We start from the raw sequence: 72,089 nt of genomic DNA, 5'->3' as shown, positions 1-72,089 counted from the left end.
CTCAACCGTTCAATTAATGCACTGATCAAATCGAGGACCAACTTATACTCTCTTACAAATGTTACATCGTAAAAGTCCACAATTTGCAAATTATGGACAATAAGATGATGTGGCTTATCACAAATATTCACTCGACTACGATTGACTCGTTGTTCGTCATCCTGCAATTTATTAATCCATGGAATTAGAATTAATTCATCGTTCTCAAATAAAATATATTATTCAATAATAATGCCAATGATCCCAAATGACTAGAAATATGTCGATCATCTAGTCTCAAAAGAACATTTTGTTATGTCATTCTTTAACAAAACTATAAAAAAAAGTAAATATTTTAATTTATAATATTAATCATAATTAAAGAAAATTTAAACAAAAAAATTAGTTAAATCAAAATAAATAGTCTAATTAATTTATATTTGAAATTAAAACAATAAATAAAACAATAAAATTTAAACTAAACTTACCAAATCACTCAAATATGGTTTAATCTGTAAAATCAAAATAAATAGTCTAATAATTTATATTACTCAATAAAAAATAAAAAATAATTTAAACTAAACTTACAAACCACTCAAATATAGTTTAATCTAAAAAATCAAAATAAATAATCTAATTAATTTATATTTAAAATAAAAAAAGAAACAATAAAATTTACACTAAATTTACAAGATCACTCAAATACAACTTAATATGTAAAATCAAAATAAATAGTCTAATAATTATTATTTAAAATAAAAACAAAAAATACACTAAAAATTATACGAAAATTTAAACTAACTTACCAATATAGTTTAATATGTAAAATCAAAATAAATAATCTAATTAATTTATATTTAAAACAAAAACAAAAAATGAAACAATAAAATTTACATTAAACTTACCAGACCACTCAAATTCGAATCATTTCTTCCTTTGTTCGAATTTTCTTCTCTCCTTTTTATTTTTCCTATTCTCTCTCGGCAATGGAAATTTTCTTCACTTTGCCTCTCACCTCACCCTTGCTCCCCAAAACACAACTCCCCTAATTTATAATTCATACCCTTTAGTTGCCTTATTGGTGCACAATAATGGCACCATTATTTGCTTATTTCCTGTACAACAACAGTAGTCAGCCTTCCCGCTTCCCCATGCTACAACAGTTGGACTGAAGATGTCGTGTAGTCCCAGGGCTTTCTGCATGTTGTAACAGTTAGCCTAAAGACACCGCATAGTTCTGGGCCTTCTGCATGACCTGAAGATGTCGTGCACTCCTGGAGTCTTATCCATTAACATGAAGACGTCTGCACTCTTAGAGTCTTATCCATTGGTCTAAAGATGTCATGCACTCCTGGAGTATTATCCATTGTCCTGAATACGCCATAATCGTGGAGTCTTTGTGTTGTTACTGTACAATTTACCCTCAATGGGGAAATAATCTCTGATGTGGATTATATTGGGAATTAAAAATTCCCAGATCAATATCTCAACCATTTTGCAGACTTGGTCCATGGCCATGTTGCGGTTGATTTTTTTGGGTTTATATAACAATAAATATTTAAAATACATTATTTTTTCTTTAAGTATTTAAAGTTTATTCAAATAAATATTCAAATAAATATTTAGAGTATATTATTTTTTCATTTAGTACCTAAAATAGTTTTTTATAAAAAAAATAAATCTAAAGTTATTTTTTTATAAAAATAGATACCTAAACTATTTTTTATCAAAATAAGTAACTAAAGTTTTTAAATTTCTTATCTAAGTACTTAAAGTATTATTTAATTAATAGCACATGTAAAATTAGAACTTAGATGAATAAGTTTGAATAGTTTAGGTATCTATTTTGACATAAAATATTTTATGTACCTATTTTGATTAAAAAATAACTTTAGATACTTATTTTAACTAAAAAATACTTTAGATACTTAAATTACAAAAAATATACTTTAAATACTTATATAAGCTAATTTTTTGTTTTCATTATTTACATGACCTAGCTTAAGTTATTATTGGTTCAAATTTATTATTCCTTTGATATTAAAATTGAAAAAAAGGAAATTATAATTTATTAAAATTAAATGATATTGAAAGAAATATCTAGGGTTTGTTTGTTTCACTGAAAACGTTTTTCTTATTTTTCAGTGTTTGGTTCACGAAAAACAGATTGATCAATGTAAAATATTTTCCTGATTAACAGAATAAATTATTATAATATTTTAAAAATAATAATATTAAAGTTTTTATAATAAATAATATCTTTTGTTATATGTAATATTTATAATAAATTTAAAAAAATTATCAACTATCTCCCAGACACTATAAAATGTTTTCCAGAAAACATAATTTATTTTACAAAAAATATTTTCCAAAAACTATTTGCAGTAAAACAAACGGATATTAAATTTAATTTCGTCCGAAAGTATCATTACGATGCATGTGCGCTTTGAATAAGTAGAGCCCAAGTCCAAGGTGTAGCATGGGGAGGTTCTACTGTTAGACGGTTAAAATACGGTTAAAAAAGGGTGTGATTGGTTAAATAGGTGGCCAGTTAAAAGTGTTACCGTAAATGTTATATGTTTTCATCGGAAATATTATTTGTGTTTGTAATAATTATGGTAATAACCGGCAATATCATTGTTGTATGTAAAATGTGCCAATTTTTTTTTACTTTAACATTACCTGTTAATTACTGGAAACATTATCAACCATAATAACATAACAGATAGCGTTAATTTAACGTAATAGGTAGCATCTTTTTAAAACTGATGGGGCCTTAGAAATCCGACGATAACAAAATAGATTAATTACTTAATTTGTTATCAATATTATCAACATATTAGGTAGAGCCTAAAATGTTACCAAAGTTTAAGGTGATGGAGCATTAGAAATCCGACGATAACAAAATAGGTTAATTATTGGAAACATTATCAACCATAATAACATAACAAATAACGTTTATTTAATGTAATATGTAGCGTCTGTTTAAAGCTGATGGGGCATTAGAAATCCGACGATAACAAAATATGTTAATAACTTAATTTGTTTTCAATATTATCAGCATATTACCATGTACGTTATTAATTTACCTATTACTTTAAAGTAATAGGTTTCGAAATTATAAGTATCTATACATATATGGAAGTATCGATATTTGTACATTTACGCCTATTTTTATTATACTGGTAGAAACGTTTCATGTGTGCATTGTTAATTTACCTATTACTTTAAAGTAATATGTTTCGAAATTATAAATCAATATTTTATATATGAGTATCGATAATTGGACATTTACGCCTATTTTCATTATAACAGTAGAAACGTTTACTGTGTGTATTGTTAATTTACTTATTACTTTAAAGTAATATGTTTTGAAATTATAAGTATTGATACTTTGTATATGAGTATCGATATTTGGATATTTACACCTATTTTCATTATACTGGTAAAAACGTTTACCATGTACATTGTTAATTTACCTATTACTTTAAAGTAATAGGTTTCGAAATTATAAGTATCGATACTTTATATATGTGTATCAATACATTTTGCGTGCAAACTGTTTGAGAAGCATACTGGAATAAAAGTATGGATACTTGGTATTTACACCTATTATCAATATATTGGTAGACTTTTATCATTTACATTTTTTATTTACCTATTACTTTAAAGTAATAGGTTTCGAAATTCCAAGTATCGATACTTTATATATGTGCATCGATACATTTTGCGTGCAAATAGTTTGAGAAGCATATTGGAATAAAAGTATCTATATCTATATAAAAGTATTGATACTTGGTATTTACGCCCATTATCATTATATCGGTAGATTTTTACCATTTACATTGTTAATTTACCTATTACTTTAAAGTAATAGGTTTCGAAATTTCAAGTATCGATACTTTATATATGCGTATCAATACATTTTGCATGCAAATTGTTTGAGAAACATACTGGAATAAAAGTATCGATACCTATATAAAAGTATTGATACTTGGTATTTACGCCTATTATCATTATATCGGTAGACTTTTACCGTTTACATTGTTAATTTACCTATTACTTTAAAGTAATAGGTTTCGAAATTCAAAGTATCAATACTTTATACATGTATGAATACATTTTGCGTGCAAATTGTTTGAGAAGCATACTGGAATAAAAGTATACATACATATATAATGAGTATCGATACTTGGTATTTACGCCTTTTATCATTATACTGGTAGATTTTTACCATTTACATTGTTAATTTACCAATTACTTTAAAGTAATATGTTCTGAAATTCCAAGTATCAATACTTTATATATGTGTATCGATACATTTTGCATGCAAATTGTTTGAGAATCATATTGGATTAAAAGTATACATACCAACATAAGAAGTATCGATACTTGGACATTTTCATACTTTGCATACATTGTTTCAAAATTATAAACATTGATACTTTAATAATGTGTACCGATACATTTGGCATGCAAATATCAATACTTTAATAATATCAGCTTTCTTCATCCTTTGGCATTCAGTCATACTGTCAAGATTTGAAATTTGTAATCAATTTTAAGTACTTAAATACTTTAATCCAATTATCATTTCAACAACAATTACACAAATACATTGATACTTACTAGAAGCATATATTCATCTAGTGGTTGCTTTCGGTTTTCTTCATTGTTGATACCATGTGGCTCCATTTCAATGTCATCTTCACGAAAAACAATTGCGAGATCCATTAACTTCATTTTCCTTCATGTATCAGTTTATGAACATTAAAGCATTAAATTAAATCAAATCAAATATAAGTTACATACAATTTATTCAGCATACAAGTATCGATAATTAATCCTATAGTAACCGCTTGCGTTCAAAGGAATGTGAATAGTATCTAATACAAGTATCGGTACCTTTATACAACCTACAATATCAATTTCTACCTATAACGTTATATAAAAGTATCAATATTTATTTTCTACCTATAATATCAGGTTCTACCTATAATCGATCACAAATCTTTCTTTACTTCGAAAACACCAAACCCTAAAACCTAACCCTATTTTCGAATACTATAATACTAAAAAATTAGGGTTTTGACAATATACCTTTCGATTCGATTGCAACAACAAACAACTACGCTTTTAAAAACGTCTTGCTTCTATTTCGAAGCAACTAATACGCTTCGATTTCAAAAACTACAACCATCTTCCATCTATTTCGCAGAATGTAATGCCCCTTCAAATTCTCTGTTAACAATGCCTTTGATATTTTAACCGATTATGTTATTTAATTTAATCGATAACATTCCTCATGCATCGATATTTTTATGTAAGGTATCAATACTTTCGAGACTTTTTTCATTTCTTTTAAATTCCTAGAACATCGATACTATGGTACATACACTTATAAACGTATCGATACTTTCAACAATTCCAGTAGCGCTTTACCGGTTTTGTCAAATTTCAACATGTTATATTGTCATGTATCGATACATGTTTATAAGGTATCGACACTTTATAGACGCTACTATTTCAATTCTTTTAAATTCCTAAAGTACCAATACTTTGGTACATATACTTATAAAAGTATCGATACAAATTTCAACCATTCCGGTAGCTATTTACTGGTTTTGTCAAATTGAAACAGGTTTTGTCAGATTTAAACTTGTTATATTGTCATGTATTGATACATGTGTCTAAGGTATCGATACTTTATAGCCGCTATTATTACAATTCTTTTAAATTCCTAAAGTATCGATACTTTGGTACATATACTTATAAACATAACGATACAATTTTCAACAATTCTGGTAGCTCTTTACGGTTTTGTCAAACTGAAATCGATTTTGTCAAATTTCAACCTGTTATATTGTCATGTATCGATATATGTGTGTAAGGTATCGATACTTTATAGCTGTTATTATTTCAATTCTTTTAAATTCCTAAAGTATCGATACTTTGGTACATATACTTATAAATGTATCGATACAAATTTCAACAATTCCAGTAACTCTTTACCGATTTTGTCAAATTGAAACCGATTTTGTTAATTTCCAAACGGTTTTGTCAAATTGAAATCGAATTTGTCAAATTTCAACATGTTATATTGTTATGTATCGATACATGTGTGTAAGGTATTAATACTTTATAGGCTTTTTTATTGCAATTCTTTTAAATTACTAAAGTACCGATACTTTTATACATATACATATAAAGGTATCGATAAATGTCTACTTTTAATCGATTTTCTTCACTTTCTTATATGTTACTATATATATATCGATACTTCTATGCATGGTATCGATACCTATCGATAAGGAAAGTTTGTCGGTTTCTAAATTTTTTAATATTTTTTTATGTTTTTCACCTACAACATTATTATCAGTCAATATTTTCGATAGCGATTAAACGACTTTATTATGTATGTTATTAAATTTATAATCACGTCATTTATTAACAGTGTATTAATTCATATTTTCTTAGACATTCTCGATCAACCTGATCTAAAAAAGTAAATAAAATAATAATCGTTGTCAAGGAGTGGCTACTAGTTTTGTGATGACAGCTTAGATAAGTCACCTCAATGACTTTTGTTTGGCCCGTCTTCTTTTCTTCAATTAATGTGATGGATTACGAAGGATGCTTTATATTTTGGGTAAGCTACTTTCAAAAGGATAAAAAGTCTCATTTGGCAATTTTTTTTAAATGAATTATTTATATTACTTTTGATAAAAAATACTATATTTAGATCACGAGTCTAAATGAGATAGTATACATAAATCTAATCATTGTCAGGTTTTGTAAACGATAAGGTTGAATTAGGTTGGGTACAATTTTATGGTGAAAATCTCAAATTCAAAATAATAGTTTACTTTTTTTATATATAATTGTTATAATATATTTTATAAATTTTTTAATTATATTTCTATTTTATCGAATAAAAGTAGAATTTTTTATATTTATGTTGAATCATATACAAATTTTTATCTTAAAATTTAGATCGAGTTTTGGGTTAAATAAGATCGATTTAAACTCGAATCATGTCAAATATGATTTTTATCATAAATTTTGAGTCGAATTTTAGATAAGATGAGATCTCTTTAAACTTGAATCAAAACATATTCGAATGAAGAGGATATACTTTTTAGTCGAATCAAATTGATGAAAACATTTATCCAAATCAACTCATTGTTATCTCTAATCTTTCGTACTTTAATCAAAATAGCCGATAATTCAGTCTTGACTCTAAGTATGAAACAATTTTAAAAATGGTGGTCAATGTTTACTTTTATTGGACTAACAAGATGCAGAGAAGTAGTCATTGTAATTGAGAAATAAAAAAATATTGTACTAGACTTATAATTGAATAAAAAGTAATTTATTGTCGACCATTAATTAATTTAATAAAATAACATGTTGTTGGTCTAACTTCATTTTTCAAAAAAAAATATATTTGTATAATATTTTTTTTAAATAATCTTAAAATATTGCTTAACAAAATATTTTTATAAAATAATTGACCATCTTTTTGGCCAAATAAATTAGTATATATTGGTAGCTTATTGTTTAACACGTGCTGTATTGTAAATCTGCACGAAAGGCAGCTAATATTTACACATTTTCAAATAAAAAATTGAGGTTCGTGGGCCCACGTGTCCCTCGCTAACCGTCGGTACTTGGCACATATTTAACTCTACCTAACTAACACCTTCAAAAGTTGCGCCTAACTCCGTCTATTTTCTAACGGATCTCCGTTTGCATTCAATTACTAAACTACCCTTTATTATATTGTATTCTTATACAATAAATTTTAGACAAAAAGACATCAAAAGTCTTTATACTTTTAAAAAAACTCAATGTAACCATTGTATTATTTTTTTTCTCTTAATGTGATCATCTAACTCAGGAAACAAATCTAATGGAGCCCTTTGACTTACGTTTATCGTCATTTGATAATTACCTTGTTGACACGATAGTTCACGATGCTGATGTGGTAATCCATGGTATTGACGTGACAATTCGTCTATCACGTTTGAGTTACCAATTTATCTCATCTGCTATGTTATCCGCCATATTATCAACCGTCATAGACTGTACGTCAACATCGTGGACCGCCACGTCAGTACCGTGAACTTTAGCACCATAATGATTAATGACGAAAAATGTTGGTAAAATAATCACATCGATCTTATTTTTGAGTTTGAGGGTCATATTGAAAAAAATAATATAAGTCACATTGATTTTTTTTAAAAAAAAGTACATGGATATCTGATGTATTTTTACCTAAATTTTATTTCCGACTTTTTATAGAAATTTGAATTTTGAACTTAACATTTTTGTTTGTGTGGATTATTTTTTCAGATATTAAAATAATTCAAAATGTCCTTCTATTTATATGGACACATATCATACTTATCAATTATGATAAAAATTAATTAACTTTAAACTTTTTATGTATATATTATATGCTATAAATGAGACGAGATGAGATAAATTATGAGTAATTCAAGTTTGATTTAATTAAAGCTCGATCAACACTTGTATCAAATAGATTCTATTTGAGTTCTTAATGAACCAAACCAAATTACTTCATACTCAATCAAAAAATAATATATTAATTTTATTTTTTAAAAATTAAATTAATAATATTAACATTTATATGTTATTCCTTTTTTAAAAAGAAATATAAGACTCTCATATATTTAAAATTTAGGTTTGAACTCGAGTTTGAGCTTTAATCGAACAAAGTCTGAGAATATTTCGAATTTAAAGCATTTCGAGCTTGAGTCGATCTTGAAAATTTTAAGCTAATGAATTTTTAAGTCGAGTCAAATTTCAACTTTTTGTTTTGAGTTCGAGTCGAGCTTGATAATTTTAAACTCGAGAGCTTTTGAAATGATTCATATTCAATTTTAAACTTTCAAATCGAATCGAGTTCAATAAGATTCAAGCTCCACTCAATTCATTTACGTCCCCATATATCACAAGGTTATAATTAAATTCACAATGTTTTTTTCGTTCTTAGATCCAATTCGTTGCTTTTTTAAATCAAATTTTAGAGAAAAAGAAGATTATTGGTATTAAAAGATAGTAAGGCGTAAAACACGGCATTTATCCCGAAAAATCACATTTTTCATTTAATATTCTCGATCAGGCATCGTTCATATTATATTTCTCGATCTAACACTTTTGCAGAAAGACGCAACCCCTACAACACGTTTAACGCTGATTTAGCGTCGCGTGGAGTAAGACGCGCCTTATGCTGACATTGGATACACGTGTGTATAGTGCGGCCCCTGGGGAGCGTCTTAGGTCACGTAGGGTATAGTGCGTGGCAGGAGTTGCGCCTTACATGTGAATCTGACACAATTATATTTGGCGCAGAGCTTTATTTGATATAATTATGCAAAGCGCGGTGCAGGTACCGCGTCTTGTATAATTATAATAACTTTTATCGGCTATAAATAACCTTTCCCCCGGAACTCCTCACGTCTCCTCTTAACAGAAAAAAATTAATACAACAACCCGACAATCTTCTCATATTTGGTTTAGAAGTTCGTTTGATTTTTCGTTAAAATGTAATTTTGTTATAATTTTTTTATTATACTTATTGTTTATTATGATTATATGAAAAATATTATACTAATTGTTGTCAATTAATTTCTATGTTTGTAAAATTGGAAAGCGGGAGCATACGTCGAAATAGTTTTGCGGTGCATGTAATAATATAAAATTATATTATTTAAATTATTTACGTTTATGTGTAAAAAATTTATTGTGTTATATTTTCGTTCATATATTATTTATTTAATTAGGTTTGTTTCAGTTGTTTTTTTTGCATATATAATATTGCTTCAGTTTTAAATTTAAAGAATGACGCGACTTTCAGTTATTGTTTATTATGATGGAAAAATTCGAGAAGATGAAACCGGCGTTGTTTTCGTATCAAATGAGCGTGTTAAAATATCATTCAAGAGAAACATAACTATTGAGGAGCTGATAACAAATATTTGGAGGAAGATTCATGTTGGAAGTAGTAGAAGAATGTCGTCGTTACAGTACAGATTTCCAACATCAATGTTGCCATTAACTTATACAACGTTCGAACTTTCGAACAATGATGATGTTGAAATGATGGTTGAAGCTCAAAGTAATTATTCAAACGTCGATATTGATATGTATGCAAATTTTGTTTAAGTACGTGCTGTTTGGGGTTAATCATTAAGCTCCCATTATGGGCTGGCTGAACAAGTTGATCAAGTTGACAGCCCGACGATAGTAATGTATAATGATTTTAATGCCATAATGGGGAGACATTCATCTCCAACTCCTTACGATATGTACCGAGGTGGGTCGACGAACAATTCGTATGGCAACATCGCGTCCAGTTTAAGGGGAAGACATTCATCTGCAAATCCCTTTGACCTTAATATGGAGATATCATCGACGCAACAATCTGTTCAGTTTCAATTTGACACGATGACTTCAAGCTCCAGGGGGAGGCATTCGATTGCGAGCTTTTTCGATCTCAATGTCGATATGCCTTCTAGTTCAGGGGGAAGGCGTGCAAGTAGTAGGTTCTTCAACCTAAATGTGGAGAGCATAAAGGAACCATCATCTCCACCAGAAGAACCGCTTCGTGAGGCTGGTGCGGATGGTGCTGAAACTAGACTATTTATTCACCCAGAATTACCGCAATTCAACTCCGATGATGATGATGATGTAGATGAAGTTCCAGGAAATGTGGCACAAACTGACCCTCCAGCACACATGTATGAAGCTGATTATGGTGCAATGTACGGGCCAGAATTTGCGGATATGACTCATCTCGGTGACTATGGATATTACTCATTAATAAATAATGGTGAGTTAGCTTTAGGCATGGAGTTTTCAAGAAAATAAGAAGCGATGATGGCTATAAAAAATTACAATATTCGTAATTCTGTTCAATCCAAAGTCGACCGCTCCACGACAGAAAAATATGTATGTCACTGTGCCCGACGCGAAAACGGATGCAATTAGATGGTTCGCGTATCGAATAGGAAGAGGAAAAACAATATATGGGAACTAACAATATACAACGGTCCTCACACATGTTGTGCTGGAGGGGTCAACCAAGATCATCCCAACTTGGACTCTGAAATGATATGCCAAGCCATCATGCCCATGGTAAAAGCAAGCTCTCATATAGCTATTGTTGTGTTGATTTCAGCTATACAATCGCAGTATGGGTATACTGTCTCCTACGAAAAAGCTTGGTTGGCAAAACAAAATACCATTGTCAAACTTCATGGCGAATGGGATGCATCTTACAACGAATTTCCAAGTTGGTTTAGGCTGGTGCGGAGGTTGAATCCTGGACAATTGTGGACTTCGAAACCTCCTATGCATACCATAATGATTGAGTTCTTCGCGATCAATGCCAATTCTACCGGGTTTTTTGGACTTACCCACAGTGCGTTAATGCTGTCAAATACTGCAAGCCTGTTGTAACACCCCCAACCCGTATCCGACCCGGATACAAGTCCGAAGTGTCACATTGACTTTTCAAACATTTATTCGTATAAAATATTGAGTAATTTAAAAACTTTTATAACATTCAACTTATTCAAAACGTTTACAAAACTATTCAGAGTTTATATAATATATTCTTTTGAATACATGCCAACTAGAACTTTATATATTAAAGTACATATTAATCACCTCTTTTTCTGATCTGACATTGAGTAAGGAGAACTGACCTGTCTTACTCCACATCGCTCTTTACTCCTCTCCATACCTACGTGTAAAACACTTACACGCTAAGTCGTTGACTTAGTGAGGCATATAAAACATATAATAAAACCACAAACCATTTCATATAACATAATGCATACTTATACATATATCATTAATATACTTATCAGTACTCATATCATTATTACTAATTTCTTTCTATCATGTAAGCATATATTGAACCTTTCTATACTCACCATCGAGTATCCATGTCATTTCACAACAAAGCATATATATAGTATCATAACAAGTTATTTATTATCTTTAAAGCCCTTGCATTAGCCCATGTATACATTTGAGAACTTAAGGTATGTGAGTACATTGAGGTTGTGCACTAATGCTGTCACCACAGCTTATATCAATTCCATCATGGGGCACCGAACCTTAGTTCAGTATTCGTCCCAAAAGACCAGTCCATAGATCCCGAAGAACCTAGGTAAACAGTCCATATGTTTCCGAAGAACATAGGTAAACAGTTCATATGTCCCGAAGAACATAGGTAAACCCTCGACCCTTGGCATGCCAACTATACCACTAGCTCTCTTATCACATAACATGGGCATTAATATTCATAACAGTTCAATTTACTTATTCACATCATTTCTCTTATGAACATATATCTTTTCTTTTCAGTCACGTACCAAATGTACGTGTAATCATTGATCTTATAATCACATGTTCATTCTCTTCGGTCACATACCATATGTATGTGTAAACATATATCTAATATCATATAACACGCATCACAAATGCATGTATTCACATAAATCATTTCTTATAGCTTTATTCATATCACATATTCATATAAGCTCATAATCACACAAATCATAACATTGATCACCAATCAAATAACATTTTAGGAGTTACTTCTTACCATAGTAACTCCATCACTGGCTCATCGCAAGCCAAATGTTTATTCAATAATATAAGTACAAATTAAATTGCACTCACCTTAGCTTTGCTCTGACTCGATTATAATCCTTCAATTGATCCAGAACGGTATCACGTTCTATATCTACATCATCATACATAGATCTATATTAGTATTATAACTAATATACTCTAATGGTTCACTCTTTAGACTAAGAAAAAAGGCAATTTCATCTTTTAATGAATGTATGCATCGATGCACTACTGATGCATCGGTGCATAAAATGCATTCGATGTTGTATTATTACTAGGATGCATCGATGCACTACTTATGCATCGATGCATGAATTGCATTCGATGTATTTATTTTAAAAGAGTGCATTGATGCACTTCCTGTGCATCGATACACCTTCAAACGATTTCTGGGTTTTAACCTTGATACATCGATGCACTATGAATGTGCATCGACGTACTCTGCCCAGAACCTCTTTTTGAACCCGAAAATTCATTCATTTTGGATTAAATCATTCATGTTTCATCCCCTTTTTCCTTCTTAACTCTAGTACACATACTTAAACCAATATATACTCATTTATTTCATCTTAAACCTTAATATTCTCTCATCTTTATTAACTTCAATAATCATACCAGATTTTTAACATGTTTTAAATCTAATTCTAACACTCCATATTCCTTAATTAGATTGATGACAAGTCAAATTCCTTCTCAAAATTCACTTACTAACTCTTTTTAAGAATTTCCTTTAAAAACTCATTTTCTTTAATCTTTCATAACTTCTTTATCTTTTGATTTTAGAACAACTTAAGCTTTCCATAAGCTTAAGTATTACCTAATGATCAAAATCCACTCTTAAAATTAACAAATAATCAGCTAACAAGGAATCTTACCTTTGTAAGCTTGGCTCTTCTCTCTCTCGTACATGAAGAAGAAGAAGAAGAAGATGATGAAGAGAATATCTCTTCATCCTTATCCCCTCTAACATATATATCCTTATCATATCTATTTTTAATTCATTTATTAGTCAAATGACCATTTTGCCCTCTACTTCATTTGATAATTACTAACAACTTTTAGGATTTATTTCTAGATAAATCATTGAACTAATCCATTCTTCTACTTTAATCACCAAATTTTTGAAACTTTACCATTTAGTCACTAACCCGTAGTTTGGGATGTTACAACTCTCCCCTCCTTATAAGAAAATTTGTCCTCGAATTTTCACTGCACATCTTAATAAGAACATATCTTCTAATGTTCTTATGTTGCTTCCCTGACTTATTCTTTCTTGTCATCATCAGAAACTTACTTTTCAATCATTTAGTTTTCCAACTATCTTTTTCGTTTATACATTCATCTTCTATTGCTTATCATATAAATAATAACCAGTAATACCAATCCATTGTTGTCTTTTCTCTCATTCGATTATGCATTTTTCCTTTGACCTTTCTAAAATTCCATATAATGTCACTCATCACGTTGACAGTAACATCCATCTCATCACTCTATATCATAAATCCATCTATTTCTTCATAACTCTCTAATTACCTTATAACCATACCAAACTTGTATTTCGTCATCATTTGACCAAAACACAACTTTAAATCTTCTTCAATTGTGATTAAACATATACGTTAAGGAGTCAAACAATATTTTTACATCACTTTGCACACTTTTCGTGTTTCTATATCGAACTTATCATTTACACTTCCATACGAATCCTCACTTCATTCACTATATCACATTTACGTAATCAAAATATACAACTATATCAAATACAATTTCATCACAAAATCTTGTTAGTCAACGCTAACTCTTTCATTCTAAAGTACAAATCCTTATCATCTCCACACTCTTTCTTATACACAATACTATCCATTTGTTTCAAATTCATAACTCTGGTTTCATTCATATAATGCTACTTATCCTGTAGATAGTAACATAATTCTTATCACTCAAAATAAAAAATCAATCAATTGATTTCTTTCCTCATTTTCTAATTAATTCACCACAATCCAAACTTTTACTCATTCTTTCATCCTTGTCTGTATTACGATACACATAATCTCTTCATAACCTTGCATACTTTTCTCACTTCTAATCAAACTTATAATCTGCACTTCCTTATAACCCTTTATCATATTTAATCTTTTAAACACATATTTTCATTTCTTTACCCATTTATCCTTTCATTATCAAAATCTTCTTATATACAAATCATATCTTTATCACCTCTTTATAACGTTAATAACCAACTTCACTTATACATAACCTCATTCTTTACTATCTCTTATAATTGTATTTTCCTTCATCAGCTTCTAATCCTTTAACTTAATATACTCCAACTTCATAACTCTGTTAATCAACATCGATTCTTCTAATATAAAGCGAAAACCTTCATTTAACCATTCATATACATTCTTTGCAATTGGAATTATTTCAACAATTACCAAATCTCAATACTCATCTCACCCCTTTATAATACTTTTCCCGCTTCAATTTTCATAACTCTAACAGAACTTTTAATCTAATTCACAAAGGTTGTCTTTAACCTTGGTTTATTATCAATTAAATCATTATTTAATCTTTCAGTACCAAACCATACTAATTGAGTCTGTCTGACTCTCATCAGATTTGATTCTCTGGCAGTGAATACAACTAATTCATACCTTATCTGAAGTTAAAAACCAGAATCTCTATATCTCTTTGATGGTACTGAACTCTATGAAACACTAATTCTCTTAATCATATGAGATTTTTATTCTCCAAACTTTTCATTCTGAGCTCTTTCTCTTTAAAGCTTTAACACAATTAACCATTTCTTGAAACGATAACAAATTCAAAACCAGTAACACTCTTTTAATTTAAGGCGCAAGTCCTAAACAACAAATCACATGTATCATTTTCAGTCGGAATTAACTCAGCAGCAATTCTGCTTAGCTTATTAAACTTATAATCATACTCATACAAGGTGTAATTCCCTTGTTTCAAGCTCGTGTATTCCAGTTTCATCTGTCTTATAAACTGGTCATCAATGCACTTATTCTTGAACTCTTATACAATTCTAATCACATCATTTAATCTTTTAACGTTCTTATGGTGACAATTGTCCACCATACTCTAACTTACCAAAGTAGTAACAAAACTACTCAATTCAACATCTCCACTTTGAAGAAATGAAAACCTTCTATCATATCATTCAACCAAAGGTCTATAACAATAGAACCTTCCTCAAATCCACCCTTGAACTTGGGTGCTCGCAACTTTATCAACTAATTTGATACATTCATTCTATGAGTTAAAGAAGTATAAATTGAAAACACATCAGAACATTCTTCAACATGAAGAATAATTTTCCAAATTTTATACAGGCACTTCCTGAGGTGTTCGCTCTTCTCCCTGCCTGGCCAGGGCAGGTGAATGTTATTACCTTCAGGTTTATTACCTTTCACTTCTTTTGAAGCTCTTCTTATCATACTTCTATTATCACATAATAATCTATTTTTATTAGCAAGACAACATACTCCTTACACTATCAGATCAGAATTTTTCACTTTGAGTTGGCATGTAAACTTTTTAAAACACTTCTGACATCGATTTAAGCCTAGAATCGGCTAAACCGTAGCTCTGATACCATTAAATGTAACACCCCAACCCGTATCCGACCCGGATATGAGTCCGAAGTGTCACATTGACTTTTCAAACATTTATTCGTATAAAATATTGAGTAATTTAAAAACTTTTATAACATTCAACTTATTCAAAACGTTTACAAAACTATTCAGAGTTTATACAATATATTCTTTTGAATACATGCCAACTAGAACTTTATATATTAAAGTACATATTAATCACCTCTTTTCTGATCTGACATTGAGTAAGGAGAACTGACCTGTCTTACTCTACATCTCTCTTTACTCCTCTCCATACCTACGTGTAAATCACTTACACGCTAAGTCGTTGACTTAGTGAGGCATATAAAACATATAATAAAACCACAAACCATTTCATATAACATAATTCATACTTATACATATATCATTAATATACTTATCAGTACTCATATCATTATTACTAATTTCTTTCTATCATGTAAGCATATATTGAACCTTTCTATACTCACCATCGAGTATCCATGTCATTTCACAACAAAGCATATATATAGTATCATAACAAGTTATTTATTATCTTTAAAGCCCTTGCATTAGCCCATGTCCCGAAGAACATAGGTAAACAGTCCATATGTCCCGAAAAACATAGGTAAACGGTCCATATGTCTCGAAGAACATAGGTAAACCCTCGACCCTTGGCATGCCAACTATACCACTAGCTCTCTTATCACATAACATGGGCATTAACATTCATAACAGTTCAATTTACTTATTCATATCCTTTCTCTTATGAACATATATCTTTTCTTTTCAGTCACGCACCAAATGTACGTGTAATCATTGATCTTATAATCACATGTTCATTCTCTTCGGTCACATACCATATGTATGTGTAAACATATATCTAATATCATATAACACGCATCACAAATGCATGTATTCACATAAATCATTTCTTATAACTTTATTCATATCACATATTCATATAAGCTCATAATCACACAAATCATAACATTGATCACCAATCAAATAACATTTTAGGAGTTACTTCTTACCATAGTAACTCCATCACTGGCTCATCGCAAGCCAAATGTTTATTCAATAATATAAGTACAAATTAAATTGCACTCACCTTAGCTTTGCTTTGATTCGATTATAATCCTTCAATTGATCCGGAACGGGATCACGTTCTATATCTACATCATCATACATAGATCTATATTAGTATTATAACTAATATACTCTAACGGTTCACTCTTTAGACTAAGAGAAAAGGCAATTTCATCTTTTAATGAAGGTATGCATCGATGCACTACTGATGCATCGGTGCATAAAATGCATTCGATGTTGTATTATTATTGGGATGCATCGATGCACTACTTATGCATCGATACACGAATTGCTTTCGATGTATTTATTTTAAAAGAGTGCATCGATGCACTTCCTGTGCATCGATACACCTTCAAACGATTTATGGGTTTTAACCTTGATGCATCGATGCACTATGAATGTGCATCGATGTACTCTGCCCAGAATCTCTTTTTGAACCCGAAAATTCATTCATTTTGGATTAAATCATTCATGTTTCATCCCCTTTTTCATTCTTAACTCTAGTACGCATACTTAAACCAATATATACTCATTTATTTAATCTTAAACCTTAATATTCTCTCATCTTTATTAACTTCAAGAATCATACCAGATTTTTAACATGTTTTAAATCTAATTCTAACACTCTATATTCCTTAATTAGATTGATGACAAGTCAAATTCCTTCTCAAAATTCACTTACTAACTCTTTTCCAGAATTTCCTTTAAAAACTCATTTTCTTTAATCTTTCATAACTTCTTTATCTTTTGATTTTAGAACAACTTAAGCTTTCCATAAGCTTAAGTATTACCTAATGATCAAAACCCACTCTTAAAATTAACAAATAATCAGCTAATAAGGAATCTTACCTTTGCAAGCTTGGCTCTTCTCTCTCTCGTACATGAAGAAGAAGAAGAAGATGATGATGAAGAGAATATCTCTTCATCCTTATCCCCTCTAACATATATATCCTTATCATATCTATTTTTAATTCATTTATTAGTCAAATGACCATTTTGCCCTCTATTTCATTTGATAATTACTAACAAGTTTTAGGATTTATTTCTAGATAAATCATTGAACTAATCCGTTCTTCTACTTTAATCACCAAATTTATGAAACTTTACCATTTAGTCACTAACCCATAGTTTGGGATGTTACACCTGTAGTCCAGATCGATGGGACTTTCTTGTATGGAAAATACAAACAAGTTTTATTATTGACAGTTGTCCAAGATAGCAATCACAACATTCTTCCAGTTGCTTTTGCTCTTATCAAAGGAGAAGATACAGATTCTTAGGTTTTTTCCTCCAAAATTTACGTGCACATGTTATCACGAGGGAAAACAACTGTGTCATTTCATATCGCGAAGCTGGGATCAAAGCAACAATGGAGTCTTTGGGTCCAATGTAGAACCACCCTTTTTCCAACATAGGTATTGTCTCCGACACATTGCTACGAACTGCCATATAAGGTACAAGAAGAATGATGAGCGTCAATTAATTGTGCGAATGAGTAAGTGAAACTGATGTAGTTTGTTTTCTTTCGATCCTTTTAATTTTGCAAAGAAAGCAAGTTAATAAGTTATACATTTGTTTATCATGTTTCGAACTATTTCCTCGAATGTTTGAATCAATGCTTCAAGATTTACGGGCGAAGAACGAGGAATGATACAATTACATCAGCCTCATCGATAAAGAAATGTGAACGAATGCATATGATGGTGGATATCGATATGGACACATGACGACCAACTTGGCAGAGGCAATAAATTCAACCTTAAAGCGTGAACGTCACTTACCAGTAGCGGCTTTGGAAAAGACTATATATTTTCGTTTGGGGGAGCTTTTTGCAAAGCTCGGGGGACAAGCTCAAACCTGAATGCAAGTCGATCATGTCTATCACCCTAGATTAGTTATAGATCTACAGAAAAAAATTTATGCATCAAATGGAATGTCTGTAACAAGCTTCTCTAGAAGGCATTAAATGTTTTGTGTCACAGAGTTATCGCTACCTCTTCAAGGGATTGAAGCTGTGTCGTTAAGAGTAAATCTAAGGGACAGAACGTGCGACTGCGGGTTTTTTCAAGCTCTGAAGTATCCATGATCTCATGTGATAGCAGCTTGCTCGCATACATGTCAAGACTATAACCATTTTGTGGATCTCGTATACCTACTATCTGAAGTTTTCAAGGTATACGAATTTGAGTTTCCCCCATAGGTAATGGCAAAGACCCTGATGAGATTCAAGATTGGCTTCCGATTGTACCAAATCCGAGTTTATTGAGGGAGCGTGGTCGTCCAAAATTCAATCAAATTCATTGCGATATGGATAGTCGAGAAAACTCTAGATAAGCCATAAGATGTGGGCATTGTAGAAACCAATGACACACTAGAAAAACATGTCCACTTCTGTTGTCATCAAGTAACAATTGATGAAGAAATGATGTAGTTGTTTATCAAATAATAATTCATGTACTTTAATTTGCATTTACTTCAAGTTAATGTTATTCGATAACCGCTGACGAAGATTAAAAAAATGATATAATTATACGAGATTGAACGTTGACGTTATATTAACGAATAATTGATATTAACGATACAATAAGTATTAAATGATAAATGATAACCAAATTACAATAACTTATATTAAATGGTACTAAACAAAATTAAGCAAAATAAATTAACAAAAAGTCCAACAAATTTAACAAAATAAATTAAAATCAATTCAACCATATTGACGAATTAAAATAAGTATTAAATGATAAATAATAAAAAAAATTACAATAAAAAAGTCCAATAAACAACTACAATAAAAAAGTACTAAATACAAATATAATAAAAAAACAAAACCTATCGATGCCTGCGACGCGAATGTGTTCTGTAGGGCGGTGGCTTTCGGTCTCGATGAGGATTTCTTCGTATCACTGGTTGTGACTCCTCGCTGTCATCATCATCGCCATCGTCGTCGTCGTCTTGAGCAACTACATTTTTTTATGAGGAGCCGATGACGATGAAGCACCTCCATAGAATAATGACCCTCGAGGTGTATGACTGACTATTCCACCGGCTTGCGAAAACTGAGAAAACTCATAAAACCCAGACATTGCTGAGTGTGAAAATTGTACAGGAGGTGTCTGTGCTGCAGCCATAGTGATGAGGCTGAACCCGCCAAATATCCTGCGGCGTGCGTTACTGACGTGTGGTAGATTCACAGGTAAGACGCGATCCCTGTCCCACGCTATACTCTACGTGGCCTAAGGTACGCCCCAGGGGCCGCGCTATACACACGTGTATCCCATGTCATCATCAGGTGCACCTCACGGGGCGCACATTATCTCACGTGACGTCAAATCAGCGTTAAACGCGCTGTAGGGGGCGTACCTTTCTGCAAAGGATGTTAGATCGAGAAATATAATCTGAACGGTATCTGATCGAAAATATTAAACGAAAAAAGTGATTTTTCGAAAAAAAAAGCCGTAAAACACAAATTTTATAATAGAAATTGTATTCCAAATTGATTTCTAAAAAATCTAAAAAAAATATTAGAATTTAGATATAAAATTATTTTTTAAAAACTAATAGGTTTTGAAGGAATTTGCCGAGATGGTTTGCACATATTTTGAGAAAAATATGAGAACCAAAAATCTTAGTCCACTCAAAAAAATATTTTTTTATAGAAAAAATACTGTTGAAGGGCAGCCATGGAAATAAGTGAGGTTGGCAATTGCAAGGAAACCCCTATCTCCATCCAACTTGTTTTGTTCTCCTAATTATTCTATTACTTTATCTTTCTTCAACCTTGTTTTGTTCATCGAAAAAAACGTGCTTTAAATAAAATAAATAAATTTATTTCAAGAAATGAGATGATAAAGAAACCAAGACAACTCACAGCTAATCAGGTTCAAAGAACATGGTGTGAGAGACATTTCTGGTAACTCGCTTTCCCCCACTTTGTATTTCTTCACGTCTTCCCCTTTTTAGGATCCTCCAATTCTTCCCTCAAAGTGGCAAAAAACATATGCAAAACACCCTGAATCTTTGATGTTTCAGTAGGGTTTTCTTTTAATATTGGAGGGTGATTTTCAGAAAATAGAAGAAGAAGAAGAAGAAGAAGAAGAAGAAGAAGAAACCAGAGAGAAAGATGTCGAATTTAGGGCAGAAATCTCATGAAAGAGCAAGCTTTGTCAATCTTCTGAGCCAGTACTTGAAAGAAAAAAGGAATCTTGGGGATTTCAGCGTTGGAATCTCTTCAAAACCTGATGCTAAAGGTACCCTTTTTAGCTTTTGTGTTCATGGTTTGTCTGATTTGTCAAAGTTTCCCCCCCCTTTTTTCATGTGGGTGTTTTTGGAAAGAAAGTTTTCTCAGATTTGGAAAGAGGGATGATTTTTGTTTGCAGGGCAACAAGCAAAAACGATCAACTTTTTGTCCCACGTGGCTAATTCTTCTGAGAGTTCAAGACCAAATCTTGTGGCATCTACATCAAATGTGAAATCTTCAGATTTCATCCCCTTTGGCTCCTCCTCTTCCAAAGAAGACGCCATTGACAAGACAGATCTCAGGTGTGTTTAAGTTTTGTCTGATATATTCAAGGAGGCCAACTTATAAAGTTTTAATAGATGAAAACAGATCATTAATAAAAAATACAGAGAAAATAAAAAAAGTATAGAATAATTTAAAATTTTTAGAGCACCATGGCTCCCTCGGTCGGTCCATCTATGCAATGATTGTAATTGATGCGGTGAAACATGTATGAACCAAGAATGTTTTGTTCTTGTTGGTGTAGGAAACTAGTAGCAGTGGAACCAAAGAATGCTCAGCTGACCATGTTTTTCAATGGCCAAGTATTTGTATATAATGATTTCCCAGCAGACAAGGTGAAGGAAATCATGACCTTAGCTAACCAAGGAAGCTCAACAGCATGTAGCGGTGTCAATGTTGCCGTCTCTGCCATGGAAAAACCGAGCCATAAGATCAATAAAACCGATAACAATTCCGATATCCCTGACTTGAACATTGCCTCCGGAACTGCAAATACTCTGGCTCAAGACCCTTCGGTTGAGCGACATCAGTATGGCGGTTCGGACTTGCGAATCGCAAGAAGGAATTCGCTTCACAAGTTCTTTGAGAAGAGGAAAGACAGGTACAGAGTTGCTCAAGACCCTTTTGTTGTGGTACTTCAATGTTGAATGATAATATCTCACTAACAGTGTCATCAATGGCTTCGTTTTTCCAGGGCAGCTGCCAGAGCACCGTACCAATTGAACAACAACCGAGTCTCGCCTCCTCCGCCTAAACGTGGCGGAAACAAGGCGGCGGATTACGAGGAAGGTGAATCATCGAAAGAAACATCAAGAAACATTGATCTCAATTTATAGTTTATATGACTTCATTGTGTTGCAAGTATAGTTATACCTTTTAGTGAATTTACAGGCACAAGGATGTCAAACTATTAACTATTGTTGTTGGGCATTTTTACACAGTATGTTTCTGTTTTGTAACTAATCTGTTGCAATTGAACTCAAACCTGATTTCTTTTATCTTCTAAATGAAACATTTTTAGTTAATTTTGGCAATAAAACAACTTTAAATAGAGGTGTTCGTGAACCTATCGATTAACATCAACGATAAAGGGATGTTTTCTTTCTAAAAGTCTCGATTCGAAAGGTTTTTATGATCGTTATCGCTATCAATTAACTAAAGAAACTTTGAGCAGACAATACTTTGTAAAAATAAAGATATTCGTGAGTTAAGTTGGAATGAATTCGTACAAGAATAAAGGTATTCGTGGGTTAAGTTGGAATGAATTTGAGATTAAAATATTAATTTTCAAACCCAAGAAAATGAATTTTTTGGATAAAATATTTTATCATGTTAATTTCCACCGTATGTGCTTTTGATATGATATAATTTATATAAAAATAAGGAAATTAATATCTCTACAAGATTGAAAAACATGCCGAACTAAGCTTAGGTCCTAAAATTTGAGTCAATGGCTGACATTATTTTTAAGTAGACTCCCCCCTATTTTTAAACTTAATTTGGGCAAGCTACGCCAACTCGCCAAGGACATTGAACCATTGGGTCTATTCTGTTTTGACTATTAAACTAAAAATTGTACGAATTAAGTTATTAAATTTTCAACTTGATTTCGATCAAGTCACTGGTAGTTAATTACTAGTGAAATTGCTAATGTCATACTTAAGTAAATTTATATATTAATATAGTCAATATTTATTAATTATACAAACTATCAATTTATGCACTTGTATGTAGGTTCACCTATATCTTATTGGTTAAAAATCAAGAAAATAAAGATAAGAGGGGGACTTAAACCTAGGACTTAAGGGATTGTGAGTGCATTTAACCACTCAACTAAATTGAATATTTAATAGAGAAAATAACCTCAGTGACCAAAAATTCCTTATAATATACGATTTTAACCAATTTTTTTTGGATTTGCCAAAATGACCAACTAAATCGCAATGCGATCGATAATTCGCAACGCGATCTCCGGTATCGCAAATCAGTTTCCATATTTGCAACGCGAACTTCGACTATCGCTTTGCGATTTACATATTCGCATTGCGATAGTCCAAGTTCGCGTTGCGATAGTCGAAGTTCGCGTTGCGATTTTCCAAATTCGTTGCGATAGTCCAAGTTCGCGTTGCGATTTATTCCAAGTTCGTTGCGGTAGTTGAAGTTCGCGTTGCGATTTATTCCAAATTCGTTGCGATAGTCGAAGTGTCCAAAATCGCAACGACTGGTGGTATTGCATTTGTTTCTTAAGAATTTTCCCTAAAAAGATAATATTCGTGCGGACGTGTCGAAGACACGTATTACCACGACCACGACCACGAGACGAGACGGCGCGCGAGAGTCCCCCTTGTTCTCTATCACTCAACAAGGAAGTGGGAAAGCCAAGCCTTAAATATCATTCCCAATAGTGTTTCCAACACTATGTGGGATTGAGCATTACCAACACTTGTTTCCAATACTATGTGATTATTCAGGAAACAATTAAAAATCATGCACCTTAAAACAACTGAATCATCAACCAATTGCATTAGTATTATACGATTAAATATGTCATAATTAAAAGTCAATCTACAATCAATCGCGATTATTGCAATTTTAAGTAAAACATTCAAAAAAATTGCATCACTCGCGAGAATAAAAAAATTGTTATCGTGCAATTACAATCAATTGAAAATAAATTAGAATTGCATGAAAACTAAACGAACCACAAATACTTTTCATACAAATACTAAAGTCATTAACTATAATTCACAAATAATTGTTAGGTATGACTCATAAATATACCAGTAAAGAGGACAGGAGATGGAGCGGAGTGAGCGAAGCGAACATTAACTGTCCTTACAAAGAAAGTCTCATTGTGGGGTTACGAATTATGTGGGTTGGGGGTGCGGGGGTTGCGCCCCCGCGGTACGGTACAGAGTTGATTTTGTAATTATGTACCAGGGTTTTCTATTATAAATAGAGATGTAACCTAGACCTAAAATATCATTGAATAAAACTTCTAGCGCCGCCTAGGCACCGAAGACGTAAGCACATTTCCAAACCTCATAAAATTCTCGTGTTCTTTTGTTTTCTTTACCCGTTTTCGTCAACAATAATATCACTATTTAAGGCTCAATCCCACATAGTATTGGGAACAAGTGTTGGTAATGCTCAATCCCACATAGTATGGAAACACGTGTCGTGGTCGTGGTCGTGGTAATACGTGTCTTCGACACGTCCGCACGAATACTATCTTTTTAGAGAAAATTCTTAAGAAACAAATGCAATACCACCAGTCGTTGCGATTTTGGACTATCGCAATGAATTTGGAATAAATCGCAACGCGAACTTCGACTATCGCAACGAACTTGGAATAAATCGCATCGCAACGAACTTGGAATAAATCGCAACGCGAACTTCGACTATCGTAACGTGAACTTGGACTATCGCAACGAATTTGGAAAATCGCGTTGCGATAGTCGATGTTCGCGTTGCGAATCTGGAAACTGATTTGCGATACCGGAGATCGCGTTGCGAATTATCGATCGTATTGCGATTTAGTTGGTCATTTTAATAAATCCAAAAAAAGTTGGTTAAAATCGTATATTATAAGGCATTTTTGGTCACTGAGGTTATTTTCTCTATTTAATATATGGTTGACAATATTTTATAGAGAAAATAACCTCAGTGACCAAAAATCCCATATAATATACGATTTTAACCAACTTTTTCCGGATTTGCCAAAATGACCAACAAAATCGCAATGCGATCGCTAATTCGCAACGCGATCTCCATTATCGCAAATTCGCGTTGCATTTCGCGTTGCGATAGTTGGAAATCGCGTTGCGATGGTATACAATGTCGTTGCGATTTTCCCAATTCGCAATGCGAATAAGTAAATCGCAATGCGATACTGACTATCGCAATGCGATACTTACTATCGCAATGCGATAATACAAAATCGCAACGCGATTCTGACTTTCGCAACGCGATTTACATAGCGCCATTCGTATTAACGCGTATTTTTTTTTCAAATTCCAAACACGAATTTTTTCTTAATAAATCGGAAACTGAACCGTCCACAGTAATCGCAACTCATAACCTCAAACCCAAAAACACAACACTCAGTCCCATCTCCATCTCTCACTCTCTACGGCGAAATCCGTCCCCATCTCCGAAGATTTCCGTCCCCATCGCCGGCGAAATCCCTCACAACCATTCACAGTCAAAAATCCCTCACAATCATTCAGAAATGGAAAATCAACCTCCGAGGGTTAGTTTTTTTATTTTTATTTTGAAATTTTTGCATTATTTTAGGTTTTTCATATTGAGATTGATGATAAGTTTACTGGTAATTTCAATAATAGATTAACCATTTCACTTAGATTTCTTATTAAATTCATTCGATTGCTGCCAATACTGCTAAACTGTTTAGCCTGTGAAGTTAGTATTTGTCTTTGCTTTGTCTTTTGGTTGAAGTAATGCAGAAGAAGAATAGTTTCGAGAATGAAAATCGCAACGCGGAAATAACTATCGCAACGAGATAATCGCAACGCGAAATAAAAAACGCAACGCGAAACAAAAATCGCATTGCGATTTTTATTTCGCGTTGCGATTTTTATTTCGCGGTTGCGATTTTCATTTCGCGTTGCGATTCTCTCGTTGCGATAGTCATTTCCGCGTTGCGATTCTCATTATCTCTTTGCGATTTTCATTTCAACCAAAAGACAAAAACAGTGTTGCAAATTTTAGTTTCAAGAATAAACTACTATTTATGTTTATTGTTTTGTTTTGATATATCTTGACAGTGTAATTTTGGTATATCTAACTTGGTATGTTTATTGTTTTTTTGTAGAAATTTTTTTCGGCTTCATTGACATTAAGGAATAAAGTTAGCCTAGCCACTACAATTGCTTCGAAGCTTTCACCTGCACAAAGAAAATTGTTTGAAGAAACATGCTTCGGGCCATGGCTGAGAGTACAGCATCCGGGTGGAGATGCTAGTTTGACCCATTTGTGGCTTCAGACCATGACTAGCGATCTACCCGACAGTATACAACGTGGTGAGGAAGAGATATGGTTTCATTTTCCACCGGCGTATACTTGTTTTGGGCGGAAGGAGTTCTGCTTAATCACTGGTCTACGATTCGGACACGATGATGTAGGCCGGTACACTCGTCATATCACCCGCCCATCATGGTTATCCAGGGTTTTTCCTGATGAGTCATAGAGAAGCCGAACTTACACGTCGACGACATGAAGAAATTGTTTAATAAGAAAGATGATTTTACTCGGATGAATGACGTCGATGTTGTCCGAGTATGCCTTCTACTTTTGTATGCCGGCTTTTTAGGCAGAGAGGCCAGACAACCTATTCCTCAGGAGCTAATATTATTGGTAGAGGACCTAAATGCATGGAATCTGTTTCCGTGGGGTTCGTATATATGGAAGCTACCTGGACTAAGTTGTCGTCTGCCTTTGATGACCGCAAAAGTTTGCGGGGCGATGGGTCGAAATACACTTTGTCAGGCTTTGTTTGGGCCTTTAAGGTAAGAATTTCTATATAATGTTTTCAAAATTATAATTAATTATTTAACAATTACTAATGTTTGTTATTATATTGTTTGTAGATTTGGATATTCGAGGCCTTTCCCGCCATGAAGACATATGCAATAAAAACTTCAAATGATATTCCCAGGGCTATTTCCTGAAAGAGGAAACGTCTGTTGGATTGGGAAGACTTAATACCATATGCGACAATAAATAATGTAAGTTAACACAAATACTATCATATATAAACAAGTTATTAATATTAGACGTTTAACTTTGTTTGAGTTTTTATATTTTTAGGAGGCCAACATTCCATTAATGAGACTGACACCCATGGAGGCTGAGCTTGCCACTGATTGGTGGCAAGCTAGTCAGCGTTTTCTTGATGGCACGAATGATGAGCAGCCTCCACTTCCTCCACTTCGAGAGCCATCACCTCACCTAGAGCCATCACCTGATCGACCCGACTATACACCTCTACAACGAGAGCCATCACCTATCCCGTCACATCATCGAGCCTCTTCTCCACCATCACCTCATGATAGGCGACCGGCAAAGATGCCACGACTTCTATCTCCCTATTCTCCACCTCCACGGGATGAGTCAAGGGAGTTACGTGATGAGGTCAATGCCTTGCGTGAGGAGATCGGTACTCTACTTGATAACGATGGTGCATGGCGTGTGGAGGTGTCTACTTTACGTGGTGAGGTTACCGCTCTACGTGAGATGGTAGTATCGTTGCAGAATGAGGTTCATACTCTACGCAACGAGGTAAGTTTAAGATTTTCCATATTTAACTTGATGATAAATTTACTCGTAATTTCACTTAAATTAACCATTTCACTTAGATTGCTTAGTAAATTTATTCGGTTGCTGCCAAAACTGCTAAACTTTTTACTTTAACACTGTGAAGTTAGTATTTGTCTTTGTTTTGTCTTTTGGTTGAAAGTTTGAAATATATTTATCTTTGTTTTCACTGTTTAATATCATGTCTGTTTATTTACTGATATTTGTATTTTTATTTAGCGGACCGATAAGGTGGATGCTTTACGTCGGGTTTTTTTGCACGACAGAGTTCACGCATCAGATGGCGTGCACGTGCTATTAAGTCTCCGTATACCCCAATAGTGCGAAGACACCGCAAGAAGAAGCCCGACTCGCCTATCATCCCTCAAGAGTCCACTCCTATCGTTGAAAAGGCCCCTATCATTCCTCGAGAGTCCCCTCCCACCGTTCAAGAGGCCACTGTCATCGTTGAAGAGGTCCCTCCCACCATTCAAGAGCCCGATTCACATGGCGTCATATGTAGGATTCTTGAGAAACCCTATGACGTGCCGTACATGATGGATTCAAGTTGGCTCTCGTATGAGTTACCGGCCAGTACCATACCGGTATCTGAAGAGGAGAGGAAACAACTACCGGACACAATTCTGGATAACACCCTTTGGGCTAAGACCGCAGTTGATTTTTATCTACATGAGCGAAGCCAGGGGTGTTTCACTGACATATGCAAGCTCAATGATGATATCTATTTGTTGCTTGATCGGTCTTGGTGGGGCGTATTATTAGGGGTCGAAGACAATGGCTATTTCGATGGAGGGGTAAGTCTTATATTTTTCTTATATTTTCATTTGATTAATTTTTTTGTAAATTTATGTAAGTTACTAATATATGTCTTTTTTTGTAAAACAGCATATCGATGCATGGGTGTCACGTCTTCTAATAATTAGGAAACTTAAGGAAAATAAAAGCACGGTATACAATTATGCCGACGTCTTTTAACGCCGTTCACTTGAAGAATCAACGAGATGAATCATTTGCGTTGGGCAATGGACAAGCTAAACTTTATCCTGCATGGTGGGAGGTCGATCAGGTTAGTGTTTATTTTAGATTAAGTTTAAAGGTATTCATAAATAAGTGCGCAAATGAATGAATTATTACTTATGATTGCAGGTGTTTATCCCTGTTTTGGAACGTAACCATTGGCTTCTCGTCGAGCTTCAGATCCCATCCCTTAAGGCAATAGTATATGACAGCATGATAAATTACATATCATTGGCTGATTTTAAGAGATATTATTAAGGGATGGAGCTCTTATTTGGCTAAATACTTGGATGCGATAAATTATTGGACTCGTTCTGGAAACAAGAAGCCAAAGAAGCTCAATATTACAGTTAGCAGAGACGAGACCGCACCACAACAAACGAAAGGACCCAGAGGGGATTGTGGTCCTCTCGTATGCTTGGCGTTGGACCGTTTGATCACATGAAGTATAAAGTATCTACCTCCCACCGATATAGATAGAGCTGCAGTAGGCTTGTGGTTTCAACATTATATGGCTAGATCAATATATACGAGACGCTGCCTACCTGCATCCGCGTTATAAAAATGTCCATAAACAATTGGTATGTTTATAGGCTTGTGGTTTGAAAATGTTTGGTTAAGTACCTAGAATTCAATAATTTGTTGTTTGTAGGTTTTAGATGTGTAGAAAGTGTTGTTTGAGCAAATGTTTGGTTTATGGAGGTTAATCTCAGAAGTGAGCTGCGTGAAAATGATGTATGGCTGCAAAAGTTGATTCAATAGTAGAAGTGTTATTTTCTCTAATAATTATTGCTTATTTTTTGATTGTTTAATTGATTTGTAAAAGGTGATTTGTAAAAGTTGATTTGTTTAATTGGTGTTAACATAATTCTTATTTGTGCTTGTTTAATTGATTGAAATGTAATGGTTGATTTTGTTGATTTCAATCTGCATTATGTTGAAGGCAAAAAGTACTATCGCAATGCGAAATGAAAATCGCAACGAGAGAATCGCAACGCGAAAATGAAAATCGCAACGCGAAATTAAATTCGCGTTGCGATTTTCATTTCGCATTGCGATTCCCTCGTTGCGATTTTCATTTCGCATTGCAATTCTCTCGTTGCGATTTTCATTTCGCATTGCGATAGTAATTTCCGCGTTGCGATAGACATTAAGATGATTGCCTATTAAGTGATAACAACTGGAACAGATCATAGCAATTTTCAAACTCAAGTTACTAATACATGCCTAACTGAAAATGTTAAAAGTTCACACATAAAATCTACATAATACAACGTTTGCATTTAAAAATCACCTAAGTTAACAGTCCCAAAAGGTGAAGCCAGTTGTGATTGGGATTTTAAAGATGATTGCGATTTTGATTGCCTTTTTCTTGACACCATATGAGCTTTGGATTTGATGATGATCCATATTTTGGTAGAGGAAAAGATGATTGTGATGGCACTGGTGATCCACATGTCAACCTTGTATGACCACTTTCCTTGCACCGACTACATGTCGATCTCTTCTTCTCTTCACCCTTAGACGGTATACGATCGTGACTTTTTGGTCGGCCAGGTAGCCTTCTGTCCATGGCTAGTGGCAAAACTGTTTGTAAGTCATCTGGTATGTCCCACTCAGAAGGATGTGAAATAGGGTAGACAATCTCGGCATAAGTCTGTCGATATACTTCTGTAGTGTAGCAATCCATAGCGTATGTGCTTGAATCATCTTGGTTTAGATGAAGAGCAACTTTTATAACATGGCCACATGGATAACCAGATGTTTTCCATTTCATACAACTACACGTCCTTGCATTTAGATCGACAAGCCCATTTAAGTTATTATCTAGTACTTCAAACAAAGTGTTTGAACATGGTTCAACTCTCCATGACGTTGACTTCACAACACGTTTCGTTATCTTTTTTTCAGTCCATGGTGTAACACGATGTTCCAATGTTCCTGTAAATTTAAATAAATAATACTTAGTAAAATATATGATAAGTTACTAATTCAAAGAAATAATACCTGCATGGTTTCTTTTCTTGTAGTACCACTGTTGAATAGAGGCTCGAAAAAACTCCATTAACATAGTAATGGGTAATTTCCGGGAATGACGACTTAGAGCGTTAATTGATTCTGCACTATTAGACGTCATGAAACCATATCTTGCTCCAAGTTGATGTACTCTTGACCATCTTTCAAACCCGACATCTTCTAGTGTTTGAGCACACTGAGGCAAAACACGTCTTAAACAGTTTATATGCTTATTGAAATCCACTTCCCGATAAGCCTTTACAACCTTCCAGTATGTCCATTTGTGCTTTTTTATACCAGCAGACCTTGATTTTAGATTTCTATACAAATGAACACCACAAAGTCCATGAAAAGCATCTGGGAAACACCTTCTAACAGCGTTGTCAATTGAGTTTGCCCTATCGGATATGATTGTCAGATTGCTAATAGGACCTATGCAATCCCTAAGATGCCCCATAAACCATGTCCATGAATCAGAGGTTTCAGATTTGCCAACCCCGTAAGCTATTGGCAATATCCCATTGTTAGCATCCATGGCTACTGCTAATAAGTTTACTCCAAGGTATCGACCTTTCAAATGTGCTCCGTCAACTATAATAACTGGGCGCATGCAAGTAATAAACGAACGAATCTACAAAATAATATACACAAGAAATATAGTCATTTAAATGTGAAATGCATGTAACTAACAGAAATGAGTCAACAAAATTATATTGATTTACTAACCGCAGCACCAATGGCGATAAACAACAACTCAAAGCGTCCATCTCTATCTGTTTTGATATGAGTTACCGACCCAGGATTTTTAAGCTTTAAATTGTGACAATAAGCCGGCAGTTGGGCAAACGATGCTTCTGGCGACCCCCTCAACAATTCCAAGGCATAACATTTGGCTCTCCAAGCTTGAGAATATGATATACTAATCTTGAACCGAGCATTCATGTCAGTCATAATTTCATGTCCCCGATATACCCTGCCATTCAAAAACATTAACTCAGCCAGAAAACCACCCAACACCTTTTTGTTTGCCTGTCTATGGTGAGGAAAAACTTGGGTTCTTGAACATGTATGTTTATCAATAAAAGTCCTAACTTGAAACATTGCGCAATCTTTTATCCTCTTTGCAATCATACGCCACGTACAGTTTTTGTCAATCGTACACCTTATTTCGAAACGATCTTTGCTTGATTTGTTAACTTTTAGTTGATAGCCATCTTCCACACATTTCGTATACAAAGCTATCTTCAAGTCTTCCTTTGTATCAAAACAATCATCTTCTTGATACGAATAACTTTTGTGTAACAATCAACTGATTCTTTGCCAACTCTTCTTCCGGTAACTGAAGTAATTCTGGCATATTCCAGTTATACTCCCGTGGCATTTTCTTTTCTTCGGGACTTTTTCTTCTTCTTTTCTTCTTCCGGATTATATGAATTACAGAATGGATGTTCAACATGTTCATTCACAGTCGTAACTTCCTCCTCATTATCATCAACAACATCTTCCTCGGCAACGGGTATTTCATCATCAAAATTCGGGTATTGACCAATATCAAAATCATTACACGCAGGGTCTGTTTCTTCTTCTGAAACATCATCAAAATCCGTGTATTGACCAATATCAAAGTCCGGTATTGACCAAGATCAATTTCGAATACTGACTAGTACTCACAATTTTTTCTCTTGGCTCATCATCGTCTAATTGGTCAATACGAAAACCGGAATTTGGTGCTGAAAGTTGATTTGGATTTGGATTAGAGAAAGGCTGTGGGTTTTGAGACCCACTTAGTTGATTACTACCCGCTACTGACCCAACAATACTACTTCTAGGTTCAACAACATACAATGTAACATCATCACTTGAAACATTAATATAAGCAATGAATCGTTCAACATCTTCATTGTCGGTTAACAAATAAACTTTACCATTTCTCTGATAAGATAGCCTAAATCCACTTAGGGGCTTTAAATTTAATTTCTTTGAAACACGTAACATTAGGGTTTCATAAGTTAACTTCTTTAATGACAGTTTTAGTTGAAGATTCATGGGTAAAGGCATATATTGTAAAACACCATGAACATTCTCCCATGACCCTCCAAAACACAAATCTATCCAAACATGATCAACATTAGATGATTTCATGGTTGTAACTAAACAAACGAGATGCGAAACTAAGACCTGTTGCCGGATGGGGAAGGATGTCGTTGGATATTGGAACGGATGTCGCCGGAGAGAGTGATAGATGGAGATGGAATGAGTTGCGATTTAGGGATTTAGGTTATGAGTTGTTGCGCTGCGTATATATATACACAAAAATTTGGCTTGCGAAACTAAAACCTGTTGCGAACTTTGAAACTCGCATTGCGATTCTGTATTATCTCGTTGCGAAAGTCAGAATCGCGTTGCGAAAGGCAATCATTTGACCATCGCAATACGAAATGCAAATCGCAACGATAGAATCGTAATGCGAAATGAAAAAGGCAACGAGGATTAACATGATAAACTTTTAACAATTATTGAATTCTAGGTACTTAACCAAACATTTTCAAACCAAAAGGAGTATATATGTTAACAAAACTTGCATTATGTGTATTTTATGTGTGCACTTTTAACATTTTCAGTTAGGCATATATTAGTAACTTGAGTTTGAACATTGCTATGATCTGTTCAGTTGTTATCACTTATTAGACATTCATTTGACTATCGCAACGCGAAAATGGCTATCGTAACGAGAAAATCGCAATGCGAAATGAAAATTGCATTGCGATTTTCTCGTTGCGATTTTCATTTCGCATTCCGATTTTCTCGTTGCGATAGCCATTTCGCGTTGCGATAGTCTGTTTTGCCTTCAACATAAAGCAGATTGAAAACCAACAAATCAACTATTACATTTCAACACAAATTATGTACACATCAATTAAACAAATCAACATTTACAAATCATCTTTTACAAATCAATTAAACAATCAAAAAATAATAATAATTCTTATTTCTTCATCAATTATTGAATCAATGAATCAACAACTTTGTGACCCCGTACATCCATTTCACGCAGCTCACTTAAGGATTAACCTGCAGAAACCAAACATTTGCTCAAACAAGACTTCCTACACATCTAAAACCTACAAACAGCAAATTATTGAATTCTAGGTACTTAACCAAACATTTTCAAACCAAAAGGAGTATATATGTTAACCAAACTTGCATTTGACTTACCAATTAACAATGGACACTTTCATAACGTGGATGCAGGTAGGAAGCATCTCGAATATATTGCTCTAGCCATATAATGCCGAAACCACAAGCCTACTGCAGCTCTATCTCTATCGGTGGGAGGTAAAAACTCTGTGCTTCTCGTCGTTAAACGCGCCAAGCAAAGGCATACGAGAGGACCACAATCCCCTCTGGCTCCCGGCGATTGCTGTGGCACGGTCTCGTCTCTGACAACTGTGACATTGAACTTCTTTGGCTTCTTGTGTCCAGAATGACTCCAATACTTAATCACATCCAAGAATTTAGCCAAATGAGAGCTCCATCCCTTGAAAATATCTCTCAAATCAGACAGTGATATGTAATTGATCATGCTGTCATACACTATTATCTTCAGGGATGGGAGCTGAAGTTGGACGAGAAGCTAGTGACGACGTTCCAAAACAGGGATAAACACCTACGATCATAAGTAATAATTCATTTATTTGCGCACTTATTTATGAACACCTTTAAAAAATTTAAAAAATAAACACTAACATTATCGACCTCCCACCATGCAGGATAAAGTTTAGCTTGTCCATTGCCCAACAAAAATGATTCATCTCGTTGATTCTTCAAGTGAACTGCGTGAAAAGCCGTCGGCATTATTGTATATAGCGATTTTTTTTTATTTTTCCTAAGCTTCCTTATTATTAGTAGACGTGACACCCACGCATCGATATGCTGTTTTACAAAAAAATACATATATTAGTGAATTACATTAATTTTTAAACAAATTAATCAAAATCATATATAAGACAAATATAAGACTTACCTCCCCATCCAAATAGCCACTGTCTTCAACCCCTAATAGCACACCCACCAAGACCGATCAAGCAACAAAAACATTTCATCGTTGAGTTTGCTGATGTCAGTGTAACACCCTTGGCTCCGCTCATGTAGATAAAAATCAACTGCGGTCTTAGCCCAAAGGGTATTATCCACAATTGTTTCCGGTAGTTGTCTCCTCTCCACTTCAGATACCGGAAGGGTACTAGCCGGTAACTCATACGAGCCAACTCTCATCCATCATGTCCGGAACCGGTGGGGGTTTCTCAATAATTCGATATATTACCCCATGTGAATCGGGCTCTGGAATGGTGGGAGGGACCTCTTCAACGATGACAGTGGCCTCTGAACGGTGGGGGGGAATCTTGAGGGAGAATAGGGGCCTCTTGAACGATTGGAGGGGACTCTTGAGGGATGACCGGTGAGTCGGGCTTCTTCTTGCGGAGTCTTCGCACCATTGGGGTGAACGGAGACGTAATAGCACGTCCACGCCGTCTGATGCGTGAACTCTGTCGTGCAAGGAAACCGACGTAAAGCCTCCACTTATCGGGCCGCTAAAAAAATTAATACATAAATCAATAAATAAACACATGATATTAAACAAAGACAAATATGTTTCAAACTAGCATTGTATTCACCAAATCATTATTCTATCATAGTTCACAAAATGCTCAGATAACATTCCAGAAGTAAGCACTTATATAAACATTAAAAGGACAACATATAAACATTCCAGAAGAAGAATAGTTTACTTTCGCAACACGAAACTTAAAATCGCAACGCGAAATGACTATCGCAACGCGGAAATGGCTATCGCAATGCGAAATGAAAATCGCAACGACAAAATCGCAACGCGAAATGAAATCGCAACGCGAAACACAAATCGCATTGCGATTTTCATTTCGCGTTGCGATTTTTTCGTTGCGATTTCATTTCGCGTTGCGATTTTGTCTTTGCGATTTTCATTTCGCATTGCGATAGCCATTTCCGCGTTGCGATAGTCATTTTCGTGTTGTGAAAGTAAACTATTCTTCTTCTGCAAATTGAAACTTGAATGGATTGCATTACTTCAACCAAAAGACAAAAACAAAACCAAAACAAATACTAACAAAACAGTTTAGCAGTATTGGCAGCAACCGAATGAATTACGAGTATGAAAAATCTTAAACTTACCTCGTTGCGTAGAGTATGAACCTCATTCTGCAACGATGCTACCATCTCACGTAGAGCAGCTACCTCACCGTGTAATGTAGACACCTCAACACGCCATGCACCATCTTCTTTGCTTAAAGTACCGACCTCCTCACGCAAGGCATTGACCTCATCACGTAACTCCCCTAACTCATCCCGTTGAGGTGGAGGTGGAGAACAAGGAGATAAACGTCGTGGCATCTTTGCCGGTCGCCTATCTTGCGGTGATGGTGGAGAAGAGGCTCGATGATGTGACAGAATAGGTGATGGCTGTCGTTGTGGAGGTGTATAGCCGGTCGATCAGATGATGGCTCTGGGTGAGGTGATAGCTCTGGGCGAAGTGATGGCTCCCGAAGTGGAGGCTGCTCATCAACCGTTCCATCAAAAAAACGCTTACTAGCTTGCCACCAATCAGTGGCAAGCTCAGCTTCCGTGGGTGTCAGCCTCTGTAGAGGAGTGTTGGCCTCCTAACAATATAAAAGCTCAAACAAAGTTAAACGTGTACTAGTAATAACTTGTTTATAAACATATGGTAGTATTTATGTTAACTTACATTATTTATTGTCGTATACCATAGTAAATCTTCCCATTGCAAGGTCTGTTTCCTCTTCCAGGAAATAGCCCTAGGAATATCATTTGAAGTTTTTATTGCATATGTCTTCATGGCGGGAAAGGCCTCAAATATCCAAATCTACAAACAATATAATAACAAACATTAGTAATTGTTAATAATTACTTATAATTTTGGAAACATCATATAAAAATTCTTACCTTAAAGGCCCAAATAAAGCCTGTCAAAGTGTATTTGGAACCATCGCCATGCAAACGTTTTCGATCATCCAAGGCAGACGATAACTTATTCCATGTAGCTTTCCATAAATACGAGCCCCACGGAAACAGGTTCCACGCATTTAGGTCTTCTACCAATTTGATTAGATCATTTGGAATAGGTTGTCTGGCCTCTCTGCCTAAAAAGCCAGCATGCAAAAGAATTAGAAGGCATACTCGGACAACGTCGACGTCATCCATCCGAGTAAAACCATCTTTATTATTCAAAAATCTTGTCAGGTCTTCTACGTGTAGACTCGGTCTCTCCAGCTCAGGAAAAACCCGGGATAGCCATAATGGGCGGGTAATGTGTCTAGTGTACCGACCTACATCATCGTGTCCGAAGCGTAGACCGGTGATTAAGCAAAACTCCTCCCGCCCAAAACACGTATACGCCGGTGGAAAATCAAACCATATCTCTTCATCACGACGTTGTATAGTCTCTGGTAGATCGCTAGTCATGGTTTGAAGAAACAGGTGTGTCAACATCGCATCTCCACCGGGATGTTGTACTTTCAGCCATGGCCCGAAGCATGTATCCTCAAACATTTTTCTTTGTGCAGGTGAAAGCTTCGACGCAATTGTTTTGGCCAGGCTGACTTTATTTCTCAAGGTCAATTGAGCCGAATAAAAGTTCTACAAAAACAATAAACACTAAATTAGATATACCAAAAACTACACTATGAAGATATACCAAAAACAATAATAAACATAAATAGTAGTAGTTTATTCTTCAAACTTAAATATGCAACACTGTGAATTTCGTATTTGTCTTTGTTTTTTGGTTGAAGTAATGCAATTCATTCAAGTTTCAATTTGCAGAAGAAGAATAGTTTCTGAAAATGAAAATCGCAACACGAAAATGAAAATCGCAACGCGAATTCGACTATCGCAACGAGAGAATCGCAACGCGAAACTAAATCGCGTTGCGATTTGCATTTCGCGTTGCGATTCTCGGTTGATTTAATAAGCAATCTAAGTGAAATGGTTAATCTATTATTGAAATTACCATAAACTTATCATAAATTTCAATATGAAAAACCTAATAATAATGCAAAAATTTCAAAAAGAAAATAATTAAAAAAACTAACCCTCGTTGGTTGATTTGGTTGATTTTCCATTTCTGATTGTGAGGGTGGCTCTGAGAGATGGAGATAGACGGATTTCGCCGGAGATGGGGACGGATTTCGTCGGAGATGGGTGAGAGAGTGAGAGATGGAGATAGGACTGAGTTGTAATTTTAGGTTTTAGGTTATGAGTTGCGATTACGGGATATACTGTGGACAGTTCAGTGTTCCAATATATTAATATTCGTGTTTGGAATTTAAAAATAAAATACTTGGCCAGGATACTAATGGTGCTTTGAAAATCGCATTGCGATTATGTATTATCGCGTTGCGAAAGTCAGTATCGCGTTGCGAAAGTAAGTATCTCGTTGCGATTTTTTATTATCGCATTGCGATAGTCAGTATCGCATTGCGATTTTCCCAATTCGCGTTGCGATTTACTTATTCGCATTGCGATTTTCCCAATTCGCGTTGCGATTTACTTATTCGCATTGCGAATTGGGAAAATCGCAACGATACTGTAGACCATCGCAACGCGATTTTCAACTATCGCATTGCGAAAATGCAACGCGAATTTGCGATAATGGAGATCGCGTTGCGAATTAGCGATCGCATTGCGATTTTGTTGGTCATTTTGGCAAATCCGGAAAAAGTTGGTTAAAATCGTATATTATATGGGATTTTTGGTCACTGAGGTTATTTTCTCTATTTTATATATATGCTCAACTGTAATTAATGTAAGATATTTTTAAAAATAATAAAAAATGAATTTATGAGAGTATCTAAATAAAAAAATAGGTGTATTATCATCTTAATTATGATCAAATTGATAGAATGAATGAATAATAAGAATCAAATGTATCATTTTACAAACTTATTTAATTATAACATCAATAATTTTATAACAGTTGACAATTGATAGTTTGATTGGAATCAAAATAAAAATTTAACGAGACATAATTGATGAAATATAACAATTTAATAATGATATTAAATATTTAATGATTGCACGAATAAAATTAATTATAAATAAAATTAAGTGATTAAAAATCTAATCTAAATAAAAAGTTATAGCTATTAACTTAATCTTAATTCAATTAGTAGCTGTTAGAGGTGGTTGATTGAGATACATAACTGCAATGGCTTTTATCTAGTATTTTAGAGTAGCAGATTATATATACTTTTTGATCAACTAGAGGAATATGTTATAGGTAAACTATGTATTTAGTATTTAAAATATTAATTTTAGTATCTAAACTTTTTATTTTTTCATAATCATATTTAAAGTTTATTTTTTGTTTCATTTTAATACCAGTTGAAAATTTAATGTTTAGTTTTGGAAAAAAAATTTAAAAACTGAGGTATTAAAATGAACAAAAAATGATAGTTTATGTACTAAACATATTAAGTTTTTAACGGTAAAATACTAAAATGAAACAAAAATAAACAATAAATATATTTTAAAAAATTAAAGTCTAAATACTATAATAGATCGAAACTGATTATTTAGGTATTATACATACTTTAAACAATATATTGTATTAGGACGTGGCAATGCTTCATTTGTTGTTGACAAAAGAAGAAATATAAAACAGTAACTTTATCTTTTTCCTTTCCCTCAATTATAATCTTGCTATAAATATTTTTTTTGAGCCACTTGTTTCCTCTTTTTAGAGTTTAAATAAATTTAGTAAACTATTCGTGAACTATTTATATAATATTTATTTATATTCGTTTGTTAAGTTAAATAAACGACATAAATAAAAAAATTTATGTTCGTTTAATAAACGAATGAACACAAATAGAGGTGTGTTCGGTTCGTTTATATTCACGAATAAACTTATTTATTAGCTCATTTATAAGTTCGTTTATTAATTCGTTCATTTATGTTCATGAACAAATTCGTTTGCCCGATTCTTCTTTTTCCTTTATTTTTTTACATTTAAAATATTATGAAGATACAGATTAAATAGAACACTAAAAGTTACATTTTAAACTATGAATTTTAAGAAGTTTAAACACTCGTGACATAATTTTATCATTTTACTTTAGTTTGCAAATGAAATTAAAAATCGAAACGAACTATAAACAAACACTAAAATAACTCTAAACAAACACTAAATGAAAGTTAAATGAATATGTTCATGAATACATTCACGAACATTAAACGAACATATTTATGACTACGCTCGTGAACATGTAAACGAACATATTTACGAACATTAAATGAATAAAAATAAATAAATAAATATAAACACGACATTAAAAATTTAAAATAACACAAACTTAACTTACATCATCTTTAAAAAAATAAATAAATAAATAAATAAATGAACAATAATATATCTTTATTTGTTCAATATTATTCATTTAACTCTCTCTCTCTCTCTCTCTCTCTGGGCCTCTTCTCTTTTCCAGTTTTTTTCTGTTCTCTCCTATGCTCTAAATCGTAGCTGGAGAAAAATTACAGGAAAACGAAACAAATTCAAAAGCGTAATTTTCTTGCCAACCAAACACTTCGATTAATTATCCCCCAGTCAATCGCCGAGAAAAAATACAAAAAATGCAGCACCAGAGGATGAAGCAACAGCAACAAGCCTTGATGCAACAAGCACTTCTTCAACAACAGTCTCTTTATCATCCTGGCATCTTAGCTCCTCCTCAGGTTTTTCCACTATTTTTGTTTCTCTCATGCCTTCAATTTTTGTTCTCAGTTTCTATTTTTATCGGTTATTGACGTATATTTTTTTCATCCGTTTTTTTACGTTTTTTTGTAGATATTTTTTGAAATCGTATTTCGATCTTCGAGCTAGTGTTTACTTTCGTTTTTTTGGTTGATTCGTAGAGCTTGATTAGTTAGGTAATTTCATGTGGTGATGGTTTTTCTTGTGTTTTACTCTTTGGTGGTTTTTGTTTTTATTTTGTTGTTTCGAAGGCTTTGAATGTGATTTTTTTTTCGTTTCTGTTTTCTTCTGCTTTATTGGTCTGCAATTCTGTGTCTTTAACGTGCTTTTGGTGCAAACTGAAGCTCTTTGTTTTGGTTAAATTTGATGAGAATTTGTGTTGTTTCTTATTATTTTATTTTTTCATCGCGTGAAATTCCAGTGTTGTTGTTTCTCTTATATGAAGTTGCAGCCTTCAATCTGACCTTTGGTGTTTTCTTTCTCATTTTCTTGTGTATCTCACCACTTTGGTTTTATTTGGTTCCCTGCTAATTGAAGCATACATGTTGTTTTGCAAATGTTGACAAATGATTAATGCGTTTAAGTGATCATTTTGTTAAAATTGGGAAAGAACGTACAATTTCTCATTTATGGAGTAAATAGCATGGTTCGTAAATTTCATTGTGGCCCTCTTTAGGTTTTTTATTTATGGTGCTCCAATATAACACCATGAGCAAATTTAAAAAGTATATGGCACTTCAATGTGTTTTCTTTTTGTTGAAGTTACATTTCTGGCAGGCCTCTTTCTTTGAATTTTATAGAACGACATGGTCTTGTTTTTCAAATTGGAGGTGGGAGTTAAAAAGAATTTTGAGTTGTATTTATACTTGAGTTTACTCTGACCTGCAGGCTACAGTTGTGCTGGAAGTATGTAGTATTTAGATTAGGTGGAAAATCTTTGGCCTTGTCATTGAAAAAATGGTGGAAAAAAGAGATTATGTTTAAAGCAAGAAAATTTATTGTCTATCTTGTCTTTAAGTTGAAAGTATCAGTGAAGTTGGAGAAGTGATGTTCTCATTTCTGCTGGTTGTATTTGAGGTTGACTGTTGGATTTTCAAGAAATTCTTATTCAATTCTGGTTTGGAATGATTTAGAATTATGTTTAGTGGGAAGGGATTTTTTCTGTTAATCATTTCTTCTTTTCCTCTTTTCTATTCTCTCTCTTCTTCTTTTCGTAATTTTTTTCCTTTTTAATTTTGCAGATAGAGCCAATTCCAAGTGGAAATCTGCCTCCTGGTTTTGATCCAAGTACTTGCTGCAGCGTGTGAGTGTTTGCCTAAATTTCTTTCTTAGTTGTTTTTATATAGTTCTTTTCACTTGTTTTATATTTTTTGTGTATGTTATTTCCCTTATTTCTTAAGCAACTGTACAAGTTGCCTTTATGCTTATAATTATATTCATTGAGACACTTTTCCTTCTTGAATCTGGTGATAAAAATGTTTCCCCTATCCTTAGCGCAAAAATTTAAGCTAATGGCTCCTTTGATTAATAGTTAAATGGTTTCTGGAATTTGATAGATACTTGTATGTTCTTGCATCTTTCAAACAACTCAGAAAGTTACTTGTAGCCTTTTGTTTACTTATTTAATTTTTGAGCAACTGCAGTTATGTGGGAAACATACATACACAGGTGACTGAACCGCTACTTCAGGAGGTTTTTGCAAGTACTGGTCCTGTTGAAGGTTGCAAGCTTGTCCGAAAGGACAAGGTATTATTTTCAATAGTGCATCTTTTTTATATATCTGAAACTGTGAGGATGATCTATATGATTATCTTTTGTTGCTTAGTTTTTTCTCAGTTTCCTTTAACCTTTTGATTGTTGTATTATTGATCTTCTGGTCTATACTCTACTTGAGCAGTCGTCATATGGATTCGTCCACTACTTCGATCGTAGATCAGCTGCTCTTGCTATATTGTCTCTGAATGGAAGGCATTTGTAAGTATTAACTTTTGGTGTCTCCCACTTACTTTGTTTTGAGTGTGCATTTCCATCATATCATGTAATCTGCAGGTTTGGACAGCCTATCAAAGTCAATTGGGCATATGCTAGTGGTCAGAGAGAAGATACATCAGGTTTGCTTATGTACTGGTTTGCAAAAGTTTGTTATAAAATATTGATGATGTGCTGGCAGTTTTTTTTTTACAATTATACATTTTGATAGTATCATAATCTGTTCAGGTCACTTTAACATTTTTGTCGGGGATCTCAGTCCCGAAGTTACTGATGCAATGCTGTTTGCCTGCTTTTCTGTCTACCCCAGTTGTTCGTAAGTGTCTTCTCTTTTTTATCTTGACTTCAGTAAATGTTTGTGTTGACGGCTTTGTAACTTTTTAAAGCTAAATACTAAACTATTAGATTTGCAAATTTATTGGTTAGTAAACCTTGGTTAGTGTTTTGTGTTAAAATGATACAACATTGATTTGATGGTGTCAAAGTGAATAACAAATATGTATGTCTTTACTGATTTAAGGGATGCAAGGGTTATGTGGGATCAGAAAACTGGACGTTCAAGAGGATATGGGTTCGTGTCATTCCGCAACCAGCAGGTACTGTTCCTTGGTTAAGTTTGTAGTGACTCTTTATATTTCTTCTATTTTTAATGTTGTTTCATCTACTTATGTTTATCTCCCCCTTTGTTCAGGAAGCACAAAGTGCAATTAATGACTTAAGTGGTAAGAAATGTTTTTTTAATCTCTCGTATACTTTTCTTATCTTCATTAGTCCGTAGTTTTTAGCTCATCAAGCAGTGATTTATAGCTGTAATAAATTTCAGGTCATCAAATAATGTGGCGATTTATAGCTGTGATACATTTTAGCTCATCAAATAAAGCTGTGATACATTTTAGCTTATCAAATAAAGCTGTGATTTATAGCTGTATACATTTTTCTCACATTCTTCATTTGTTGGAGTAATTTTAATAGGTTGCTAAAATAGTAAACTAAAAACAAAAATACCATTTCTATTTATTATGCTATTCTGTAAAATCACCTTGTGTAGAGCATTAATTCATTAAATTGCTGTGGTTGAGCTGGAATAATTGTATTTAGCACTGATATTTTAGACGAACCATCACTTGCATGAATTGTTATTATTGGCATTGCAGTCAATTCCAATTGTGCTTTTAATTTATACTTCTAGGAAAGTGGCTTGGCAGTCGGCAGATCCGTTGTAACTGGGCAACAAAGGGTGCTACCAGCAGTGATGACAAGCAGAGCTCTAATGCCAAAAGTGTGGTGGAACTAACCAATGACTCACCCGGTGTGTGTTTTGCTGCAATTTATTATCTTTTGTTCAAAATATCAAACATTTTACTATAATTATTACATTGTTTAATGTGAACCGCATTACTATTAGTACTTCATAATTTTATTTAACCTTTATATATCTTTATCTTTGTGCCAAATGGGAAATGTGCAGAGGATGGTAAAGAGACAACAAATACCGAGGCTCCTGAGAATAATCCTCAATATACTACTGTTTACGTGGGCAATCTTGCACCAGAGGCAAGTGACCATCTCCGACTCCGACAACTCTTCTCTATACTACACATTCAATTTATAGTGGAATTGGGTTCTACAAAGCATTATGAGTTTACTTTCATAGGACAAATGAAATGGGTTTTGAACGATCTAGAGTATAAAGAATAATTGATCTTTTATCAATTCTAACGTTCCAACCATTTTTGCTGTGAATATGAACCACGTAGAGTTAAAAGTTTAGTACTTTGACCTTGAGAACTCTCACCTTATAACAAAGCTTTTAGTTCATGTGAGAATTGGTCTTGTGTTCTGAAAGCTCCACCGACTTTGTACCGTAAAGGAGCATCATATGTTCAATAAAACCAAATATTTTTTTTATTCCTGCAGGTCACCCAACTTGAACTCCATCGTCACTTCCATGCTCTCGGTGCTGGGGTGATTGAGGAGGTTCGGGTTCAGCACGATAAAGGGTTTGGCTTTGTGAGATACAGTACACATGCTGAGGCAGCTTTGGCTATTCAGATGGGGAACACTCAGTCATTCCTATTTGGCAAGCAAATGAAGGTTTGTGTTCTGCTTTTAGTCAAAAGTCATTTGTATTTGAGAAATATACATACGTAGTTTTTTATATATTTGGAGGATGATGCTCTGGAAATTCTTCCGCGAGTATTCTGAAATTATCCATAGTATGAGTTTGATGATTATTAGGGATGGTTGAATGTTCTTTGGTTCAGTCTTGCACTTGTGGTTTCAAGCATCGTTCTTGAAAGTGACATCTTAATTTGTTTGTACAGTGCTCTTGGGGCAGCAAGCCTACACCACCAGGGACAAGCTCAAATCCACTTCCCTCACCCGCAGCGCCTTTACACGGCCTTTCAGCCGCCGACCTTTTAGCTTATGAGCGGCAGCTTGCCATGAGCAAAATGGGTATTCATGACCTCATGCACCCTCAGGGGCAGCATTCTCTCAAGCTGGGAGCAATGGGAGTGGGTGCCGCCGGAGGAAGCCAGGCTATATACGATGGTGGATTCCAGAATGTTGCTGCCGCCCAGCAGCTGATGTACTATCAGTAAACATATAGAGAAAAGAGTGGTTGTGTGGTAATATCCTTATTTCCTGCATTTTGTTTGCAGGTTTTATTCGAGTTCGAAATAGGAAGCTTTTGAATGTATTCCCTCTCTCGTAGCGCAGAGGATGCACCCTGCTTTTTATCTTTATATAGCGTATGCTTGTGTATTGTACCGATCTTTGCGTATTTCCAGATTTTATTCGAGTTAGAAACGTGCCTACTAGGAAGCTTCTTAATGTATTATCTCCTTTACATATGGATGCATGAGCATATTTGCTTCTTACCCCTATACTTTTCCATATCCAGATGTGTTAGAAATATAATATAATAAAATGTAATTAGTTGGTATTGAGTTAGTCAAAACTAACTGAGTTTGTTAAAAGTTGGTTAGTCTGTTGGATTAAAGTTGTTAAGCTTGTTTGAGTGGTGCTATATAAGTACCATTTGTAATGGGTTGAAGGACCCCTTTCATTAATACACTCAGTATATTTCCTTTCCTTATCTCCTCATCCTTATACTCTAGCCACCGGCAATTCTTCGTATCTTACCGCAGATGGCTCCTTTCTCACATGGTATCATTCGCCTAAGATCCTGAAATCATTTTTCTTCTGCTCTGTTCTGATTTATTACTTTTACCCGTCCGTCTTTTAGTTTTTAGTTTTTCGGCCTAAAGATCCTGACGTTGCTAGCATTCTGTTCGTCAAATGTCGCTCTGTATAGTATCATCACCAACACTCTCGATCGTTAAATTGAATTAGATCAGAGTCTCGTTCGTCATTGTTACTTTCGTTTGTTATTGCTGTCAAGCTTTTTCGATCTGATTGACATTGACGCTGCTGCTCATTTCTAGCGGTCTTGTAGTTGCTTCACTCATCGACGATTGGTTTTCACAATCGCAAGTCTCACATGCGCCACTGTTTGTTTCCTTTACTGCAAATGCACATTTTTGTAGGTTGCTAGCAGAACGGAAGGAAGCATCGCACTTTCGATTCAAGTAGAACGAAAGAAGGCATAACACTTTCGATTCTCGTCTAAAGTAGAACGGAAGGAAGCATCGCACTTTCGATTCAAGTAGAACAAAAGGAGACAGCACTTTCGATTCTCGTCTAAAGTATAATGGAAGAAAGCATCACTTTCGATTCAAGTAGAACGAAAATAGGCATAGCACTTTCGATTCTCGATAACAGAATGATAAATGAAGAAAAAAAGAAGACACCATTTTCTTTTGAATGCCATGCTAGTTGTTTTGGTTTTTTTTTCTTCCAAGAAGATCAAGAAGAAGAAGCAGGAAGAATGTTAGAAATATAATATAATAAAATGTAATTAGTTGGTATTGAGTTAGTCAAAACTAACTGTAACTGAGTTTGTTAAAAGTGTGTTAGTATGTTGGATCAAAGTTGTTAAACTTATTTGAGTGGTGCTATATAAGTACCGTTTGTAATGAGTTCAAGGACCCCTTTCATTAATACACTCAGTATATTTCTTTTCCTTAACTCCTCCTCCTTATACTCTAGCCACCGGCCGTTCTTCGTATCTTGCCGATGGCTTCATTCTCACAAGGTGGTAACTTCTTAATGTATTTTCTCCTTGTTTTGGTTGGGTTAAATTCGTGACACTTGCAGCCTGCATCCGTAATATTATCTATTGCATTAACTTGGTTGAATTATTAAAATATTAACTTTTATAAAAATATGTAAAATTCACTTAATTTTATATTAGCCCAAGTATATTTTCCTTACGTTTGTTTGAAAAAAAGTACTTATTTACTAAAATCTATAGCATACAATGAAAATCATCTCCAGGGGATTGATTGTTTCATACGTGGCTTAGTACGTGTTTTATGTTTTAAGCTTTTAGGTTGTCTTAAATTTTAAATTCTTAATTCTAATGTTATTTCAGATAATATAATTATATTATTTCATATTTATTATCATATTATTATTTTTATTTAATTTATTGAAAAAAACTTGAAAAGTTTAAATTTTATATAATTTACTTATACATATATATTTAAGCTTATTTTTTATTTGTAAATGATATCGTTACATGTTTACTCTTCGATGGACTTTTTAACTGTAGTGATGTTAATAATATTATTATTTTTCTTGGATTGGTAAATCTATTGATATTAGAGGTGAGCATTTTATCGAGTCGAGTAAAATTTTTTTGAGTCGAGATGCGTTATTCGAGTTTCTATACTAATTTTATTATAATTATTTATAGTATTATGGCAAGAATTTATTCCAATTTTGTTATTGTATCTAACCATATAAGATATAGATATTTTATATTCTTTCCACATTAAAATTTTATTTAATATACAAATACAATCTAAAATTATAAATTATATTCATAATATTATATTTTAAAGAGAGTATTTTGAGGGTAAAATATTGATGAGAGTATAAAGGAGTCGAAGAATTGACGGGAAGAAGGAATTTGTAAACAATTGTAGTCAAAAGACCAAATTGAGTAAAATGCAAAGTTAAGAGACTACATAAAAAGAGAGAGATTACATTTTTAGTAAAAAAGTAAGAATTGAAGTTACATGAAATTGAAAAATAGAAAGTTTGTTATAAGAAAGAGGAATTGAAAGTAAATATGTATTCTAAGATGATTTAGGAGCATGTCGTTCAAATTTGGTAAAAAAATGAACTTAAAATAAAGGATGAATTGAAGAAATAAGGAAATTATAAGAAATTGAGGGACTAAATTGAAAAATAAAAAATTTATTATCAAAAAGAGGAATTGAAAATACATATGTAATCTACGATGGTTTAGAAGCATGTGGTTCAAATTTTGTAAAAAAGTACTTAAAATAAAGGATGAATTAATGAATAATGAAATCAAGGACTAAATCATAAAATGTTTAAAATACTTAGTTAAATATTCGATTTTTCGAGTAACTCGAAATTTCAAAATTTCAAAGTGAATTGAACTCAAAAACTGAATTGATAATTCGAGTCAATTCGAATAGCTCAAAATTAAAAAAAATCAATTTTTGAGTCGAGTTAAGTTTTGATCAACCCTAATTGATATTGATATTAATATATAATTTGTGTGACGTACATAACTAAAAAAATAAATATAATTTAATAATTTAAACATAATATGTTTAAAATTTATGTGATTGGTTTTTAAAATAACTAAAATAATCATTTAAACAACCACACACACAAATGTTATATATTTATCAATCATTATAAAACATTCATTACACTGTTATAAATTTACAAAATTTTGATAAATTTAATAATTATTTTATAATAATTGAATAAAATATAATAATTATTTTATATTTTAAAAAATCACTAATAAAACTGTATGGTGTATTTTAACCCTTAGTTAAAAAAACCAAAACGAGGGTTTAGTCTTAGTTTGCTTGAAAAACACGTTTCCGAATCCTACTCTATCAGTTTGGCCAAGTTCCCTTTATAAATAAGCTAATTCTTGATGCCTAAACTTGAACAAGATTGCTATTTGAAACCCTGATCCCATTGGTGTATCTGAATCGCTAGAAGATGCCGGTCACCGCAGGGAGAGTTCGAATGCCGGCGAACAACCGGATGCATAGTAGCGCCGCCTTGCAAACCCACGCGATTTGGCAAACTGCAATCGGGTATGACCCCTACGCGCCTAATAAAGATGATTCTAAGGGTGACGACTGCCACTGCCGAACCCGATGGTGGAATCGCATACGCTAACTTTCAAGCCCTTTTAGCACTCGCCCGAATCTCAGGTCCGAACACCGATGACGTTTGCGGAGCCTGTAAAAAGTCTGGACGTATCGGCCACCTTACTTTTCAGTGTAGGAATTATATAATTCCGAAGGAGAGTATGGAGAAAATCCCTGAATCGATCGAAGCTGCGGTTTTGCATGGAACGGATAAGTTGAAAGCGAAGAAGAAAGCGAAGAGCCAGGACGAGGAGATTTCGGATTCTGATGTGGATTCAGAGGTTGAGAGGATTATTGCCCAACGGTTATATGGGAAGAAGTCATCGAAGAAGAAGATTGATGATGCTGTTCCAGGCTGTGGGAGAAAGAAGATAAAGAGGTTGAAGAAAAGAAGTAGTCGGAAGAGAAGAGTTCGTGTTTCCGGTGACGATGATGAAAGGAGAACGAAGAGGAGGAAAGTAAAGGAAGGGATTGATTGATTCATTCATTGCTTCTATTAGCATTAGATAATTAAGTACCCTCACTTTTACGTGGTTGTTGTGATGTAAGAAACTGTATTCCTCATATTTCCTTCTCCAGTTTCTGCAATTTTATGTTTTGAACCAAGATTGATTTAACATATTAGATTCGACTCGGTTTAAGAATTTATGATGTGATTTATTTAATAAATAAGTAGATTAAAAGAAGATGTATGATACAATTTCATTCTATTAGAGTGTCTGTTCTTGAACTAATCACAATAGTTTAACATGTTATAAAGATGTTTCATTCCGATTAAACATTAAAGCATGGAGACTATCCGCTGCTCACGTTCGGTCCTGACTTGGCTCCTATTAATTTCCTTCAGAGTAGAACAACCCGATAGCGCCATAGCGAGTTCAAGCTCATCTTTAAGCATTTCGAGCACTCGTTTCAACCGGCCTTCCCACCTGAAACACACCATTTGCATACAAAATTCTCTTATAGCTTTGTAGTGGTGATTGCAGAGCTTACTAGGACAGCCCGAGCACCGAGGGCCATTGCCTTGAAAACATTGGTTCCTCGCCTATTCCTCCGTCGATGAAAACTGGAATTTTTCCTCCAACAGCATGAACTACCTGTGAACTCATTGGGGGACTAAATTTCAGTAATCTGTTGAATATATGCCTGCACAACTTAATGTGCTTTGGAGTTAAGAATGTAAAACGGATAGGATGATTGATTTTCTTAACTAACTTAGAACATATAGCATTCTATAAGCTGCAACTGTGTCATTGCTACCAACAACAATAGTAAGTGAAGGGGAGCACCTCCTCCACAACATCAATGGTGGCAGGTGAATAATCTAGCTGCCGACCTCCGTGGTTGGAGACAATAATCCCGGCAACACCTACTTCCATGGATTTTATTGCTGTGAATACTAAGATATATCAGATATTGAACAAACTATTCAATTAGCATACTGTAACCAAAAGGAAGTATGCAAACACAAATAAACGAGAACAGGACGATATCGACCGAAATTGGTGCCTCGACCTTACCGTCTTCACGAGTGAGCACCCCTTAGATCAGAATTGGCAAGTTTGTAGTAGATTTCAACCATGCAATGTCCCGCACAACTACCAGAATGTATAGTTAAAGAAACAATACCATGAGAACCATCGTACTCGTGAACATCAACATTAAGAGAGAACAAACTGTCATTATACAGTGTGAGCACCATTTTCTACCAAACAGACCTCAGGGCCCAAAATCAGACCCGACCCAGGGCCTGAACCGAGTCACCCAAACTCCCCAATCAATTATTGCCGGCCTCTGTACCAACTAGGGGAAAGCCACCCACACACTCCACGCTACCGCAACCAGCAGACAAAAAAAGACATCATTTTCTTTCCAATGTAAATAGGTATAAAACCCATGCAATAATCGATAATGTCGTCAATTCAAAAAAATACTTTAGGTTTAATAATTTAGATAATAATTAGGTTTTTGGTTTATTAATTAGTCATCAACTTTATAAATTATCAATTTAGGTCCTTAAGCTTTTAAATCTTTTAGAAATTGATATTTTAGATCTTAACCTTTTAGTCCCCAAACTTCGATTATAACTTTAATATTGACATAATTAAATAGGTTAAATAGAGCCTCCATTTTAGCTAGATTTCAATATAGTTATCTTAATTTAGGGAATAATTCGAGGTGGCCCTCGCATAAATACTCAGGGACTATTTAACATCCCAAAATCAGGCTAATAATTAAAATGGAAGTTTTGAAAATTTGAGATATGATTTTGAAAATATTGAAAAGTTCAGGGACTTAATTGGGAATATTTTGTGAAGGATTGTTTAGTAATATTTAATGAAGTAAGGGTAAATTGGTATTTTCAAAGGAATATTTTTATTTTCCTTAACACGTGGAGTTTGGAGGGAAAGAAAGAAAATTCTGGAGGCTTAGTTATCTTCTTCCTCCTGTGGCTTCAGTGGTAAGGTAAGTTGGATTCAACTTGATTGTTTCTTTAATTTTAAGGTTTTTTTATTCTTAGAGTGATAAGAAAGCTTAAGGGAAGTTTTAAGTGGTTTAAAACTCAAAGATGAACAAGTTATGAGAGATTAAGTGAATTATTGAAAAAGAAGGAGTAGATGGATTTGGAAGTTAAATTTGACTTGTCATAAGTTGAAATAAGAAATTCAAAGTATTAGAAATGAATTTGGAACATGTTGATTTATTGGCTTGATTATGGAATTCATGTATGTATATGAGATATTGGATATTAGGATTAGTTAAAGTGATCGAAATTGATTAGAATAAGTGTAGTTAAGCTTAAAGGACTAAAAGGAGGTTCTAGTATAAGATATAAGTAAGTTTGGTAAATTTTCGGGTAAGATAAATGAATTATGGGCAAGGGGTATCGGTATTGTTCATCCAGTACCGACACTTCAAAGAGAAAATGAGTGTTAATTGAAGCATGAGTATCGATACTGGTTGAATGAGTATCGATACCATAGGGTACAAATTTGTAAATTGTTCATAGAGTATCAATACCAAAGGAGCAGTATCGATACTGAGAGTATCGATGCCATCTAGAAAGTATCGATACCATTTTGGAATAAGGATGGCAGAATCAAAATTGGGTATCGATACCGTGGAAGGGTATCGATACTACAAGCATAGAGGTATCAGTACTGTGCTTTTAGTACCGATACTACTTGATCTAGAATTTAGAGATTAGTGCTTTGATCATCTTGCAATAGTAAGAATCTTTGCAAGTAATTCAATTCCGATATTTATTGGATTGTGTATTCATGTAGATATCAATCGATAGCAAAGTCTGGACAAGTCGACCAAGTAGTAGTCCTCGAGAAAGAGATAAGAGATTGACGTTGACTAGTGAGACCAGGTGAGTGCATACTAATTAATATATGATGTTTGATGGAAATAAGACTTGTGATAAGTCTATTTTCCATATTAGAGCTTATGAATATGAGTGTATGTGTCATATGTTATTGCATGAGTTACATGATATACTATGTATATTAAATAAGTTATTTGAATGCATGTTGATATGATAACTTATGTTAAATCATATAATTGAATTATGTGATTGTGTGAGAGTATATGAACTATATGAGAGCATGTATATGTGAATGAGCTATGTGACTAAGTGAATATATGAAAATATGACTATGTGATAAGCCATATGACTATGAGCTATGTGATATGAAGTTATGTGATTAAATGATCAAGAGATATAAGCTATGTGATATATGTGACATTTGAATTATATAGAAATGATCTACGTGTAAGTGAACTACGTGACTACGTGAATGTGTGATAAATATAAATGATAATGCCCATGTTATGTGTCATGAGAGCTAGAGGTATAGTTGGCATGCCAAGAGTCGAGGGATTCTACGTGGTCCTTCGGGACATATGTGTAATCCTTTGGAACATATATGTGGTACTTTGGTACACCTTTTTGGTCCATTGAAATATATATGTGGTCCTTAAATTGGACATATATATGTGGTCCTTAGTGTTACAAGTGGTCATTCGGGACAAATTCTAAGTGCCCCTAGTGGGAATTATACAAGCTGTGGTGACAATATATGTGCACAACCTCTATGTACTCACATATCTTTAGTTCTCACAAGTGCACATGGGCGAATAAAGAGATAACAATAAACATATTACATGTAACATATATATTTTTATGATATGAATTGTGTTACAGAAATTATATGATGATGTGTATATTGTTTGGTGAAGAATGTTAGGTACAAGAGCATATAAGTAAGAAATATGAATGATAATAATACTAATAATAATAAGACTAATAATAAGGATAATGAAATGATATGTATATGTATGTATTTATGTTTAATGCATAATGTGTTTTATAGTTTAATATGATTACATGAAGTGCATAGTAGGATTTAGTAATGAAATGTTATAGTTAAGTTTATTTATGCCTTACTAAGTCATCCATTAGTGTGTGAGTGTTTCACACGTAGGTTCCGGGAAGCAAGAAGAGAGGCTAAGAGAGCAAGACAGGTCAGCCACTCCTTTACGAAGTTCAGATCAGAAAAGAATTTTGAATCTTGTGTACTTTGTTATATTAAATTTAGTAGGCATGTACTAAGAAATTGGGGTTGAATATGCTCAGATATATTTTGTAAAACCAATTGATTGTAAAATACTCGTTTTCTTGAATTGTGGAGTTAAATTTTAGCCAATATGTTAAGAAAAACATTTTGAAAAGTCAATGTGACACCTCGGGCTCAGATCCAGGTTGGATATGGGTTGGTGTTATAAACTATCTCTGTTATTCGATCCGATAATTGATTAAAATCAAATAGGGTAGTATTAGAGCCTACATTTAGGATTAATCCTTTAGGTTCTTTAACTTTCATAATTCGACACTTTAGGACAGAGAAAGCCTTTAATTTACCTTAGCTTAATTAGGATTAATAAAAAATTTTGTTTGATTGCATTTTATTTTTAAACCTTAGGCAATGTTCACCTATTAGGGAATTAATGGTACATCTCCTGCAAGTATGCTCAGGGGTGACTACTGGTGATTCTTGAAATATGTCGACATCATTTTCAAAGACCGCATCATGATTTTTAAAATCGAGGCAATATTCAGTTATCGAGTACAATAGTTGATCTCCTACGTTTATGCTAGGGGCGAATGCTATCGGCTTTAATAAACGAATGCCCTTTTTAACTTTGCATCCATAATGATTTTCAAATTAAATAAAGATCAAACTTAAAATTTTTGATTTTAAATATAGGGTAACCAACTAGGTACCAATTTTTGAAGCTTGTAGGAGTGCTAATCATTTCCCACGCGTAACTGACTCTTGGACCTGATTTTTGGACCTGATTTTTGGATTTTCGTAGACCTTAAAACTTGGTATTTTTATAAAAATAAAATATTTTATTAAAATTACCCGATTTTTTATGGTGTCCCAATCGCACCTTAAATGATTGGTGGCGACTCCTCACATTTCGAAAAATCCTTTCAAAGAGAAAACCCCTGAGTCGGTATCGACCTTTCCCCGCTCGAGCGAAAAATGATGTCGTAGCCTGTGTAATATCCTAAAATCGGGCTAGTGACTAAAATGGAAATTTTAAAACTTTGAGGCCTGATTTTTTTTGAAAATTTAAAAGTTCAGGGACTAAATTGGAATATATAGTGGATGATTGTTGGTAATTATTAAAGGAAATAAAGGGTAAAATGGTCATTTGACCAAGAAGATTTTTATCTTTTGTTTGTTTAGGCTATAAATCATGTGAGAATGAGAGAAATAGTAGTCCAGAGACTTATCCAGTTTTCTTCTTCCTCTCCACCGTGGGTTTTGGTATAAGGTGAGTTTGAATTTCAGTTGATTTTTTGCAATTAAAAGAATTTTGATGGGTGGAGCATTAGAAAAGACTATGGGAACTTAAAAGGAGATAGAAAACAAAAGATAAGGAAACTATGGAAGATTTAAAATAAGGAGTGGTTAAGTGAAATTATGGGAATAAGTTAGTAATTGTGTTTTGAGGTTAAATTTGACTTGTCATGAATAGAAATAAGAAATTCGAAGTGATGGAATGGGATTAGAACATGTTAAAATTGAGTATGTTTCTTGAATTCTATGTAGAAGATTGGATTTTGGAGTTAAATATGTATGGAATGAGTAGTAATGAGTTTAAGCATGTATATGTAAGTTGAGAATAAGAAAGGGGATGATATATGAAGCAATTGAGCTGAAATGAAGTAATTTTTGGAATGAAAATGTGATTTCTGAGCTAGGGGTATCAGTACCCATTCAACAGTACCGATACCCTCTCAAATGAAAAATCACATAATGTAATGAGGGTACCGATATCCTAAGAAGGGTATCAATACCCCCTAAAGGAAAAAGTAAATTTTTGGTTCGTTAATTAAGCTTAAGTTATTAGTATCAAATTATGAGGTTTAGGCATCTGATAATTGTAGGGAAATTATATTTATGTAGATACTAAGCCTAAACAAGTTCGGAACATTGGGCAAGTAAGATCGATCGAGAAAGATAAGAAATCAGTATTGACTAGTGAGGCCAGGTGAGTGCACATTATTTAGTATATGGTGTTTAACTGGAAATAAGACTTGCGATAAGTCTATTTCAAATAGTAAAATACATGTATTCATATATAGAAGTAAGCGTTTGTTATGATTTATATGTGTGCATGAGGATATGTGTTGAGATGATATTATGTATGTTACATGATTTGTATAAGTATATGTTAGTATGATAAGTCATGTGAAATAGTACAAATGATCTATATGATTATATAAGAATATGAAACAAGCTATGTGATAAAGACATAAGGAATGAAATGAACAAGTGACATAGGCTATAAGCTAAAGAATTATTCGATATAAATATATGTGAACATAAGACAATAAAGTATAAGTTATATTATATAAGGGATTATACAAGAAAGGTTATAAGACTTTATGAGAATAACATGTAAATTAGGATACATAAAAATAAATGATGATACCCAATTATAAGATAAGTATTTATAAGGAAGAAGTATACTTCAAGGAAACTATGATAGGAGTCATGTGAAATTGAACAAAATAAATAGATTAACTTAGTATATAAATAATATTAGATAAGTGATATAAATTATATGTTGTGGTATAGATTACATGATTTGTATAAATTCGGGATAGAGTAATAAATCATATGACTTGGTATAAATAATTAGGTGAGTAAAGAGGAAAGTGAGATAAGATAAGTATTTACTTATAGGATAATGTGAGATTATATGAATATATAGTATAACTTTATGGGAAGACTTGGTTGTTATGTAATTTAGGTATGGAAATGATCTATGGGTAAGTGAACTACGTGACTATGAGCTAGGTGAAATTAAGTGATGAGATTATATAAGAACATCAAATAAGTTATATGGTGTTAATATACAAACTATATGAGAGTATACACATGAATATATGTATAAGTTTATATGTTATTTTATATGCTATGTGATGTATACATGAACATATGTGATATGATATTGGCTATGAGACATGATCTACATGATTACATGTGGTATGTGATAGAAGCAAAGGATATGTGATATGAGTATGATAAATAATATGAAAGAGAATGCCCATGTTATGTGAAAGGAGGCTAGAGGTATAGTTGGTATGCCAAGAGTAGAGGGTCTACGCAGTCCTTTGGGATATATACAGAGGTCATTCGGGACAAATACATAGGTCCTTCTGACAAATTTCACATGCCCCTAGTGAGACCCCATACGAGCTATGGTGACAACATAGTGCACAACCTTAATAGACTCACATATCTATAGTTCTCACATATGTACATGGGCTAACAAAGAGATAACAATAAATATATTATCTGTAATGTATATGCTTTTGTGATATGAATTGTATTATAAGATTTATATGATGATGTGTGTATTGCTTGGTTAAATGAATCATATGTTGATTAAAAGAATATATATAAAAGGATAGGATTATGAGATATAAATAATAAGAATATTGATAGTAAAATAAGGTTAGATATGAAATTAGTGTGTGATAAGTATATGTGTATATTACATTGCATATAATGTGGTATTGTTTTGACATGACATCATGAGATGATATGTTCATGCATGTTTATATAGTTAGAGTTCTTTTATAAGTTTAATACCTCACTAAGTCATAGACATAGCATGTGTTTGTTTCACACATAGGTTACAAAAGCAAGAAGAGAATCTAAGAGGAGCAAGACATGTCAGTTTCTCCTTTCCAAGGACCAGATCAGAAATGTAGTTAAATATACGTATGTTTTTATATAGAATGTAGTTGACATGTTGTCTAAAGATTTGAATAGTATAAGCTCTGATATGTTTTGTAAAACCCATTTATTTCAATTAATATAAAATATTCATTTTATTGAATTGTGAGTTGAATTCTCATCCACAACTAAAGAAAATTTTTGAAAAGTCAATGTGACACCTCAGACTCGGATCCGTGTTAGATATGGGTTGTGGGTGTTATAGCTTGGCGACTCCGCTGGGTAACGTTTTGTTTTTAAAACAACTTGAGAGTCGAACCGCGAGTTGGTTACCCTATATTTAGGATTTTAGGAAATTATGAGTCCGATCTTGTTTTAATTTATATTTTATTATGTTATTTCAAAAGACAAGAAGATTTTCTCTCTGGTCAATGTTTACATTTCTGTGAATATTTAGGATTGTTGCATATCATTACTTTAAACCCGAGCTCCAAACCGGTTTACCTAAGTAGAGAGAAACATCATACCTCACGAGGAACATTGGGATTCCTTGTGTGGGTATGATAAAGTATCTTTGGAAAGCATCATAGTTGCCTACACGGATATCAGATCCGAGGTACACTTTTAGTGATGTGATCCCCTGAGCTGAATCCGATTTGCAGTCTGTAATGGGCCAGAATCGAGTCAACCGTAGCAGGTTGTAAAGATGGCTCAGGAACCTTTTCTAGAACCCAACCTCATGTAGAGAATTTAGTAATCCTACCCTGCTAGAGCCTTGAGGATAACCTAGGAGAACTAGAACACATACAGTTAGGACTACTAATTTTCTTTGTATGTTTTTTTCAATCTCTACTTTGAGTCAAATTTATTTATTGTTGCTAAGATTACATTTTTTTTACTAATCATTTCAACTGACTTAATTCTTTTTTTTCTACTAACATTATTTCCTTTTGTCTGGTCTTTGTATTTTTGCATGAACATGACATATCATTTAAAGGTATTGATCCCTTAAATAACTGATCGTTTAGAAGGTTCTTGAAAAACAATGCCACAACAATGCCTTTCACTAGGATCAGTAGAATTTTAAGATGCTCTACGTAGATCGAGTAGTGTCAAGGTAGAGTCTACCTACTGAGAAGCGACATATATATGCTGAGGTAACAAGTTGGATTCAAGATGATTCGACACTGAAGCCAACAGTTAAAGATCACGAACTAGCTTGAAAGACTCCTGAAAGTAGGAGATGAAGCAGAAGCTTTAAAGACGATGCAGTACCTAGATGCTCGCAGGAGCTAGACAACTTACAGATGTACAATATCTTCACTTCCCCAGTGTACCGAGACATTTCGATTTTTCAAGAATTGTTCAAGGAACAGTTAATTTTGGGATAAACTCCTTGTTGCATTTGCATATTGCATTTTGTACTCCCACTTTTCCATCTTTGCATTTGCATGTGCATTTTTGCATTAGTATATATATGGTACATTACATGGTATACATTGCGTCTCAACGTGCATTAATCATGGATGTGATGTTAGCACCGTATGAAGTTTGAGCACATCATCGAGATCCATGGGGCATTGAGAAGCAAGGACCAGATTTTGTTTGACCTAGGGGTATTGACCTTTAACTCGTAATGAGACATTCTGGGGCCAATTAAAAAGTTCTTCACCCACTGTGAAGCCTTATGGCACTGGCTTTGTCCTATTTGAACGTGTTTTTGTTCTTTGCATACTCGATAAATATTTTGTTAATTGAACTTATGGCTTTTTTTAGGTTATGAGCAATAAATCAAGTTTTAATCTTGTATTTCTTTGAATATCAAATGAATTAAAGATTCTTTTACTACATTAATTATAGATCGTTGACAATGGGGAAGATTAAACTTTCATGTTCCCTCCAAAGCCGAACACTGCTTGTGCTCATTGCTGAAAGACTAAACTTTGACATCACTTCCCTTCGAAACAATAAAGTCATGCCCTTATCCCCCGAGACACCAAAACCTATACTTTTACCTTCCCAGACAGAGATAACCTTTCCATAACATTACCTTTTTCAGAATTATGACTTTAAAGTCACACATTTCCCTTTCTAGACACGGAACCAACATTCATTTCCCAACCTCAATAAATCTCGATGGCATAACAAGAACCATTTATGCAAGACAAGAGGGAGTGTTACACATCAAGTTTTTGCAAGAGAATTTATAATTGGGCATACTAGGAGCAAAGTGAAGTAGAAATAAAGGGAATCATTGAAATAGTTCTATCATGCATTAATTACATTGTTTTCATGTAAATAAGGTTAATCCTAAATACTCGTCCCCCTGGGGATACCTATTTTACAAAGACTTCCGTGTATGAGATGATGAACGACTTTTTTTCATTTATCTTTTCAAATATATATATATCCCTTGTTGTCCCCTTTTGAGCATATAGTATTTTTTCTTCTGATTCAACCCTAACCAAGGATCACCCTCCACACAGGGGCAAGATGAAGGAAATCTGCTCACATAAGCGAAAGCCATCAATCCAGATTTTATTACAGAGGCAATCATAGTAATAAATAACAAGATACCACATGGTGGACCAAATACAAAGCGCTCGAAGATCAAATTGATTGACAACACAGAGAGAAAAAGAAGAGATATAACAAAAAAAAAGAAAGAAAGAAGAAAGAAGAAAGAAGAAAGAAGAAAGAAGAAAGAAGAAAGAAGAAAGAAGAAAGAAGAAAAAGAAAAAAAAGAAGAAAGAAGAAGAAGAAGGAAAATCGATCAAATACTTCAAGACGAGAGGTTCAAAGATCTAGAATCAATTAGTTAGAAGATCATAGAACACCAAAAGAAAATAAAATAAAAGGCACACAAGCAAATTTAAGTAGAGCAAGATAAGATTAAAGATAACATAATGATCGATCCTTGGTTCAATAACCCTTAAATACTTGTTTGAGCATACTTATCCCTTTTTTCATAACTGTGAGCCCCGACCTACGTTACGTGCCTGAAAAGTCCCTTTTAATCATATATGGATTTCTAAGTGGAGAGATTATCTTCAGATTTCATTTAATTTTATTTGCAATAATTAGTTTTCTAAAATTTTTAATGGATGATAGGGAAAAATAATAAGAAAAGGTTCAAGAAGTAAAATTTTAGATGACGTTTTGAAACAAAAAGAGAATTCGATGTGAAACTTGAAAAGGTAGTTCGAACATGAAGATTGTCAACCACTGCACAGAAGACGATCTTATATATCTAGATAAAGCACTACATAACCCAAAGGCGTACACGAGGGCTTGAAACCGCTGAACACTTCCAGAAGATAAGCATAACGACTACTTTATCAAGACCAGAATCAAGGATACAAGATTTCAACCAAAGAAGCCAACCTGAAACATATTACCTCCTTAAATTAACCTAAAACACATTACCTTCCCAAGTCAGCCTAAGCTTTATATCAAATTAATCTTTACAGTTTTCAAATGTATATAATTTTTGAAGTATTAAAAGAAAATTTAACTTATTTGATATTCAATGAACTATTGTTTTACAATTTGTTCTAATTGTGAGCCTAAAAGAATGACGTTTTTCTTAAACAAACTTTCCATATTTCAAAATAAAAAGAAAAGGAATATTTTCAAACAGGACAATCTCTCTGGAGAGTTTAGCTTGGAAATTGATAGAGGTCCCTCAGATCTAGAAGCTAAGAATCAAAATTTGGGGCAAAGAATTTGAATGTCAGGGAGCAAGAAAAGCAGATTTTTGCAAAGAAATGCAATGGTACACCTTGGTATGGGAGAAGAATGAAAATAAACAGATCAGGAAGATAACCAAGATTGCTTGAGCACCTCTTCGCTACCCTTAGTCGAGAAAACACGCATTGCACAAATTTGCATCTTTACATCAAACATCCATCATCTTATGCAATGAAAACTTTAATTTTTCCCTCTCACGATAGTACCATTAAAATTTCTCTTGAAATCCCATCTTTTTCAAGGACCTTTTCTCTTCTCACGAGGACATTCAGGATAGCGGCATGCAACTACATTTTACAAATATTTCAAGAAAGAATGAAGGACAACAAGACGTGCTAAGCAAGAAGGAGCAATCATCTTCAGATTCAACAGTTCCAAACAAATATTGCCTCGTTTGAGACAATTTTTACTTGAAAGAAGACATTTCATTTCACTAAAGATTATTTTTTCTTAAAATAAGATTTGTCTCGCTTGAGACAATTTTTACTCGGAAGAAGACATTTTATTTCACTCGAGATTGTTTTTCCTTAAAAGAAGAATTTATCTCGCTTGAGACAATTTTTACTTGAAAGAAGACATTTCATTTCACTCAAGATTGTTTTTCTTAAAACAAGATTTGTCTCACTTGAGAAAATTTTTACTCGAAAAAGACATTACATTTCACTCAAGATTATTTTTCTTAAAACAATATTTTTCTCACTTGAGACAGTTTTTACTCGAAAGAAGATATTTTATTTCACTCAAGATTGTTTTTAAAACAAGATTTATCTCGCTTGAGATAATTTCACTCGAAACAGAAGATTTTATCTCACTTGATATAGTTTCATTCGAAATAGAATATTTTTATCTCTCTTGAGATAGTTTCACTCGAAACAGAAGATTTTATCTCGCTTGAGATAGTTTCACTCGAAATAGAAGATTTTATCTCGCTTGAGATAGTTTCACTCATAACATAAGATTGATCTGCTTGAGATTGTTTCACTCGAAACAGAAGATTTTATCTCGCTTGAGATAGTTTCACTCGAAACAGAAGATTTTATCTCTCTTGAGATAGTTTCACTCGAAAAAGAAGATTTTATCTCTCTTAAGATATTTTTACTCGAAACAGAAGATTTTATCTCGCTTTAGATGGTTTCACTCGAAACAGAAGATTTTTATCTCGCTTGAGATAATTTCACTCGAAACAGAAGATTTTATCTCGCTTGAGATAGTTTCACTCGAAACATAAGATTTTATCTTGCTTGAGATAGTTTTACTCGAAACAAAAGATTTTATATCGCTTGAGATAGTTTCACTTGATATAGAAGATTTTTCTCTCTCTTAAGATAGTTTCACTTGAAACATAAGATTTTATCTCGCTTGAGATAGTTTCACTCGAAACAAAAGATTTTATCTCGCTTGAGATAGTTTCTCTTTAAACAGAAGATTTATCTCACTTGAGATTGTTTTTCTTAAAACAAACAACACCCCACTAGAGGGGTTAACATTTCCTTTGCTCGATTCACAACACTTCGAATCAGCTTAAGTCTGCCGGGCCATCAGTAAGTTTTTCGAGCATGATGCTTAAATCATTCGGGTCATCTATAGGTATTTCGAGCAAGATGATAAGTCCTTCGGGCATGATGTTTTCATATTTTCTTTGCTCGATTCACAACACTTCAAATCAGTGACGTCTTACATAAGGGACATACATTTCCAGTAGAGAATTCATGATAAGAACTTATTCAACCTTGGCTTGATTCACGACACTTCGAATCAGCGCTGCCTCACATGAGAGGCCAATATTTCCATTAGAGAATTCATAATAAAGAACTTGTTTGACCTATTGCTCGATTCAAAACATTTTGAATCAATAACAACTCACTCAAGGGATCAACATTTATAGTGGAAAGATCATAATAAGAAAAATCAACAGCTGGAGGAGTAGAGATTGAGTAAAAATGATGTTATTTTATCTTTGCTTCATTCCCGTTTCACAATAATGAGCAAAGAGAAACAGCTGTGAGCACCATTTTCTACCAAACAGACCCTAGAGACCAAAATCAGGACCCGACTCGGGGCCCAAATTGAGCCACCCAAACCCCCCAATCAATCACTGCCAGCCTCTGCACCAACCAGAGGAAAGCCACCCGCACACTCTACGCTACCCCAACCTGCAGAAGACACTTGCAGAAAAAAAAAGACATCATTTTCTTTCCAGTGTAAATGGGTATAAAACCCATGCAATAATAGGTAAAAAGGGTCAGCAGTTCAAAAAATACTTTAGGTTTAATAATTTAGATAATAATTAGGTTTTTGTTTATTAATTAGTCCTCAACTTTAGAAATTATCAATTTATGTCCTTAAACTTTTAAATCGTTTAGAAATCGATATTTTAGATCTTGACCTTTTAGTCCCTAAACTTCGATTAGAACTTTAATATTGGCATAATTAAATAGGTTAAACAGAGCCTCCAGTTTTAGCTAGATTTCAATATTGTCCTCTTAATTTAAGGAATAATTCGAGGTGGCCCTCGTATAAATGAGCGAGGGACCATCTCAGTTATTTGATTCGATAATTGATTAAAATTAAATAAGGTTAATATTAGAGCCTACATTTAGGTTTAATCCTTTAGGTTATTTAACTTTCATAATTCAACACTTTAGGACAGAGAAAGCCTTTAATTTACCTTATCTTAATTAAGATTAATAAAAAATTTGTTTGATTGCATTTTATTTTTAAACCTAAGGCAATGTTCACCTATTAGGAAATTAATGGTACATCTCTCGCAAGTATGCTTAGGGGGGACAACTATTGATTCCTGAAATAGGTTGACATCCTTTTCAAAGATCGCATCATGATTTTTAAAATCAAGGCAATATTCGGTTATCGAGTACAATAGTTGATCTCCCGTGTTTATGCTAGGGGCGATTGTTATTGGTTTTAATAAATGAATACCCTTTTTAATTTTGTATCCGTAATGATTTTCAAATTAAATAAAGACCGAACTCAAAATTTTTGATTTTAAATATAGGGTAACCAACTAGGTACTAATTTTTGGGTTCTTGTAGGGGTGTTAATCCATTCCTACGCATAACTGACTCTCGAACCTAATTTCTGGATTTTCACATACCTTAAAACTTGGTATTTTTATAAAAATAAAATGTTTTATTAAAATTACCCGGTTTTTATGGCGTCCCAATCGCACCTTAAATGATTGGTGGCGACTCCTCACATTTCGAAAAATCCTTTCAAAGAGAAAACCCTCGAGTCGATATCAGTCTTTCCCTGTCCGGGCAAAAAATGGTGCCAACATACACATATGAGACCCTATTAAAAGTATTTAAACAGACAAATAAAAAATTTGCATTGAGGAAACAAATAATATTAAACTCAGATTATTCATAAGCATCGAGAGTCTCGTTGATCATAGCTTCCAAACCTGAACCTCTATCCTGTAACATTTATTACAAGTAATATGTCATTAAGAATATCAAGCAGGAGTGTTTCTTCAGTTGAGGTACGATGATTCTTTTGAGTGAAATGTATAAGAAGACATATGCATTGGGAGTCGTAGAAATGCATCATATGTAAAATTAGAACAATGATTTATCTTTGTCATATAAAGCATATTAATATGAAGTGGTAAACCAGATAAATCCTAGTTCATGAATTGGACGAGAACAATTTCACTTACAGAAATAAATTTAGTTGACAATAGACCCTCTAAGTTCTTCAGCGGAGGTACGATAAAGCCACTTTCAAATTGTTCTAAATCACCTGGACCTTTCCTTCAACTTTTTTAATCAAATCCGGACCATGAACTTGTCGATTCCTTAATTCATACCAATTGAGTGGCGTTCTGCAGTTTCTCCCATATAACGCTTCATAAGGTACCATCTTGATGCTGGATTGATAGCAGTTATTATAAGCAAATTCAACAAGCAGTAAATATTTTTCCCACTATCCAGTGAAATCAATCACACACTCTCTCAACATATCTTCTAGAATTTGAATGGTTCGCTCTGATTGACCATCGGTCTGAGGATGAAAAGCAGTACTAAAGTTTAATTGGGTACCCAAAGCTCCTTGCAAAGACTTCCAAAATCTCAAAGTGATTCTGGGATCTCTATCAGATACTATAGAGATTGGAACACCATGCAGTCGCACTATCTCCTTGACATGCAATTCAACATATTTCTCCATAGAGTAATCCGTTTGCATAGGGAGGAAATGGGCAGTCTTTGTATGACGATCTACAATTACCCAAATAGAATCCTTTTTACCCGGCGATAGAGGCAACCCTGCTAAAAAATCCATCGTAATATTTTCCCATTTATACTTCGAAATTGAGATGGGTCCCAACAAACCCGAAGGCACCTGATACTCAGCTTTTACTTCTTAACAATTTAGGAACTTTGATACAAATTCCGAAATGTCTCTCTTCAAGCCTGGCCACAAAAAATGCTCTTTCAAATCTTGATACATCTTGTTCCTCCTGGGTACATTGCTAAAGGACTACAATGTGCTTCATACAATATCTCTCTTTTCATCTCGTCAACATTATAAACACACACTTGACTTTTAAAGTATAAACACCCATTCAACTTAACCTTGAAGTCCTTGATTTCACCTTTCTCTACTTGCTCAAACCAATTCAAACACTTACTATCTTTTTTTTGCCACTCCTTAATCCAATCTAACAATAATGGCTTCAACATTAACTCAACCATTAATGCACCATTTTTCTTTAACACAATTCGTGCATCCAAACTACGCAAAGTGGTAAAAGTCTTCCGACTAAGAGCGTCCGCTACTACATTAGTTTTCTCGGGATAATAATCAATAATTGCATTGTAGTCTTTCAGCAATTCCATCCATCTTCTTTGACTCAAATTTAACTCCTTATGCGTCAACAAATACTTCAAACTTTTATGATCGGTGAAAATATATCAACGCTCATCATACAAATAGTGCCTCTATATTTTCAATGAAAAGCCCACAGCTGGTAACTCTAGATCATGCGTCGGATAATTCTTTTCATGAGGCTTAAATTGTCTTGAAGCATAAGCAACTACTTTTCCATCTTGCATTAAGACACATCTCAAACCATTATGGGAAGCGTCGCTGAAAATTGTGAAATCCTTATTTGATTTTGGTTGCACTAATACTGGAGCTTCCGTCAAAACCTTCTTCAATGTTTCAAAGCTCTTATGACAATCAAGAGTCCATTCAAAATGCACATCTTTTCTTAATAACTTCGAACTTCAGATATATTTTTCAGAATCTCCCATTTTAACACAACTCTAACTTTTTGTGGGTCTACCTGAATGCCCTCTGTAGAAACCACGTGTCCAAGAAATGCCACTTCAGATAACCAAAACTCACACTTTGAGAAATTTTCATAAAGTTTCTTATCTCGCAATATTTGAAGAACCACATGAAGATGGACATCATACTCCTCCATTGACTTTGAATACACTAAGATATCATAATAAAGACGACCACGAAATAATCAAGGTATGATTGAAAAAGCATATTCATCAAGTCCATGAATGCTGTAGGTGCGTTAGTTAACCTGAATGACATTACTAAAAATTCATAATGACCATACCGAGTCATAAACGCTATTTTTGGAACATCTTTTTCTTGAATTTTCAGTTGATTATACCCTGAATAAAAATTGATCTTTAAAAACACGGCCGCTCCCTTGAGTTGATCAAATAAATCATCTATCCTTGGAAGAGGATACTTGTTCTTTATGGTCACATTGTTAAGTTGACGATAATCTATACAAAGGCGCATCGAGACATCTTTCTTCTTTATGAATAACATTGGATCACCCCAAGGTGACACACTAGGTCTAACGAATCCTTTATATAAAAGCTCTTGTAACTGAGCCTTTAACTCTTTTAATTATTTTGGGACCATCCTATAAGGAGCCATTGAAATCGGTGCTGATTCAGACATCACCTCAATCTGAAACTCAACTTCCCTATCTCGAGGTAACCCAGGCAAATCATCCAGAAATACTTCTGAAAACTCTATGACTGTCGGAATATCTTCAAGCTTTATTTCTTTCACTCTTGTATGATTACATTTTTAATGTACACTTGACATCCTTGCAACATTAACTTCCGAGCTGACATCACCGATATAACATTGGCTAAAGGATGGATTCTTTTGCTGACCACACTAACTTCCAATCCCTCAAGACTTGTTAACTGAACTCGCTGAAGTCGGCAATCCATGTTGGCATAATACTGATAAAGCCAATCTATCCCAAGAGTAACCTCAAATTCTTCAAAGGGTAATTCCATTACATTAGCAGGGAATTTAATTCCCTGAATCCTTATGGGAAACCCTTTACAAACTTGTCTCACCCGAGCACTATTTCCTAATGGATTCATCACAATCATCTCATTACGAATAGGCTCTAACGAAAGACTCAAATCTTTAACTAGTTTACTACTAACATAGGAATAATTCGATCCCGAATCAATCAAAACTAAAACATATTTACCAGCTATCTAAAAAGTACCTGTAATAATTTCTGGATCATTACAATCTTCACTGGTCTTTAGGTTGTACACCTGAGCGGTAGAGCGTACTTCAGGTTGAGCAGTCGACTCAGATTTGATTTCTTCATATACCTCTACCTCTACCTCTCATCGGTGCAGCCATAGATCTATATGTTTGGGCAGTCTCTCCAGTCATCATTGGGCAGTCTTGAATAAAATGCCATGCCTCTCCACATTTAAAGCAAGCTCTGAAGACCCTTTTGCAAACTCCACTATGGTTCTTCCCACAGTGTTGACACTGTTTTGGCTTGTCCACTCCAGATTCCACAGAATAAGTTTATCTTGCTCTCCCTGGATTTGATCCCCTACCCGAGGATGCTGCAGATTCTGCTCTAATCCGAGGTCAAGAGCTAGAACCTATATTTTTCTTTGATTCAGAAGTACTGGATGACGCACCAGATATCTTATTCCATTGCGTCCGTTGCTCTGCAAACCTTTCATTTTGAGCTCGTTCCAGAGCTTTAGCTCGGTTCACAACCTCTTGGAAGGAAGAGAGGTTAAGTTCCAACAGTAATTCTTTTAATCGAGGTCGTAAACCCTCCACAAACCAATTATATGAGTCATTTTCTATAGGAACCAACTCAGTAGAAAATCGACTAAACTTGTTAAATTTACACTCAAATTCGTACACCATGTGATTCCCTTGCTTTAAATTCATAAATTCATGATTCATCTGACGGATGAATTGATCTCTTATATATTTGTTCTTAAACTCTTCCAGAAAGAATGACAAAATCACCTGATCTCTTGAGTCTCTCATCGTAACATTAGACCACTAAATTCTAGCTTAACATCTTAATAACGAAACTGCACCATCCAATTTCTCCATTTCAGAGCAATGAAGATTCTCTAGCATCACTTTCAAATCATTAAGCCACATATAGGTGGTAACCAGATCTTATTCAGTTTCTCCCCTAAATTCAAGTGCTCCTAAACTTCTAAGCTCTTTAGGGACATTCATCTTAGGGGTTGAGGAGGCAGACAGTTGGAAACACGTCAGGATCATGTCTAACGTTTGAAAGAAAATCCCTTGGTCCTGACTAGGCACTCCAGGCTGTGCCTGCTCCTCACCCTACCTGCTAGGGGCACGTGAGTTACTACTTTCCTCCATCTTATCTCCCACATCACTTCGGGAGCCTTCAAAATTTGACATTTCTTAAGAGCAAATTACTAAAGGTATTAGCAAGGATAACCTACTGATCTTTTATCTGATCAAAAAGACTTTATTAAAAATTGGCATGTACTCTTTTTTAAAACCAAAAATGACTATAATTTGAACTTAAAACCACTTAAATCATGGCTCTGATACCATTAAATAAAACACCCCTGACCCATATCTGACCCGGATACGAATCCGAATTGTCACATTTAACTTTTCAAAACTTATAAAATTCATAATTAAGAACAAATTTAAGGTTTTATATCAAAATAAAACAAAATAAACCTCTTTAATAAGATTATCATCTAACATACATTCCTACATAAAATCTTAATAATTTACACAAATACCAAAAGGTAAGAGTTTACAAAATCGATCAGAGCATTTGCAAATTAAACGATTAATACATGCTAATAATTATAATATTACAAAACACCTATATTTAATTTGTTCTGATCTGATCTTCAACAATTTATGTTATCCACGCTAACTTCACTCTTCTGCTTTGTTCAAGCCTACGCATGAGAAAAATCACACGCTAAGTCGATGACTTAGTGAGGCAATACTAATAGTGCTAACTTATTAACATAAATCTTATTTGTTTTATTCAAAATGTTTTACAAAAAACTTTCTTTATTTTCATATCAAAAGTATACTTGTGAATAATTACACTTTGTATGTCATTGTTTCAAGTGCCCAAGGTATACCACTGATAACTCTAGGTATTTAAATTCTATGAGGTTGTGCACTAATGTTGTCACCACAGCTCATAATTTGCATCGAATTGCCAAATAATAGTCCCGAAGGACCACATAGGTTTGCACTGAAGTTCCACATAGGTTTGCACCGAAGTGCCACATATTTATCTCGAAGGACCACATAATTATCCCGAAGGACCACTTAAAACCCTCGACTCTTGGCATGCTAACTATACCTCTAATCCTCATACATATACTTTGGGATATTAATCACATAATATTATTTAATCATTATTCAAAGTGTTTCTTATTCATATAGCTTCTCTCTCATAGAGTCTATTCACATTCATTGATTCAAAGTTCACATTTCCATATTCATATGATCATAAAACATAGCTAATATAATATAAATGGAATAAAACATTTAAATATAATAGAAAATAAATATAAAGCTTTCAATCAAAAACACAGAGGTTGGCTTATCGCAAGCCTTCCTCAATACTGTTACAAAACTGAGAAGTTGCACTCACCTTTGCCTCACAGAAGTTCTAATCCAAATCTTTAACACCTTTTGATTTGATACTTAATATGTCGATTCATTAAAAATTGAATACGACCAATCACTATACAAAACAATCAAATATTAATATCATTCTTCGAATCGATTATATCAAATCATAATAACTTAAAATGCAAGAAACCCTACAATTCTATTTCATGTTTAGAAGTATCGATACTACCCTAACAGTACCGATACTACCCTTCAAGGGTATCGATACCTCCTCAAGGAATTGATACTAATCTGGCATTTGATGTTTCAAGGGTATCGATACCATCCTTCATGTATCAATTCTACCCTTTATAGTATCAATACCTCTTCAACAGGTATCGATACTACCCTTAATAATTTCATGATAACTCCGTAAAAGGTCACATTTTGATTGGGACATTTTCACTTAAGTTATTGAATGTTTAAGAGCTCATTTAGGACCATGTAGATGCATTTAGAAGCATTTAGTTGCATGTGGTGGAATTCAGTTTGTTGTGGCATTATATTTTTAAAGCTGTACTGCCTTATGGTAAAGGTGCTTGTCTGATGATGTGCAGGAATTGAAAGCAAGGAAAAGAGGAAAGGAACTATCGTGACATAAGAAGGTTACTGAGCAGAATGAAAATGCCAAGTTCAACTGGCATTTCGAAAGCGAGCAAAGTGCGAGAATATATTTTCGAGCCAGTTGTCTCCTACTCTCCAAGAGCTCTGCCCAAGAAATCTGCCTCGAAAATCCGCCTGGAGGGATCGGCATTGTAACCGTCGGTTCTACTGATGACGGCGCTTGCCCCTGAAGATCCTATCTGTCATTGGGCGCCTGCAACGAGATTATGCCAGTCATTCAGCCAGCTACCCAGGCTGTATTATAGCCTGTTCTGCCCGACTCCCAAGTAACTTAACCATGGTTTTGGGGTTTTCTAGGAAAGTCAACACCAAGTCCTAGGATTAATTTTCCCCTATAAATAGAGGATGAAGCCATATTGAAGAAGACTTTAGTTCCTCCCAGATTTGAGCTTAAAAAGTTAGAGAGAAAATGTCTCAATTTTCTCAGTCAATCTTACTTGCCGTGGCATTTCTCCTGGACAAGCCTGAGGGAGAGGCGTTCTAAGCGTCCTAGAGGAGCTAGATCGCTGGGGGCAGTTCTTGGTGGCCGATGGAAGCATTTGGCAGTGCACGTTGAAGGCTTTTTCTCCTCCCATTAGTTCTTTGCTTTCATATTTTGTTATTGGGTTGTAAGGAACGAATGAAACTTGCGTTGTGCTTGTTTATTTCGAACCCACCATGAACTAATCCTATTTGGTGGGAGTTCGCTTGGATGTTTAAGTTTTTATTTCAATGAATGGTTGGTTTTTCTATGCTTTAATATGTTTTTGTTTATGAAACTTAATGCCTTAAGGTTGTAGGAGCTGTGAGAGTAGTCTTTTCTTAGTAGGTTTTTAGGGTTATAGAGAATACCTTGGCAAAATATCCTTAGTATTCGAGAGAAACTAGGGAAGAACTACATAAACAAGGGGTTCTAGGTAGTAACTAGGCCTAATCCACCTTAGAGATAAGGTTAAGATTCCATTTGACTAAAAGGAGTTGTGCAAGAATGATAGGTTAGATGTTAATGTTGCCGTAAAAAGGTATTACCGAGACATATCATGTTATCTGGACCAATAGGATCACTGTAGGGGTTTACGCCAATCGGTTTTGCCAGGGCATCTTTAATCTGTCGAGTACCTTACTAGAGATAACATTGGGCACCTTAGTAGACTCTGTCGAGCAGGCTAGGCAAAGAAGAAA

The 72,089-nt window shown here is 33.9% G+C and overlaps 2 protein-coding genes and 2 pseudogenes across 2 annotated transcripts; 3 read left to right on the top strand and 1 right to left on the bottom strand.

The window, feature by feature from the left end:
* Nucleotides 1-21,293: 21,293 nt before the first annotated feature.
* Nucleotides 21,294-22,877, top strand: LOC120179711 (protein TIFY 10B-like). The gene is made up of 4 exons (XM_039185240.1): nucleotides 21,294-21,607; nucleotides 21,737-21,899; nucleotides 22,124-22,480; nucleotides 22,574-22,877. Exons 1-4 carry the CDS (start codon nucleotides 21,481-21,483, stop codon nucleotides 22,713-22,715), a joined length of 789 nt encoding a protein of 262 aa, XP_039041171.1. The 5' UTR covers nucleotides 21,294-21,480; the 3' UTR covers nucleotides 22,716-22,877.
* Nucleotides 22,878-40,761: 17,884 nt separating this feature from the next.
* LOC120179710 (oligouridylate-binding protein 1B-like) lies at nucleotides 40,762-45,926 on the top strand. The gene is made up of 12 exons (XM_039185239.1): nucleotides 40,762-41,037; nucleotides 42,298-42,359; nucleotides 42,700-42,802; nucleotides 42,954-43,030; nucleotides 43,106-43,167; nucleotides 43,274-43,361; nucleotides 43,566-43,641; nucleotides 43,737-43,767; nucleotides 44,235-44,354; nucleotides 44,514-44,599; nucleotides 44,963-45,139; nucleotides 45,370-45,926. The coding sequence occupies exons 1-12, from the start codon at nucleotides 40,936-40,938 to the stop codon at nucleotides 45,646-45,648; spliced, it is 1,263 nt and encodes a 420-aa protein (XP_039041170.1). The 5' UTR covers nucleotides 40,762-40,935; the 3' UTR covers nucleotides 45,649-45,926.
* Nucleotides 45,927-49,165: 3,239 nt separating this feature from the next.
* Nucleotides 49,166-49,799, top strand: LOC120179635 (annotated as a pseudogene).
* Nucleotides 49,800-50,101: 302 nt separating this feature from the next.
* On the bottom strand, nucleotides 50,102-66,783 carry LOC120179634 (annotated as a pseudogene).
* Between the last annotated feature and the right edge of the window lie 5,306 nt (nucleotides 66,784-72,089).

Source organism: Hibiscus syriacus, unplaced genomic scaffold (genome assembly GCF_006381635.1).
Source record: "Hibiscus syriacus cultivar Baekdansim isolate YM2019G1 unplaced genomic scaffold, ASM638163v2 tig00112443_pilon, whole genome shotgun sequence".
In the NCBI taxonomy this organism is placed as follows: domain Eukaryota; kingdom Viridiplantae; phylum Streptophyta; class Magnoliopsida; order Malvales; family Malvaceae; genus Hibiscus; species Hibiscus syriacus.
The sequence above is the reverse complement of the archived record's forward strand: the minus strand, read 5'-3'. Positions and strand labels throughout refer to the sequence as shown.

Excerpts from the sequence above, each read along its gene's own strand:
- LOC120179711 (XM_039185240.1), top strand. The coding sequence starts at position 21,481 with ATGTCGAATTTAGGGCAGAAATCTCATGAAAGAGCAAGCTTTGTCAAT. Across the intron at positions 21,608-21,736 it reads TTCAAAACCTGATGCTAAAG|GGCAACAAGCAAAAACGATC; the intron begins GTACCCTTTTTA and ends TTTTGTTTGCAG. Across the intron at positions 21,900-22,123 it reads ATTGACAAGACAGATCTCAG|GAAACTAGTAGCAGTGGAAC; the intron begins GTGTGTTTAAGT and ends TTGTTGGTGTAG.
- LOC120179710 (XM_039185239.1), top strand. The coding sequence starts at position 40,936 with ATGCAGCACCAGAGGATGAAGCAACAGCAACAAGCCTTGATGCAACAA. Across the intron at positions 43,362-43,565 it reads TCTGTCTACCCCAGTTGTTC|GGATGCAAGGGTTATGTGGG; the intron begins GTAAGTGTCTTC and ends TACTGATTTAAG. Across the intron at positions 44,355-44,513 it reads ACTAACCAATGACTCACCCG|AGGATGGTAAAGAGACAACA; the intron begins GTGTGTGTTTTG and ends GGAAATGTGCAG.